This window comes from Silurus meridionalis, chromosome 12, assembly GCF_014805685.1.
Source record: "Silurus meridionalis isolate SWU-2019-XX chromosome 12, ASM1480568v1, whole genome shotgun sequence".
Classification (NCBI taxonomy): Eukaryota; Metazoa; Chordata; class Actinopteri; order Siluriformes; family Siluridae; genus Silurus; species Silurus meridionalis.
In genome coordinates, this window is record NC_060895.1 from 10,615,858 (window position 1) to 10,674,805 (window position 58,948).

At 37.9% G+C, this 58,948-nt stretch overlaps 4 protein-coding genes across 11 annotated transcripts in view; 1 reads left to right on the forward strand and 3 right to left on the reverse strand.

The window, feature by feature from the left end:
* The window catches only part of LOC124394086 (cytochrome c oxidase subunit 7A2, mitochondrial), a 7,111-nt gene extending 7,009 nt beyond the window's left edge, over positions 1-102 (reverse strand). Inside the window, exon 1 of the mRNA XM_046862141.1 lies at positions 1-102. This exon is cut by the window's left edge and continues 55 nt beyond it. The gene's annotated coding sequence lies outside the window, so the exon portion shown is untranslated.
* A 4,526-nt stretch (positions 103-4,628) lies between these two features.
* On the forward strand, positions 4,629-11,455 carry rnaset2l (ribonuclease T2, like). Of its 3 annotated transcripts, XM_046862702.1 has the most exons (11): positions 4,629-4,724; positions 4,810-4,906; positions 7,573-7,630; positions 7,781-7,848; positions 7,975-8,032; positions 8,106-8,173; positions 9,259-9,372; positions 9,482-9,530; positions 9,617-9,691; positions 10,713-10,922; positions 11,315-11,455. In XM_046862702.1, exons 1-10 carry the CDS (start codon positions 4,715-4,717, stop codon positions 10,893-10,895), a joined length of 780 nt encoding a protein of 259 aa, XP_046718658.1. In that variant the 5' UTR covers positions 4,629-4,714; the 3' UTR covers positions 10,896-10,922; positions 11,315-11,455. The 3 variants fall into 3 exon arrangements, with proteins under 3 accessions (XP_046718658.1, XP_046718660.1, XP_046718659.1); XM_046862704.1 differs by lacking the exon at positions 4,810-4,906 and having other exon boundaries at positions 4,637-4,724; XM_046862703.1 differs by lacking the exons at positions 4,629-4,724; positions 4,810-4,906 and adding an exon at positions 6,660-7,280.
* Positions 11,084-31,996, reverse strand: supt5h (SPT5 homolog, DSIF elongation factor subunit). Of its 3 annotated transcripts, none has more exons than XM_046862699.1 (31): positions 31,841-31,996; positions 31,268-31,368; positions 29,548-29,707; positions 29,389-29,454; positions 29,171-29,176; positions 28,545-28,556; positions 24,421-24,490; positions 24,259-24,327; positions 24,098-24,163; positions 23,965-23,995; positions 23,804-23,872; positions 23,426-23,677; positions 23,229-23,318; positions 23,061-23,131; positions 22,851-22,956; positions 22,677-22,770; positions 22,454-22,590; positions 22,194-22,349; positions 21,971-22,117; positions 20,087-20,233; positions 18,574-18,699; positions 18,400-18,487; positions 18,182-18,292; positions 17,741-17,843; positions 17,514-17,641; positions 17,324-17,429; positions 17,075-17,233; positions 16,805-16,973; positions 16,488-16,691; positions 12,807-12,902; positions 11,084-11,443 (listed from the first exon to the last, which is right to left on the reverse strand). In XM_046862699.1, exons 2-31 carry the CDS (start codon positions 31,352-31,354, stop codon positions 11,303-11,305), a joined length of 3,267 nt encoding a protein of 1,088 aa, XP_046718655.1. In that variant the 5' UTR covers positions 31,355-31,368; positions 31,841-31,996; the 3' UTR covers positions 11,084-11,302. The 3 variants fall into 3 exon arrangements, with proteins under 3 accessions (XP_046718655.1, XP_046718656.1, XP_046718657.1); XM_046862700.1 differs by having other exon boundaries at positions 31,268-31,371; positions 31,841-31,989; XM_046862701.1 differs by lacking the exon at positions 29,171-29,176.
* A 3,361-nt stretch (positions 31,997-35,357) lies between these two features.
* Positions 35,358-52,007, reverse strand: il15l (interleukin 15, like). Of its 4 annotated transcripts, none has more exons than XM_046863691.1 (4): positions 51,435-52,007; positions 37,818-37,865; positions 37,302-37,418; positions 35,358-36,313 (listed from the first exon to the last, which is right to left on the reverse strand). In XM_046863691.1, the coding sequence occupies exons 1-4, from the start codon at positions 51,630-51,632 to the stop codon at positions 36,206-36,208; spliced, it is 471 nt and encodes a 156-aa protein (XP_046719647.1). In that variant the 5' UTR covers positions 51,633-52,007; the 3' UTR covers positions 35,358-36,205. The 4 variants fall into 4 exon arrangements, with proteins under 4 accessions (XP_046719647.1, XP_046719646.1, XP_046719645.1 ...); XM_046863690.1 differs by having other exon boundaries at positions 37,302-37,421; XM_046863689.1 differs by having other exon boundaries at positions 37,302-37,451.
* Positions 52,008-58,948: the final 6,941 nt, after the last annotated feature.

Genomic DNA, 58,948 nt, shown 5'->3' on the forward strand with positions numbered 1-58,948 from the left:
ACGGAGGGCCATACAAGGACGCGCACACACAAACCAGAGAGCTGTTGAACAGATGCCAAGTATGGTGTACAGGAGAGAACAAACTACATCTGGAGTTCATCTCTGCTTTACATGCTGTGCAATTTAACTCGTGTGTGAATTTGAACACCAAATAAACAAAAGTATTTTTATTTAAATATTAAACTAGCAAAGTGAAACTGGAAAGCAGGCTTAAAAAACTGCACTCGTGATTTATAAGGTATGAAACAGAGAAGTGAATGGGGAATGAAAGCTTGAAATATAAGTTACTTCAGCATGAAAGTTCTGACTTCTTTTTACAAGATTATTTATGGCATGCTACCACTGTCATTTTCAAAAATTTTGAAGACTCAACAGGGAACATATATATTTTAAATATTCCACAACCCTAGATTGCCTGCTGCTGGCACCATTACAACATTTGGCATTTGGTACTGGCATGTGAAGCTCCTGATGTACAGTTTTGGTGCAAAAGTGAGAGACAAGATGCACATTGAATTCTGCTGTAAGTTTAATGGCTTAATGTTTTTTTTTTTTTTATAAATATGTATTAACACCTGGACATCCCTTTCAGACAGCTTTCTCTGTTATTAAACAGTTATTTCTGTTAAATGTGGTTCATCCTTTGTGGTGGTATGCCACCACTACCCTGGATACTGTGGTTATTAATACACCACAAACACTTGCTGTCCTGGTCACAGATTCGGCATTGAGACATACACCAACAATATGTCCTTTTTTCAAATTTGATATATTTCCCATTATGTTGTATGGATTGCAGTATTTTATGTACAGCTGTGCTATTGCTAATTCCAGCTTCACACTCTACACTTACTTATGGAATGTGAAATCTATCTATCTAATCACTATTAAGAACACTTGTACACATTCTCATGAAGTTATTTAATCAATTAATCATGCAGATACGGTTTAAGAATTTCAGATCATATCCAACATCGGCATAAAGAAAAATGTGATCTTTGTGAACTTTAACTGTAACATCCAGGACAGATTTCTTTATTTATAAAATGAATAGAAATTGCTTGAAGGGTGCCTTTTTTATCTTTTCACAAGACGTCTGAAGGTATGCTGTGGTATCTGCCATCAAGATGTTGAAAACAGTCTGTGCCAGACTTGTTCATCAGGTACATCCCATAGACAATCAGATCGAGATAGGGAATTTGGGAGTTAAATCATGTTCCTTAAGCAATTCCTTGAAGGGTGCATTAAATGTTTAAAATGCCACTGTTGTTAAGGTTTTTTATTAAGGTACAATTGCAATGAAGGATTATACTTGCTCTGCAATAATGTTTAGGTAGGTGGTATATGTACCATGTACATGAATGCTACGACCCAAAATGTCCCAGCAGAACATTGTCCAGCGCATCATGCTGCCACTGTGAACTTGTCCTTTTGTCATAGTGCATTCTGATGCCACTTCTTTCCCAAGGTAAGCGACACACACACCCTGGCCATCAACATTATATAAAAGAAAATGTGATTTGTCAGACCAGTTCCCCTTATTCCATTACTTCATGGTTCAGTTCTGATGCTCATGTACCCATTGTACATGCTTTCAGTATTGTACACGATCAGCATGATCCCTCTGACTGGTCTGCAGGCTATGCAGTGCATTGTTCTGACAGATTAAAAAAAATAACCAGCATTATTTTTTAGCAGATAAATAGATCACACCTTGTTAAACTAAGCAAATAGGCAAGAGCCTCTCATTGGATATAGTAATCACTGCAGTATTAGTTAATTAGTATGTTTCAGCTGGCAACAAATTATTTACACCTAAATGATGCAGTAAGCAGCTTCTCATTTCTTATACAACCATGTTGGAAGACATGTCCTCCATTTATGAAAAAGATGTTACTCTGAAGAGGTCAAATTATTGGCTGCATCAAAACATATCTAAGGGAATTGCTAAAACTACTAAAATTGGGTTAAGAACTGTTATTATTATTAAAACTCTGCAGGATTGTGGTGATCCATGATCGTTCAGAAAAAAACAAACAGTACGGCTCATGGCTATGTTTAATAGTGAAAGTAATAGCATTTTCATATGTGCAATGCAAAGAGACCTCACGGTGTCAATTAGGCTAATCACAAAATGCTCTGGTGATACGATATGTATCACGATACAGAGGTTGTGATACGATATTTTGCTATACACTGCAAAACTTTAAGCAGAGCGATTTATTGGGATATTTCTTATTTTATGAATAGGATATAATTTTAAAAAATCTGTCAAAAAGAACAGCATTATATTTAAACCTTAGGAAAAAAAAATAAAAAATTTACACAGTGGGATCTGCATTTGCATTCATTAGATCTAGAATTAAATTATTTTAACCTCTAACCTTTTAAACCTACACATACCATGAAACCTTAGTACCATAGTAAGGGTGTAACGGTACAGAAAATTCTTGGTTCGGTACGTATCTTTATTTTTAAGTCACGGTACAATTTCGGTACAGTTAGGGAGAAAAAATGCAAAACAAGATTGCTTGTCTTTTTTTTATTAACGCAGTTTATTATTGTTAACATCTGTGAACATCAACAGTTTACATTTTTAAAACAATTTTAAATAAGATGCCTACTTGCTTAAATATATAAAATTATATTTTATTAAAAAATTGTAAAATAAATACAATTAATTTAGTACACTTTTTTATTATATTGATTAAACTGAGCAATCAATTGAATTGGCACAAATTAAATTGATTCAATAGTTTACAAATGTTAGACTCCAGTTGGGTAATACAGATGTGTATGCAAGTGTGTGTTTCACATTTCATATTTAATTTTCTAAAGAAATGTAGTACTTATTTTAGCATACTCTAACAAATGTCTTTATTCCTTTCATCTTTCATTCATTCAATATTTGGATATGTGGAATTGTCAGGATTTTCTCCTCTAAAGAAAAATTCTTGATGCTGGACATAAAAAGCTAAAGAATCCATAGCGCTAGCATTAGCCGCTAGCCACTTCCAGGTTAGCGGATAACGCTAGCGCCATGGATTCTTTAACATTTTCATGCATTTGCAAAACAAATCTTATTTCCAGTACGGAGTAATTAGCCACAGTAACACTGCACTAAATCTAGTTTATATTTTTTATACCCATGGCATTGTTGTATATGTTTTAAATTTTAATAATGAAATTAATAATAATAAATGCGCTGATAGTGCTATAGACCGAGACTAAACAAACTTTGCGGTCCACCGTTTAATACGTCACTGAGGGAAACTCAGATTGTAACTATGTTCCGCGTAAAAAGTTTTGCACTCGATACTTGTGTGCCAATCCGAAAGCCCTGTACCGAAAAAAAAAATTTGGTAGGAATACATGTACCATTACACCACTAGCACATGGAGATTAAATACATGTGACATGAAGTGGGATTTATTGGAAAAGTAAGAAAGCACTTTTGTACGTCGCTCTGGATAAGGGCGTCTGCTAAATGCCACAAATGTAAATGTAAAGACTATTATTTCTTATATAAAGGTAGAAAATAGACTAAAGGCAAGACAGGCATGTCATGTACTCCTGCAAGTGCAGTCTGCTCAAACGTTTAGTTTATGTTTATTGCACTGTTCTTTAAGCCACAAATTCTTGTGGTCTGGTTATATATTTGTGTGGCAGCGTTATACTTTGTCTGGTTATAAGTGTGTGGCACCGGTGCAGGCGCTCGTCCATACTCACGCTGCCGCAAAGTGCAACAACAAACAGCACATTGTTCCTGAAATCTTGATTGCCATTTGAACCTATTCCCAACTAAAAGAGAAACAGCACATAAACAAAACATATTGATTTTAGTGCAATTCAGTCAACACTTCTTTTGTAATACTCATAATTGTTTTTACAGCAGCACTTCCATTAAACAGGCTAAGATTAGTGCTTAATGTTAGCGTTAATTATTGCTTATGTTAGTACTTCCTGACATTGTTTAGCTTCAGAGATAAGAAGTCTGCTATCTTTCCAGCTGTCAGGATATAAACTCAAAACGAAACAACTTTCATGAATCTTGTATGATTTTCTGATAAACAAAATTAATTTTTGAGAATCAAAATATTGCGATACTCACGCATATCAATATTTTATTACACATCTACTGGGCATAACAATTGACATCTGGAGCAAAGAAAAAAGGTCATGTGGTCTAATGAGTGAAGATATATGGTTAGGGATAGGGTCATGCTTAGTTCCTAATGTACAATCCTGTGGGATCTGGGGTTGCTTCTGTTGGTGAGGTCTGTGTTCAGCAATGTTATTTGCCCAAACGTTAGGTCAGCTGAATATATTGAATGGCCAGGTTTTATTTTATTAATTAACTTTTTGTTTGTTTTTGCTAGATGTCATGGGCATGTTCCAAAATGAAAATCCATGATTCATTGTGATTAAATTTCAAAAGTGTGGTTTGGGAGCATGGGACATAATTTTCACACATGGATTGGCCATCACAGTCCATTTCAGACCTTATCCCTACTGAGAATATTTGGGATGTGCTTACAGTCAATTGTGCTTTTAGTCTCTAACAAGAACATTTAAATAGTCGTATCAGTTCCTTGTTAACGTGTTAGATATAGAAACAGACGTATACTGGTTTCGTTTCAGTTCTGCTTTATGTGAATCAGTAGAAAGGGAAATAAGTGAGTGGTCTATAATCCGTGATAACTGCAGCACTATCATGGCCTCATGTAAGTATGCACTGTTAATGAAATAAAACGTACTGTAAACACCGCAGTATATTGATGGTGATTTGTTAATCTGATTTTGCTTTAGACAAAATGTCTAGCATCTGGGTTTGTTCTGCTGTTCTACTGATTGGATGGGTTCTTACACAGGACCAAGTGCACTGGTCCACGAGGGAGATCAGCCAGTAAGAATATTTAAATCAGTGTAAAGTATGAAATTAATTTCAATCAGATTCTAGTTTGCTTAAAGTCTTGTTTAAACATTATGCATTATGTATATATCATTACTAAGTGTCCTAATGGTATTGTGTTTGGAACCCTCTCTAAAAGGTACAATGAAGCAGTAAATATAAGGCTTAGAAAAATTATTAATTAATGAATAAATAAATAAAATGTATTAAAGAGCTTTCAGAACCTCTGGTCTTAGTAAATCCTGATACATCAAACTATTGCCTGTAGCTTTTGCAGTGTTTGTTGATGTCTGTTGAGGTTACCAGAGCATGCTGAGAGAGTTTCAGAGCAGTCTAAATGAAAAATTGTTATGCAAGCCAGCGAGGTTACAGCACTCTCAACGAATATTGGCATCATTATTAACAATGAGAAAGAAATATGTAAACAATCATCTTTAGTGTTTAACCCTTCGATGTTTTATACTCTGCACTATATATATATATATATATATATATATATATATATATATATATATATATATATATATATTTTTTTTTTATATAAGGTAAAAAGCTGTCCAAACATGCATGGCCCTATGTGAAAATAATTCTTTAAGTCCTGAAGCTTCAAAGCCTCCCCAGACCACCACTATGTTTAAGTGCTGGAATGCTGTTCTTCTTTGAAATGCTATGTATGATGTAATGGGATGTAATGGGACACACACCTTTCAAAAAGTGTCACATCAGTCCGCAGAATATTTTTTTCCAAGTCGTGGGGATCAAGATGTTTGTTTTGTGAAAGTGCATAGAATTAGTAGGGAGGAAGTGAAAACAGTGATGAAGAGGATAAAGAGTGGAAAGTTGGTTGACCCAAATGACATACTGGTCATCTGGTCCAGAAGCATGGAGATGTTTAGGAGAGATGGCAATGGAGAGATTGTTTAACAGGATTTTGGACAGTGAGAGCATGCCTGAGGAATGAAGAAGGAGTGTGCTGGTACCACTTTTTAAGAATAAGGGAGATTTGCAGATCTGCAGTAACTACAGAGGAAGTAAGTTGATCAGTCACAGCATGATGTTATAGGAAAGAGTGGTGGAAGCCAGGCTGAAGAGCTGACCATCTGTGAGCAACAGTATGGTTTTATGCCGAGGAAGAGCACCACAGACGCATTATTTGCTTTGAGAATGTTGATGGAGAAGTATAGAGAAGGTCAGAAGGAGTTGCATTGTGTGTTTGTGGATTTAGAGACTTGTCACTTTAGAGACAATAAGTGAAGAAAAGAGTACAGGCAGGGTGGAGTGGGTGGAGAAGAGTGGCAGGAGTGATTTGTGATAGAAGAGTATCTCCAAGAGTGAAAGGGAAAGTTTATAGGACTGTGGTGAGACCTGCGATGTTGTATGGTTTAGAGACAGTGGCATTAAGTAAAAGACAGGAGATGGAGCTGGAGGTAGCAGAGTTGAAGATGTTGAGGTTTTCGTTGGGAGTGACAAGGATGGACAGGATTAGAAATTAGTTTATTAGAGGGACAGCGCATGTAGGACTTTTTGGAGACAAGGTGAAGGAGGCGAGATTGAGATGGTTTGGACATGTGCAGAGGAGGGACATGGGGTATATTGGTAGGAGAATGCTGAGGATGAAGCTACCAGGAAGGAGGAAAAAAGGAAGACCAAGGACGAGGTAGTTGGTGTGACAGAGGCAGATGTAGAGGACAGGGAGGTGTGGAGACGGATGATCCGCTGTGGCGACCCCTAATGGGAGAAGCCGAAGAAGAAGAAGAAGGCTCTCAGTATGATGTGCTGTAGTCTTAGAAATCTAAAGGAGGTGGTACTTTGTTTCTAGCCTGTTCTTGAATTTCATCAAGCTAATTTTAATATTACAGAAAGATAAATTGAACAAATACAAAATTCAGGTTTCAAATGCTGATTTCATTTGTTAAGAAAAAGCTGTCCAAACCTGCCTAGCCCTATGTGAATAAGTAACACACAACCACCACCACCGCACCCCAAAGGAAAATATTTTTTTGGAATGTTGAATTACATTTCACTTGCCACACCCACCTTGATTACTTCCAGACCTGTTGAATCAAGAAATCACTTAAATAGAACCTGTTAGACAAACGATTTCAAAAAGCAAGACTTCATGCCACGACCAACAGATGAGAAACAGATAATTGACATATCAGTCAGGTAACCATTAATTAAGCTTTGGGACTTCAGCAAACCACAATGAGAGCCATTATCCACAAATGGAGAAAACTTGGAACATTGATGAAACTTTCCACGGGTGGCAGGGACAAAAGAATTACTCCTTGAGTGCAATGATGACTCATCCAGAAGCTCATAAACGTACCCAGAACAACATCTGAAGAACTGGTCTGCCACAGTTAAGGTCAGTGTTTATAATTTAACAATATTAAAGATGGGAGTGTTCCAAGGCAACAGTCACTGCTTTTTTTGGGCAAATATTCTGTGGACTGATGAGATAAAAGTTGAACTTTTTGGAAGGTGTGCATCCAGTTTCATCAAGCACAAATTAATAAAATAGTAAAAAAGTCCAGATAATATAACAATTTAACGAGCCGTTTGAAGGTGATGTAAGGTTTCTAAAACTGTCTTGAATGCATTAAAAAGCTTAAATGTTTCTTTCAAGCACAATTTTAACTCAGACTGTCCATGTGTAGCTCTTGTAACTGGACCTGCATGATCTTAACACTGCAGTGGCCAGGAAGCTTCTGTCTGGTGAGTCAAATAAACCAGTGAAAATTTTTAAAAGCTAAAAAAAAGTAATAACTGTATTTGTTTCCACTGGCAAATGCATTTTTTTTTTGAGAACGGTTTAATGAAGTCCGCATTTCATATGTTTACTATGCCCATATGTCATTTCCACAGATGATTGATAGTAAAAACAACTGCAGAATACCACAGAATATCCAGGAGTGGACCATTCATGGCCTTTGGTTAGTATTTACAAATGAAGAAAAGCAATCAGTTTAACTTTATTGTTAAGTGAAATTAAGACATTTAGATTATGGCGGTAAGAAACATTATAATAGCAAGTAAAAACGCTACATCCTTTCTTCTAGGCCTTTAAAGGATTGTTATTGCTGTTCCTGTTGGCCAATATTTCATTCTCATCTCCAGGTAACATTTCTATAGACAAGACAATGTGGCTTAAAAATAATAAACACAAATTATATTAAACTTTTTTTCTCAGGAATTAGAGCCAGCACTTTCTCAGCTTTGGCCTTCATTTTTGAAAACGAGGAGCAACTTCACATTTTGGTAATGATCATTGGTCTGAAACAATGCATCACATAAATGTGCATGAAATCAACACATAACCTGATCACCTATTGAGGATTTCTTGTCACTAAGCCACCTTATCTTTCTTTTTTTTAGAAAGGACAAGGAAGATAGTTTACTTCAGATAATCTAAGACCAATAAAAAATATGGATAAAATTCAACTTAGTAATAGGAACAGACAGTGTCTGTTACACTGTGTAACGGGTGAAATATGTTGTGGCTCCTTTATGAGCAGAGCAGCATTTTGGGAATAGCCTGCCGCCACATTTTTCCAGTATTACTGCATGTGTGCAAGATCGAGGAATATGTCCTTATTATTTTCTGATGCTCATTTCTAAGTTTCTTTGACTAACCCCTAATGCTGTTGCCAAGAATAATAAAAAGCACGAGTTTTGGAAACCTGTCTGTGCTTATATGATTTCTGTTACAACTTGAGTTAGTGAGCTCTCCCTTCACCCAGACTCAACACGTTACAACGGCTTGTATCTAAACAGTAGCCTACCAAGAAAGTCATTGTTCACTGTCTTTCTCCTTCCTTTCACAACTATTTCTCTCGGGAGTTTATCTTTTGGCATCGTCGTGCGTAAAAAAAAAAAGTTTTTTACTCCCAATGCCGTGCAGCTCAGAACACAGGTGAGGTGCGTTTTTCATTTCCGTTCGGAAATTTCATTGGTCTAATGTTATGGGGTTAGTTTTTTGGCTTGCAGTTTGTGAAACAGGAAAAAACCCAGGAAAAATGAATAAATAAGCCACTTCATTGTTTAAGCCTCAGGGTTCAAAACGTGGGAAAAAAGTAGCGGCTTATAGTCTGAAAAATACGGTATGTGACTAACCTGGGGAAGTCTGTAAGACAAGTTAAAATCTTTTGTCTTTTTAAGAAACAAAATTTATTTAATAAGTCTTGTGGATGTACTACATTGTGTTACATGGAATTCATTCATAAAATAAAACGTGGCATATTGCAATTCATTATTTTTTAAGAACAACACATCCTCACATGTTTTTCTCCTTACTGAAAATTGAAGAGCCATCTTATCCAGACATCTTTCATGTTTTTTGGCAGGAAAGAGGAATGGTTAAAGCACGGAACATGTGCAGGCTGTGTGGAAAGCATGGGCTCGCCTGTTCTCTACTTCAGGACGGTTCTTAAACTCCGGTTGGTCTTTAACGTTGATAAGTAAGTGTCATAAACCATACACTTACATAAAGCACACACTTTGGCTTTTGATACAATACAACATGATACTATATAATACTAACACTATATTAATAATTACACTTGTTAGTGCCTTGGCAAATGCAGGTATTCAACCCTCCTGCAATGTTTCCTATAAGGTAAAGTTACATGTGTACTCGTGACCTTTCATATTCAGTGCAATTAAAGAAAAACAGCTTGACTGATGCATTACTTTGCATTTTAGTACGATGAACTGCATGGTGCATTGGAACCACTGCTTGGAAATAACTTTGTGTTACAGTGTGTGACTGATGAGAAGGTGAGATAACATGATGTTCTCTTTACTGTTCATGAGTGAGTGGACAATTCTTAAAATTATTATTAATAACCCATTAAGTGAATAAATTAAGATGAAAAAAAATTATTTCAGGTTTAAAATAGTTTTTGTGCAGCCATGAAGCTGCAACTCATTGTGCTCATTAGTGGAAGTACACCATACCTGTTCATAAGTAAAAGTACAAATACCCTGCTTATGTTACTCCAGTAAATGGTTCTACATTTCTACTTGAGTAAAGGGTATAAACATACTTTTACTAAAGGCACAGTGTGACAAAAGGTTAGGTTTATGGTCTTTGGGAAAAGTTTAGGATTTCTGTATTCGTTTCAGCATATACAGGAGTGACATGATTTTTACTAAAATGTATTGTTAAAAAAATCTTTTCACCACTGGCCCCAAGATGTTAAATAAGCTTGTATCTTTTTTATGGAAGGTTGTACGGTATTAAGTTTTATAGTAAGAACTGCAATAAAACTATATAAATTATTTTATTATATAAAAGTTTCCTTCATCCTGCCAATTTAAATTTGGCAACAGGAAATTATTTACAGTTAATTTGCACATTTGCTAGTCTGGTTTATTGATTATTTTCCAGTACGTTTTAATTCGTTATAATATAGCATTTGGATTCCTGTCTAACTCTGAGCTCTCCAAATACTTGTCTTTCCTGTCAAGTTTTCCAGTGAAATTTAAGAGCTACCAACTGGAATAAACAGATTTGTTTTGACGGATGTGTCGTAAACTAATACTAGCTGCATGATTGTGAAATTAGAATGCACAGGGCACATAATTAACATGACTGTGCAAGTCACTCCTTGTCATCTCTACATTAAATATATTTATTACAGCTTCCGTCAGGAAATGCTTCACCTGTAGAATTTGTCTAAATATATATTTATATAACAAAGCATTGACTGCTATCAAGTGTGGATTTCAATCCTTTTTTTTTTTTAAAGAGTAATTAATCTTTGTTGATTTTTTTTTTTTTATTATTATTATTCAGGAAAGAGAGGCATGGGTGCAGTTAAAAATCTTTATCTCTAAGAACGTGACTCTTGGATGCCAGACAGCAGAGAAACTCGAGAGCAGCAGAGTCACAAACACTTCCTACGGACACCCCTGCCTCACTAACGCTACTGTTTTCTACTTCCCTATTAACCATGAGCACCCAGAACAACCATGCTGAACAACGCATTAGTCAGCGCTCTCTCAGGTACTGAATAAGAGGATTTTATGGTGCCCTGATTCATCTGCTTATACCCATGTCAGTATTAGAAGCTACTAATTTAAGCCTGGCAACTAATGGTTAAAATAGAAATGTTTATACATCCAGAATGCAAGAATAATCTATAAGAAATGTCAAAACTTTGCAAATTGCACAGCCTTTTTTTTTTATTTGACATTTTAATTCATTTACCAGAAAGCAAAACATCAGTGATGACCTATAACCACTAAAACATTAAAAAAAACAAAAAAAAAAAAAAAAAAGCATGATTTCAATTACTTTTTGCTTTTACCCTATTATGAGGCACAAAACAACAAATAAAAGAAAGCTCTTAATGGCCATAATGCAGCTTTATATAGTTCATATTTTCACACTTCCAGTTTTCCAAGGAAGCGGAGATTGAGAATTTTGAGCTGCTCGTCCAGTTCCATTCGGACGATGCCGTCTTCTCCGTCAATACTGAGCAGGACTCCGGTGGCCTCTCTGTCTTCTCCCAAAATCACTTTCACCTACAAGTCAGAACCACACATTACATAATTACTATATACAAGCTAAACATCCTCTTTTAATGCTTTGTCAACCACAGCAGTTCATATTCCTGTTGTGACATGAATTCATCTTACATGCCCTGCAAACATGTGGCAGAGAGAGAGAGTCAGTTGTTCTCGAAGTGAGGTCAAATTCAGAATTTTCTTTTTTATCTATTTAAGTACAGCTGCTGGAAATTACAACCGAGCCTTATTAAAATAATATTTATCATTAAGCTCCTAGTTATTAGCCTTTTGGTTGGTCACTTTAATTGAATGGGTTTAATCAAAACCACAATTTCTATCAATCTTTATGGCTCTAATAAGGACAATACTATTTGAATAGTTACAAATAAATGTGTTTAATGGAGCTCATTGAATTGTTTTATAGTTCCTGACTACAGCAAAGCATGAGAACAGAGTGGAATGTTAAAACTAATATTTGAGCTGTTAATCTTATTTTATTGACCGGGAATTTTCTATTGAACATTTCACTGCTATTATTTTATTAGCCCTGATTCTATTTTTTTGGGAACCAAGATTTCCCTTGTCCTTTTCATACGTAATATAATATGCCCGTTTAATATATAAACCTTCAGCACAGAACGTGGGTGTTATTTTTGACTCGTCTTTGACTTTTGTGATGCATACTAAGAAGCTCATTGTAGACCTGCTTCTCTGCATCTTTTAATACCGCAAAGGCTGCATGTGTGTGGTCGTTTGAGGATATAAAGAAACTAATTTATGTATCTGGATGTACTGCAATTCTTTGCTTACTTTCCATAGACAAGAATCTCTGGCTCATTTACAGTTAGTCCAGAATGGAGCAGGTGGGCTTCTTAAGAAGTCTAAACTCAGGGCAAACAATCACCTTCACACGACCCTCTTTAAACCAGTGAATTATAGGACTCATTTTAAATGGCTGTTGCTCACAAACTTATAATTTATGGGAAAGTATTTGGGTACATAATTAAACTGTTGGCCCCATCTAAAGTCTATTAGGTTTTCCCACAAGGGCTCCTTAGTATTTCCAGTTAAAATAATTTTGCTGTTCATGCCTTTAGACTTTAGAACAGTGGACTCCTGTGACACTGTACCCAGGTGTATGTTTAGTTAAATTTTATTTACTTATTTTTTCTTCAGTAAATCGTTTAAGTAATTGAAGTTCTTATGTATCTGCGTTTACCGTTTGTGGTTCAAGTTCATGAGACCACAATTACTTGTATATTTTTTTTGTTAAAAAAGAAGATTAAACCTCCTGATATGTCAAGCCACTGCCTCACAGAAATGTTACAAATTTCCTCCATCTCTCCCTTAAATGATTACTAATAGAAAGCAGCTGTACCTTGTTGTTTTTGGTTGGAGTGACAGGCTCTAGATGTTCACTGGAAATGCTAACCACCTTCTCCGTGTCCTGCAGAAAGACTGAGCACATGCCACCCTGTGCGCAAAACACAAACCAAGTTCAGGAGATAAGTGTTTGCCTCACATATGCATATCATACCGGTACACAAAAAACATGCTTTAGTACTTTTGCTACAGTATCAAGAAAAGGTTTGGGAAGCTTTTGGAATCTCATGGTTTTCTACATAGATTTGTCATAAAATGCGATCTGATCGTCTAAATAGAGTATTGACAAACAATGTGCCTAAATAATAATAACAAAAAGATTTCTGATCGTTCATGTCTTTATTGAGAACAGCCATAAAAAATCCATAATGCTAAGGGTACTATGCATAATGCTCAAAAAAAGCTAAATGGTGTCAGCATACCTGGAGTCTTGTTAAGGAAATGCATTAGGTGTGGACTAGAGCTACTTTGACTGATAAAACCCATTCAAACTTTAGTTTATTCTTGTACGGAGCAAATGCATAATGTGACCCATGCATCCTGAAAAAGAGCTTTCAAGGAATCTACGATCAAGAATTGTGGATTTACATAAAGCTGGAAAGGGATTTCAAAAGCTTTAGAAATTATTTGTTAGGCAAACAATCTACAAATAGAGACACTTTGGGACTGAACCAAGAAGTGGGCATTCAGCCACAATGACCTCATAAACACAACGAAGACTCATCAATGAGCTGAAGAAACAACCACGAGTGACAGCCAAAGAGTTGAAGGTATCATTGGAACCGGCTAACATCTGTCTACAGACATGAGACATGAGTCTACAGTTGGTAAATGTAAAAAAAAAAACTTACTAAAAAAAAAACATTGCTGCATGCCTGATGTTTGTGAAATAGCACATCCACAACGGGTATTGGCAAAATGTTTTGTGGACTGATGAAACTAAGACTAAACTATTTGGAAAGAACTCACAACACTACAGCCGAATAGTATGATTAAAGAGGCATCATGATCTGTGATCTCTGCTTTGCTGCATCAGGAATGTCTGTACAGCAGCTGAAACTCTGGGACAATAACCCAAATCACCAGAGCAAGTCCACAACAGAATGGCGGCTTCTTCTTCTTTTGGTTGCTCCTATTAGGGGTCACCAAAGTGGATCATCCGTCTCCATACTACTCTGTCCTCTATATGTGCCTCTTTCAACCTGCATGTCTTCCTTCACCACATTCATAAACCTCCTTTTTGGTCTTCCTCTTTTCTGGCGGCTCAATCGCACCTCCCTCACTTTGTCCCCTAAACGTCCTGCATGCGCTGTCACTCTAATAAACTTGTTTGTAATCCTGTCCATCCTCGTCACACCCAACGAAAACATCGTCTTCAACTTTATTGCCCTGTAGTTATTGCAGGTCTACAGCTCCCTTATTCTTAAAAACCCGGTACCACCACACTCCAATCTTGTTAAACAATTTTGGTAAAAAACTGTCCTCCCGACTATCCACTCTTCATCCTCTTAATCACTGCTCTCACTTCCTCCTTACTAATCCTTTCCACTTCCTGTGTCACAATCTCCACACTATCCAACCTTCTCTCGCTCTCATTTTCCTTATTCATTAGTTGCTCAAAATACTTCCTTCACCTTCTCAACACACTCACTAGTCAACACATTTCCATCTCCATCCTTTTTGCTCTAACTTGCAGCACATTCTTCCATTCAGCTCAGTCCCTCTGCCTGGCCACAACAGAACAGCTTTAGAAAAACTAAATATGCCTTTTGGACTGGCCAAGTAAGAGTTTAGACCACAACCCATTACAAATGCTATGGAATGACAAAGATTGCCATACACATGAGACGTCCAAAGAATATGACTGAGCTAAAGCAGTTCTGCTCGGAAGAATGGGTAAAATTCCTGCTGAGCGATGTGCAGGTCTGATCCACAGCTTCAGGAAGCCCCCTGTTCGATGTTATTGCTGCAAAGGGCGAGGTCAACCAATTGTTAATTACAAGGGCTTACTTACATTTTCCACTCCAAAATGGGAGTAGTTGTAAACCCTTGAAGTAAACCCTCCAAGGTAAGTAAACCCTTGGTCAGATCACATTTTGTGACGAATTATGCAGAAAATCATAAAATTCCAAAAGGTTCACAATTTTTCTTGCCACTGTATATTGAAAACGTAGCTTAGACAGCCAGGTAATGTGAAAATTATTTTTTGCTATTTTTAGAATTTAGATCTGTTTGGATGAAAAGCAATTCACATGTTAAATGTTTTTTTTTCCTGAAGTGAAAACATTTTTCAGATCTTTTTCTACCTTTAATGCTATAGAGCAAACAACAAAATTCAGGCAGAAAACACAAGACTATCCTGAGAATTCCAAAATATATGAAAAATAAATAAATAAAAAACCTGTAATAAAAATAAATTATAAACAAACAAAATCAACCAACCACCCATGACAGATGATCTCACCCCCAAACATGTGGCACACTGTTATTAGTCAGATGACACCAAGTTAGAATCATAAATGGCTCCAATTACCAATTTATTTTGACACAAAACTTTTGGTTCTCAGCATGATGATAACCCAGATTTTAGAATGGGTCCAGATGTAAATCCTATCCATATCCAAACCCAATCCTGTCCAGAGTCCAGATCTAAATCTGCAGAATGACCTCACAATTTACCCTAACCCTTCTTGGAAGGAAGGGTTGGGGAAAAAATTAAATACCATAATTTCTGGACTATTAAACGCACCCACTGAATTTGACAAAGATTTTAATTTTGAACATAAATACGCCGCACCTGTCTATAAGCCGCAGGTGTCTACATTGAAACTAAAGAACTTTACACAGGCTTTAACGAAAGACAGTGTCTGTTACACGGCTTGTAGCTAAACAGTAGCCTACCAAGAAAGTCATTGTTTACTGTCTTCCTCCTTCCTTTCACAACTATTTCTCTAGAGAGGTTTCCTTTTGGCATCGTCGTGCGTTTAAAAATCACCATCGGTGAAGCTTTTCTCCCGATGCCATGCAGCTCAGAACACAGGTGAAGTGTGTTTTTTCATGCCCGGTTGTTTTCAGCGTGTTGAATGATTCGCATTTCCTGTTGACAGTCCGAGTGAGCGGCAGATCAAACGTCAGAGGAACCTCATCCATATTTATGATGTGGTGCGGCCTGATTCAGTGGGAGCGCATCTGATTTAATATAAAGAGTTTCATTGGTTCACCTGAACCCGTTCAGCAATTTCATTGGTCTAATGGTTTGGGGCTCAGTTTTTTGGCATGAAGCTTGTGAAACCAGAAAAAAATACATAAATTAGCTGCTTCATTGAGCCGCGGGGTTCAAAGTGTGGGAAAAAAGTAACGGCTTATAGTCCGGAAAATATGGTAAATAAAAAATGCAATAAAAAGAATGAACAAAGTACTAGTAGTTAATGAGGGCACTAACTTGTCCAGGCAGGTTATTGTAAGGTATTTTTTCTACTTTCCTTTTTTCTCTGAAACATCTCTTTTTTTTATTTGAATGTGGCTGACATCGATCTAATATTCAAATTCAATGTCTGTCAGGGCTTGCAGATAAGTTGCTCAATCTTAGCAGAATATAACAACATTGCTCTTTAAATGTCAATAGAATGCCAGAGGGTTAAACATGTTAAAAAATTTTAAGAAGAAAAGAGCTTACAGTCACACTGCGGATGACACCAGTCTGGTTGATAACTCCTCCATCCAGAAAAGTGTCTTTGACACGCACCAGGATGTCCGTAGTAACCCAGTCACTGGAGGTCTGGTCGATGTTTGAGCCAGGTGTGTGCGGGTTGTAGCCGCCTGGGGATGGAGCTCCAGGAGTCATGGGGCTATAGCCTACAGGACTTGGGCTTGGACTTGCCTAAGAGTTAATACGGTTAACAGATATTAATTTACACCACATTTCTACAGGAAAGCAGCATATATGTAAACAGGCAACACAAATCTCTACTTAGAAGAAAAAAGTAAGTGAACCTGGTATGCCATTGGTGAAGGTGTGGGGTGGTAGCTGGCTGGTGAGTGGGTATTTTGGTAGCCCACTGGACTTGGGGCCACCTGGTGATAACTCTGTGGGCTGGGGCTAGGCTGGTAAGAGCCCTGTGGAGATGGTGCTGCATATGGAGAGTACTGGTCTGTGTTGTACCTGCAAAACAATGATACAGTCCACAAGTTAATCTTCAAACTCATCAACTTAGGCCAAAACAAGTACCTGTTGTTTTAATACATGTCCAGAGAGCGTCTTACATTGCTGGAGTTCCAGGGGTCTGGGGATTGTATTGGGGATTAACTTGTGGAGAGGGTACTTCTGGATAGCCAGGTGTCTGAGGATTAGGCGTACCGCCATAGCCCTGGGGAGATGGGGAGGGCTCATCATCATAGCTGAACTCATAATCCTCATCCGTCCTGCATAGAAAACAACATTAAGGAATGGACAAATAAAGCAATAAATCTCCAATAAGATGGCTTATAACATATACAAGCTTCCATTCTTGCCTTGAAGGGGTGTTGGGATTGTTCGGGTCCCAGGCTCCACTCTGCCCAGGTGTCCGGCTTCCATCATGCAGCGGCGTCTGGGAGCCATAATGAGGTGTTCGGCTTCCTGTAACAAATCAGACTTCTGGAAAAACCAGCCAAAACCACAGAGATGGGAAAAGCTGAAGTGATATTTCGTATTTGGTCTTACCGTCGTGGATCGGGGTCTGGCTGCCATACATCGGAGTACGAGAGCCTGAACCGTACATGGGTGTCTGAGAGCCATACATTGGAGTCCTACCATGAATGGAGGTCATTCCTCCATGTCTCTTAGCACCACTGAAAAAAAAGGTCATGGAATTGTATTAGAATGGCCTTCATTGTCTGTGCTCACACAACACATATGTGCTCATATAGATCATTTAAAGGATGACTTACACACTGGTCAGACGTTGGCGGTCTACAGAAATAGTCTGACAGGTTGAGTGGAGCTCTACTCTCGCTGTTGATTCAGTGGCATCTTTGACCACTCCGATGTAACCTGTACAAGGAAAATAACCAGTTCTTTTAATCAAAAACCTGCATGAATCTACTCTACTTTTCTTAATTTACACCAAAACAAAGAGAAAAGCAAAAAGGAGAATAAAAAGAATGTTGTGAGCAAAATAACAACACAGGAATTTCTCTAATCAAACTGCAGTGTCATACAGTAGCCAAACAATTTATTAGGAACACTATGCTAATATAGGGTAGAGTTGCAAATTCCTTCGCAACTCCTGGCTGCATCATTTTGTTGAAGAATTTCTCTGTACATTGGAAGAGTGGAAGACTGCCTGTAAGAAAAAGACTGTATTAGATGGACACCATCACCACTCCTACCTTTGTATGGCCCTTGGGATATACGGACTGTTTGCCCAATCAGGTCGTTGTCTCGTCTTCCACGGCCACGTCCCATTCCACCGCCACCACCACCTCCCCTCTGCATTTGACCTAAAGGTGCAGGGAAAACAGAACTTTTAAAGTTAAACATCCACAACTTTAAAAAGTATTTCATTTAGAATTACTCATGGCATTGCTGAGGGCAGAGAATTACTTACCCCCTCCTCCTCCTGGGTGGATTGGACTGCTAATTCGCGGACTCATGGGAGCAAAACCCCCAACAGTGAAATTGGTCACATCTCTAGGCTGTTATATCAAAGTACACAGTGATTTCTCTAATGGACATTTTCTTTCCTTACTCCCAATGCACATTATTGTACTGACAAACTTACCTTTGAACCCCCAGCCAGTACTAGATGGCGTGTCTTACAGACAAACATGCCTCCATTTTCAACAAGTTTCTTACAATGAAGGAAGGCAAACCCCCGGAAGAGATGCCGAATTTCTCCCTCTCGGCCCTGTCAAAGAAAAAACATGCCTTACAAACTCTTCACATAAAATCTATTGTAGATGCCATGCTTCAAAAAATACACTTCAAAGGTTCTCACTGTAACAGTATATAAGGTCAGAGGTAGCTAAATAAATTATATAAAAAAAAGCCTTTTACACCTGTCAAACAAAAAACATTGCCCCTATGCTGAACTACTATACCGTGAAAGTTTTTACCAAGTTTTCGTTGCAAGAAAAAAACTTTTCCTGCCAACAGTAGGTGCAATTCCCACTGTAACCAAACTATCTGTGATTCTGTTCAAACAGAAGACTTATGTTGTATAATTAGAGGTTGCTTGATTTTACTGATACCTAGGTAGGATTGTACTTGCTGATAACCCATTAATCATTCAGTTTTAAAATGGATACTGGATTTAAAATTAAAATAAAAAGAACATGTAAAAATAATACTGAACTTTATATATATAAAAAAAAAAAAAAAAACCACGATACTGAATCATTAAAATGTGCTACTTATGTCCTTGGTAATGTTGCACATTTGTACTACAGCTGCTAACAACTGCTTTCATTGTGTTCCATGGTACAGATAATGCTAATACCCAATACATTTTTTTGTTCTCTCCTGAGAACAAGATCCAGTCATGCTTTGTAAGCTCTTAGTGGCTGGGCTTTTGTAGTAAGATACAAGCAAGATGTCAGAAAAATGATGTGTACTAGGTGCTTATCTTAGGATCAGCACCTAAGATAAGCACCTAGTACACAACATGTTATATATCAAACTCAGATCATTGTCATCAGGTTATTAAATGTTAAGCAACATTTTGATTCAACAAAAACAGCACTGTTGTATGAACATTCATAAAGTTGGCATAAAAGAAACAAACAACACAAGTCAGTGCTTGTTTTATAACAGCTGATGTCATTCTTTGTTCCATTCCCGTCATGAACATGCTTCCCCACCACTAAACAAAATAAACAAGAATCAAATCATGTTTTTTTTTTATGCTACCTCAAAAGCCCCAATTCTCAAAAAGCCCCAATCGATTTACTGAGCCAAATCTTACAAAGCCGGAACAGAATTTTGTTGCGGTTCTTCTATATTCTTAGCAGCAGACAAACACAACCGCATACTTCAGACTGCAAGTAATAGTAAGTTGCAAAACAATGGAGTTTCATTCGCTTTAAAAATGAAGTCACAAAAACTTTCAGGGGAGGTCACTGTGTGGGTTTAATATTATATATGAGTTGTGAAATCACCACTTCACCACTTAAACTAGCAAATGTGTTTATTATTATAAAAGTTTATTATTGTTATAAATTCAAATTTGTTGGTTTTGAAGGCTACTCTTTAGTTTAGCAAGATATGCAGAAAAAAGCAAACTAAAATTTTCTTACCGAATGTGGTCCATCTATGACTTTCACAATGTCTTTTACATGAATGTTGTTCTGCTCAGAGTCCAGGGCGACAGCAAATCGGTTGTCCTTCCGTCTATTCACGGCCTGATGCCGCACCGTTAGCACCTTCCCGTGCATGTTAAGCACCTATGAGAAGGTCCACATAAAGCAAATTCAGAATCATTCAGCAACAAACAGACTTTTAAACACTTTTACAAACAGATGTGATGTGCATGTATATAATTAGATAAAGCATAAACAGCTAGTCAGTGGTGGACCAAGTAAATGTTATTTGTTACTGTACGCAAGTAGTTTTTTCACGTATCTGTACTTTACTCAAGTGTTTCCATTTGGGGAGACTTTTACTTTAACTTCACTACATTTCAAAGTCAAATATCGTACTTTTTTACTTAACTACATTTCGCAAAATCAGTTGTTGCTTTGTATTTATGAGTGGATAAAAAACTTAACTGATTGAGTGCACAAAAGCCACCAATTAGGGTAGAGCGTGCGCTCGGTTTTAAACTTGTTTTGGTTGCCCCTTGGTAGCGGTGGGTTTAGGCAGATGCAACGTGCTTATACACGAGGGGGTGGCATGGGGCATCCTTCCAAAAAAATACAAAATCATGTCACGGTCAATGAACCTGGTCAGGACTCGGACCCACCACCCGGAGAAGTGCCCTCAATCATACACTCAAAAAGGAGAGGCAGAGTATCAGCAAGGAGCGCTGAATCCAAATTAAAATTATGGATGACAAAAAAGGACTAAACCATCAGAAGCCCAATTCAGAAAAAAAAAAGGGGGAACTGGATAATGGTGTGTATGCAGCTCTATCACTCATTTCGTTATGAGGATAGTACAATGGGTAGTTTATCATAATGTGTGTAGCAACATAACTATTACAGCCTAACTAGTCTAGCTTGACTGTAGTTAAACAGCACTTATTGATTTGGTTGCCTTTAATTGAGGTGATGTCAGAAAGGTTTTCTGTGATTGTACTGAAAAGGTCCTAACTGAGGTCAGTGGGGAATCTCCAGTGCAGATTAAAAAGCCAATTTAAAAGACATTATTATAAAGACATTGATGTTGTATGTATTTTATGGGTACAATTAGCCAAAGAGTTGTATGATTTTGAGTGTATGATCAATTGTACACAATGACATGTGACTTTAATTGTGCAATAAATGCATTTAGGCTGATATTTCTACATGAAATCGAGCTCTCAGAAATGTATCCAAATTTGTGGACTGATCTGAGAATATGTCTTACTCATCCAGTGAGAGAAGAAAAGAGGAACTTTTCAAAGCTGAAACTAATCAATGGGGGAGACTTTGGGTCATGGCGTGGTTCACCCAGGGCCTCATTCAAGCTACTGTAGAATGACCAATGCTGGTTGGTGGTATCTACTTAGCATGAACATACAGTTCAGAATCAGTTCAACATCAAACAGAAGATTTTGAGAGGAGTAAATGGACGAAACTCCTGACTTTAACTTGCCACAACACCCATTGCCTTATTTACACAATCTTTTGGTGTTGGAAAAGAGGTTTTGGGCTCATGAGAATTTATTAAATATCAATCAGTGTTTAACTCATTAGTACCATTCTATTAATAGATTATTGTGCCAAGAGTAACAGAGTCTTTTAACATAAACTGAGTTCAGTAAGCAAGTGTCTTATGATATGAAATGATAAGAAGACATTATAGCCATAATAAACCATAGTGCTTGGATACTTAAGTACATTTGAGGGCAAATACTTTGTACTTTTACTCAAGTGAACATTTAAAGGGAGCACTTTTACTGTATCTATTTTACTGTACTGTATCTCTATTTTTACTCAAGTACATGCTTTGTGTAGCTCGTCCACCACTGCGGCCAGTACCTGGAAAGTCTCTCTTTCCAGCCGGACAATGACGCCCACAGTTTGTGGATCCAGCTGTACCAGTTCTCCCCACTCATGCTGGCCTCCTGCATCGACTCCAGATGCAGTCTCCGAGCATAGCTGTAGGTCCCGAGGCAAGACCTTCAGCTGAAGCACACCAAAAAAATGTTAATGTACAATACATTGTACTAATACAGTGCAGAAAAATCACTTACTTACTTACCTCGTGCATCGTGAGATCAGAGAAGAGAATAACAAAGCTTTCCTCAACGCGAACAATTAGACCGGTATCGCCTTCATAACGGCCTGCAATGACCTTCACATGGTCGCCCATACGAAAGTACTTCTTCAACTCATGAGCTGGAAACTCTAGAGGGTCCTAAAAACAAAAATATAAGTAAAAACTCATCTAAAACACCACTGATCAGGTGTCTCATGGAACACATAAAATGCAGGACATCTGATCACATTGTGAGCACTTACCTTCAAGTCCTCGTGTCTGGGCATGATTGTTATCTTATTGCCATCTACGCTGAGAATTTTCCCTTGAAGGTTGATCAGCTCACCTTCACACACCTCCACATTGTCGCCAGCTTGAAGGTTGTGCTCCCGCTCTTTACCTGCAGAGATCAGTCACTAACTCAATTACACACTAATACAAATCAACCTCTCTCTCTAATGCACACTCCAATAGCATAATTTAGACCTGTGGTTTCGGTGACCACTTCCAGATCAATGCCTTCAGGCTGATCCTCAAACTTTTCCAGTTCGGAAAGGGTTGGTTTTATGCCATCTGTGATCTACAAGAAAACAAGTGAAAATCAACCACTTATTTGGATAATCTTACAAATACGCAGAACTGAAATGCAATGCCTCTTACCACAGCAGACATGGCAAAGCTTTTAAACAAGAAGCCTTTGCGACTATAACGGTTTCCTTCAAATATCATAAAATCACCATCATGGCTAACTTCTCCTCCAAGGGACCTTAAGAGAATGACATGGCGTAATTTATTATCATATTTGTAAACAAAAACATAGAAATATCACTAACACAAATGCTCTTACAAAGACAGATCATTATCTTTTACCTGATTTTCTCAGCATCAAAGAGTCTTTGGGGTGGTCTCTTGAACTTTTTTCTCTTTGCAAACCAATCTTTCTGTGAGAGCGATGAATGGCAAAATCAGCTTTGGGTCAAAAAAAAAAAAAAAAAAAACCTTTGAATCAAAATAATCATTACATGAGACAACTCTTACCATGCTCATCCTCGCTTTAATTCGATCTAGGTCAATTCGAGGAATCATTTTCAGCGATATTGTATTTTGGCTTGGTTCCACATAGTCAACCTAAAACATAAACTTCATGAATAGCTAAAAACAACAGACAGAAAAAAATCCTAATAGGTTTATTTGGTCGCATACTGGGTTTACACTGGCAAAATAAATTAACCTACCTGTGCGATATCGTCTTTGTACAAGCCTCTTTTAAGACGGACCCAGGATTTAGGTTTAAGATTAGTCACTTCTTTCACCACTTTCAGGACATCTGTCATCTCCTTAATGGGCACCATTTGCTGGTTCCAGTAGCCCATTCGCAGATTTCCAATTCCTTCTATAGCAGCTTTGACATGGGTCTGCTTATATGCCTCAATATAGATATATCCTTTCACATGCTCAGGAGCCACGACTGATTTAATCTGAAGTGGCTGTATTGAGATAAGATACAGGACATAAAAATGAGGAGCTTTTCTATATAAACATACTCAAACTCAAAGTAAATACTGTTTTTATATTAATTACTAAACACTGTAGTGTATTAATGACTATCTTACTGTGTCAGTGCACTGGTAGGCAATGAATTTTCTCATCAGTGCAATGGCAGTTGCCCTCTCTTCTCCGATCTACACAGAAATATTAATGTAAAAGTTTGTCATGTAAATGCAATAACCGTCTCAATTACTTAATTTAATGCATAATCTTTGACTGCACACACCTTACATTTGACAGTCCATAAATTTGGATCCCTGAAATGCAGCACATTTTGTCACACGGTATATTGTCAATGGAAAACTTCATTTCAGAACCTCATTACATTTGATAAGGTTCATCCAGAGACTAAAACCTACTTGACACCAGGAAGCAGCTGTTGCTGAGTGATATCATCAGAAAGATCCTCTGAGCCTCCGTAAAAACTGAGAACAAAATCAGAGGAGAATTAAATTAAAATAAAAAAATTAATAATAAACACTGTATACTCAAAAGAACAATGAATAAATTAATAACACACTGTTCTCCTCCTGAAGACTTGGCATATTTCCTCATATAATACTCCCCCAATGCTTCTTCTCTGGAATCCCTACAGATAAAAATAAATAAAATGTTACATAATTTAATGAGCTCATCCTGGCAAGAGAATTCATAAAATGTGGCCTTATTTGCTCAGTCATACCGCCAAAGATTCTGTAGCCTGCGGGAACCAGAATGATCTTCATCCAGAGCAACAGGATCGAGATTTGAAACTAGACAAAGGAAGAAAAGAATTAGGGTAAAGTTGAATAGTAAAATGCTTTCAAAGTGAAAGCAGTGTGTATTAATTTTTCCTCAGTAAACAGTGTGGCATTTGTGGTTTCCACCAGTCCAGAGTTTGGACACATTCTCCTTCAGTGTTTTGTCCTAATGTACAATATTGAAAATATTACCAATAAATAGTACACCTTGGTGCATTCATGGCATTCTTTCATCAGACTCATGAGTTAGCCACCTGGAATGTGAATTTTTATTTTGTTTTGTGACATTTTTTGCCTTTTTAATGTGCTTTAGACCATAAATTGTCTGGTGCAGAAGAAAGGGTTAGTATAGAGTCAATAGCCCTTTCAAAGCTACAACTACTGTACAATCTCATTATGGCAAGAAACACTCAAAACAACAGTTTAACTCATTAAGATCAATCTATTAATAGATTGGTGTGCTAAGAGTAACAGTCTTTTCACATAAACTGAGTTAATTAAGCAAAGAGTCTTGTTATAAAAATGATGACATTATAGCCATAATAAATCATAGTGCTTGGATACTTAAGTAAATATGAAGGCAAATACTTTCATACTTTTACTGGAGCAGAATTGTAAGATTTTGAAGAGAGTTATTGTATCTCTACTTTTACTAAATTACATGCTTTGTGTACTTCATCCATTACTGGCTAAGAGACACAAAGGATGGACAATTGAATGGGTGTCAAAACCACAAACCACCCTTTATTAAAAATGAGAATGTTTTCTGGGAGCATTCTAAGATCTTCTGCCCTGATGGCCTGCATCCCAGCAGAATTGGCATAGTAGTCATTTTAGACAACATCTTCAGGATGCTGCGCACCATATCACCAAATCACAATTATGATATCAGTTGTTCAACAAACCAAATTGTTACAATGTTACAAAATGTATAGCCAATTTTATAAACACTGTGTTTACCCAAATAATGAAATCAAGGAACAAATTCATTACAAGGTCCAAAAATAATCTTATAATGGTTAAAACAAACACGTCAAATTAGCAACGCAAACAAATTCGGAAGTTTGGGCTTCTATACATTTGATCACACCCAAAACACTCAGTGTAAATCAAAGGATTACAGATAATCTTAATGCACTCTGTCTTACTGTAACCTATCTTAAACCAAATTATTACATTGGTCACAATTAGTCTACGTCGTCAGGATATTCCTAAACTTCCCGTCAGACTGGTCGTGGTGGTGGGGTAGCAACTATTTATAGTGCTCCGCTTACTTCTTACTTAGGATTGCTTGTTATTAATTTAGCACTTTCCAAAAATAAAGAGAAAACCACTGCCAACTCTTGCTCTGGCCACTGTGTAAAGACACCCAGGGCCCTATGTTGATTTTGTAAAGTTTGCTCATTTTCTTTCAGACCTCTTACTGAATTTTTTTAATATTATAATAATAATAATAATTATTATTATTACTTTAACATTCTGGTCGATAATGCCTTAGGTAGTTAGAGCAATAAAGGATGTAGATGGAAATGTGTTGAATAGCGAAGAGTGTGTTGAGAATCTTATATTTTCAGCAGCTAATGAATGAGGAAAATGAGAGCGAGAGAGAAGGTTGTGGAGATGGTGAAGCAAGAAGTGGATAGGATTAGTAAGAAGAAAGTGAGAGCAGCGATGAAGAGGATTAAGAGTGGAAAGTCGGTAGGACTAGATGACATACAAACAACAAAAAAGTTTACAATTTAAATTTAAAAGTTTAACAAAATTTTGGAAAGTGAGAACATGCCTGAGGAATGGAGAAGGAGTGTGCTGGCACCGATCTTTAAGCATAAGGGAGATTTGCAGACCTGCAGTAACTACAGGGGAATTAAGTTGATCAGTCACACCATGATTTTATGGGAAAGAGTAGTGGAACCCAGGCTGAGAGAAGAGGTGACCATCTGTGAGCAACAGTATGGTTTTATGCCAAGGAAAAGAACCACAGACACATTATTTGCTTTAAGAATGTTGATAGAGAAGTATAGAGAAGGTCAGAAGGAGTTGCATTGTGTGTTTGTGGATTTAGAGAATGCGTACGACAGGGTGCCAAGAAAGCAGCTGTGATATTGTATGAGGAAGTCAGGTGTTTCAGAGAAGTATGTGAGGGTGGTGCAGGACATGTAGGAGGACACTGTGACAGCAGTGAAGTGTGCAGTAGGAATGACAGACTGGTTTAAGGTGGAGGTTGGACTGCATCAAGTATCAGTTCTGAGCCCTTTCCTGTTTGCAGTGATGATGGACAGGTCTTCTTACAAGGAAACAATATCTTTAAAACCTGACTAAAACTCTTCAAACTGTTTTAGGCCCAGTTTCTAAAGGGAGGGTATCACTGTTTGCTTCACAATGTCAAAGTACACAATCCATATTTTCCTCAAAAAAACGCAGCTCCTTGCAGCTGTTTCTCAATCATTGAACATTTAATAGCTCTGGCATGGAGGAGTTGGTGTTAAATCTATAATGATCTCAGATGTTGAGCTAATTTATTTGTTGCTCAGGATCACCTGGTTCCACAACTCCAAATTAATCTATAAGACTGTAGAAAAGGCAGTACTTATAATCACACACTCCAGTGCACACTCAGTGTCACTCAAATGAGGATAAGTTACACTTTGCACTTTTCTGGATCCTCAAGGTTTCCTCCTCATACCATTTAAGGGGATTTTTCCTGCCAAATTTTCCCCAGACTTGTTTATCAGGGATAAAAACACAATTAATTTATATTAAATATTTCTTACATTTTGTGAAGCTGCTTTGAGACAATGTCCATTGTGATAGGTGTTCTACAAATTACATTTAATAAAATGCAATTTTATAAATGTTATCAAAATTTAGTGAGAGGTCTAAAAGAAAATTAGCAAACTTGAAGTAAATTAATGTAGGGCCCTGGGGGGCCAGACACAGTGGTCAGAGCAAGAGTTGGCAGTGGTGTTCTCATGAATAGGGATGAGTTGGACCAAAGAGTGAAGGAAAAGGAGCCAACATTACTGAACACTCCTGGGAACTCCTTCAAGACTGTTGGAAAACCACTCCAGCTGACTATCTCATGAGGCTGAGAGAGTGAAAGAATGCTAAGAATGCGCAAAGCGGTCATCAAAGCCAAAGGTGGCAACTTTGAAAATCTAAAATCTAAAACATATTTTGAATTATTTAACATGTTTTACTGACTACATCATTTCATATTTGTTTATCTTAATGTTAATCAACTCCATACATCTTATATTAGACTGATCAATACCAAACACCACAATCTAATTCTTACTTTGGTGTAGGGTTCACATTAGGGTTAAGTGATATTGGTTAGTTTATTGTGGCAGTCACAATAATTGCCCAGAACCAACAAACTAAATTCACCAAAACGCTTTTAAACCATTTAAGTTTTAAGAAACAAGTCGCGTTTCAACAGGATTCACCAGCAAGTCTAGACCTTCATCTAATCAATTTGTTTAGCAAATCTACCCTTAAAATACAGTGTACTTCTAACATGAAAGCAGACTTTTGACCATGATCATATTGGATCAAGTCTACAATTAACCAGTTCATCTGTTGATTACAATGATACCTCCATACAAACCCTACAACAAACACTCTTAAGACATCCTACAAACAATATTGTCAGACAAACCCATAATGAGCCAACTACATTAAAACTGCTTTGTTTAATACTCCAAAACTTTCATTATTGGCCTATTTTATCTTCGATTCAAAATCTTCCAATTTTTCTTTTCTGCAGAATAGTATTATTGATGGTATTCCTAATAAATCTAGCTAACTGATGATAAATATACTTCTCTAATGCTAGTGAAATCAAACAAGCACTGATAGCAGCTAATAATATTATATCATTATTAGTACATCCCACAAGTCTAGTTAACACTAAACATTCACCTGATTGAGTCACCATAGACCTTAAATTACAACAAACTACAGACCCTGGATGTAGCAAGATGTTTTTAAAAAATGTGGCAAAAATGTATATCTCTTCATGGTGACAGACTGGATGCATTTATAATCATAGTAGTGAAACACATACCTTCAGCTTCCTCTGCTCGAGTCCAGCGAAGATTTGTAGAGGGAGGAATATGAGCCATAATACAATTTCAAGTGCATACAGCAATTGCAGGCAAGGGCACATACATAAACAAAAATAAACCAAGGGAAGAAAGGAAATAGAAGAAAAAAAATCATCAATAATGAGCAGGCACTGAATGGTATTTTATTTTAGAGATGGAGATCATGCCATGTACTTGTTAGTGGATGCAAATAAGCATGAAAATTGACTAAATTCACTACATTTATTTAACCTAAAGGAGCAATTTCAGGCAAACGACCACAGTTGGATTCCCTTGAAAATGGACTTACCAATAACTTTACATTCCTAACGTTTATTAGAATAAAGTTATTGTCATGTTTAGACCTACATAATGTTAACTGTAAACTATTTCTAGAACTAGAAAGAAAAGCCAAATTATGTATTTGCCATCCATGCTCCTTAACTAGAATGTGTGCAAATTGAACATTAGCAAAACAACTGCATGACATGTTATACAAGCTATGGAGAATAGGGTATGAAACTGATCGAACATGGGAATTATGAGGAAAATATAGTCAAATAGAAAAAGAAAACAGGAAGATCATAGAAATCTGGAGTTGGTTTACCGTTAACTGAAGAAGGCATGCACAAGAGATAAAGAATTATGAGCACAAGGTATATAATCACATAATCTAGCACCAGTAATTTAGTAATTCACCAGTAAGTAATTTAGCACATTTACACCCCAACCAATAATTTTAATATGCAAATACAAAATGACATTTTATCTAAATCAAAGTAATAATTATCATTATAAAACACCATCATTATAAAAAAAACTCACCTTTCTCCAAAATATCCTCTGCGCCTTCCTCCCACTGATCTTCATCTTCATACTCATCATCAACGTCTAATCACAAGACAGAAACACGGCCATAAACCAGGACGAAATAAACAAATGTACACTTGTCAACAGCAGGTATTAGATTTAGTGAAGTATTACCAGCTTCATCTAAGATAAAGCCTCCGTGACGAGGTTTCTTTCTAGGACGGTCGTCATCCTCTTCTTCCTCCTCATCGTACTCCTCCTCATCTTCTTCCAAATCCTCCCCCTCCTCTTCAGCTTTGTCACTACCTGCAACACTTCCCTGCCCTTCATCCTCCTGAAAGGGATATTTCATTCTCAGCAAGATACAACAAATATCTTGAAAATAATGCAGTGGCATCTTTAAATAATACAGTACAGAGTGCACTGCTGTTTAAAAGCAATACTTTCGTGTAAAGAAAAACAAAACCACAGCAGAACTGTTCAATGTCACATCTATATGGCAATTTCAAATTGCCATATAATTAATTTGGACATTCAATGAAATTGGACAGATTTCAGAAGTCAGTAAGGTGTTGGAACTTTGTTATGGATTCTACACATGTCTGAAAATGTAAAAAGAAATGAACAAAATCCTTCCAAATAACATTCCCTCGGTTGATTTTTTGTTATCACACATATTACATCATCAAATCTGCCTACAGCTGTTTAATTAAGTTAGAAGCTGCTGACTAGGAATGCTATAGCATATTATTTGCATGGCTCAGAATTTTTTTGCACACATGATATGAATTATAGCAGTTATTTCAAGCGCTCTTATGTCACACTTCTATGTTGATCAACATCATTGCAGAGCCGGCCAGCATTCATATGCAAATGTATTCATGTCTATGATTTTCTACTCATTCTCATAGGAATAATTCATCACAACAAGATGGAACTCAACCATTTTGACCCTGGCAGATTGCATGTTTCAAAAACGTTGCCAAAAGGTCTAATAAAATTCTATATACAGCGCTTTTGTAAATGACATTGGTCATGATATTAAGCTTTAAAAATCTCTATAAATAGATTGGAAGTAGAGTGGACAAAACCTGTCTATTATTAGCATTTTTAAAAAGAGCTCCTGTGTAAGACAGCTTGTAACGCTTCATTTAACGCTAGTAAAATTACACACGTCACTGTAAATTCTTCGCTGCATTTCATTATTTCTTGTCTAATTCATACTACATCTTTTCATTTACCATTCCCTTGAGTTTTTCAGAACATCCAACAATTAATAATTAAAGCTTGGGTAACTGTTCAACAATTAAGCACTTACAGTAAAATAAATAAACAAATCAAAACTGTTTACTATATTCCAAGTTCAATTCGCTGATGCAAAACATCAGAAAACGCCTTGTGAGATGAGTGCAATATATAAAAAAATGATAAAAAAATACTATAATTTGAAAATCTACTGAAAATAGTAGACTGTTGAAATACTCATTTTAACATCTTGGATACTTGGATGAATCTTGAATTGAAAATGGACACTGCGATCTTAGACACAGGAAGATGTGCACTGATGCTGGTAAACACTTTTACATTCTTTAAATATTTGACAGTATATAAAAGACAAAGACACCAAATTGCAAATGTAGAGTATAAATTGAATCATTCTGTCATGCATTTCCTCAATCTTCTGAGAGCAAATTCATGGAATTTCTTTACGATCTCATTTTAATTCATGTTGAGATGCATACAACCAAGAATGATTGTTCAGTTCAGGGTCAAGTTCAGTATACACTATATAACAGTCTGCCATGGGGAAGGGTATTTCCCAGGCTGCCACACACACACACACACACACACACACACACACACAGTTTACATCCATAAACTCCAGTAAATTTACTTCATTCTCCTCGGCCTCGACCTCCTCAGCTTCACTGCTTCTCTCACTCTGGTTGTCTGAGAAATCGCTATCCTCACTGTCAGACATCACTGTGCTTCAACCTGCTTAACACACACAGATGAAGGGGGAATAAGTAAACTAAATGTAAACAACAGTTAACAATAAAAAAGAACAAATAAAGTTTTGCAGAATGAACACGTGACCCAATAAACTGGATTTAAGTTTGCGTTTACATTGCGATTCTTTCAGACTGAATGGAGACGCTGCGACAAACTGCCATATTAGCCACCTGTACTCCAGTGGCTAGCTAGCATATTTGCTATTCGGTAAAAACGCAATCTTTCAAATAATATGAAACACGAAAACAAGGGGAAATGTGTACACATTTTCTGCAACATTTGTTTACTGAGATTAGTAATGTAGGAATCCGGTGCCGTTCGCCAAAGCGAAAACAACCGCCAACTGTGTGGTTAGCGTTAGCGGGATTGAGCAGCCTGCCGATGGAGCAGTGTTCAGGCAGAGCGTTTGCTTTGTCTCAAACATTCACACTTATTATTGAAGCAAAACTCTTACCTCTGCAAGTAAACGAAGTTACTAGAAACAGAATATTGAGATTTTATCTATGATTCGCTTTAATCCGCTGCGCTCGCTCTAAGAATACTGCGGCTGTTTTCACTGAACATCATCCGCACACAGATTCTGCTTCCGTTTCCGGTCCGGCACAGAGCAACAGCGCCTCTGCATGTCCTGGAAGTTACACTACTCCAGTACATGCCCGTGTCAGTACAAACGCCAAATTGTGTGAAGAAATGGATGGATGGATGGATGGATGGATGAATTTATGAATTGATGGATAGATGGATGGAAGAATGGTTGGATGGACAGATGAAAGGATGAATGGATCTATAGGTTGTTGGATTGATGGATGTTGGATGTACTGTATAGATGAATAGATGGATGTATAAATGTATGTGTGGATTGATGGATGGATGTATAGATGAATAGATGGATGTATGGATGTACGGATGGATAAATGGTTAGATAGATAGATGAATGAAATACTTATTTTAACATACAATGATTTGGGACACACTAGTTGTAATATTGGATACATTCAGAAAAATAGCAAACAAATTGGGACACAGCCAAAAACTAATATGGTTGATGCTAAATTTTTGAGGTCAACATGGAATCTTTTTGTAAATCCCCACCACAAAAAGGATTTAAGAATTAAAGGTTAAAGTATTTACAATTTGTTTTTTCAGTGCTTGTTAGGTAATATTCCAAATTACATTCAGTTATTCTACCAGTAGTTATTTGCCTAGTATGTGTGACTTCTCATTATCTTTCCTTGCATATTGTCATGCAGCAAGGGTCATATCTTTATGACAGATGCTTACGTTTGTACCAAGAACAGTATGGCCGTCAACAATGTTTTCATTTATAATGAACTGATATGTAACTCAATGCTCTCATAGTCATAACGGAGGTCTATATATTAAGTCTCTCTGTCATTAAACTTTGGATATCTTTCATACACGTCCTGTTGTCTGTGTGACTGATATCTCTGGGCCCATATTGAAGAAACCGAACAAGATAAAGTGGATGGGACACACAGAGTCGCAGCTATCTTAGAGACAAACTTTAAAAACCTTTCTTTCGGCTTCTCCCATTAGGGGTCGCCACAGCGGAACATCCGCATGTTTGATTTGGCACGTTTTTACGCTGGATGCCCTTCCTGACGCAACCCTTCTTATTTATCCAGGTTTGGGACCGGCACTAAGGCTTGTGCAACCCTAATGGCTGGGGTTGGTTCTCTGACCGGGGATCGAACCTGGGCCGCAGCGGTTAGAGCGCCGCATCCCAACCACTAGACCACCAGGGACAAACTGAACAGTGCTCAAATTTTACTTCCATCACTGTGCTTCGCTTGTTCATTTGGATGGATAATCAAATAAACAAGTACAAACCCGAGTCCAAAAAAGTTGGGACACTGGACAAATTGTGAAGAAAAAAGGAATGCAATAATTTACAAATCGAAAAATAGAATATAGATAACATATAAAATGTTGAAAGTGAGACATTTTGAAATGTCATGCCAAATATTGGCTCATTTTGGATTTCATGAGAGCTACACATTTCAAAAAAGTTGGGACAGGTAGCAATAAGAGGAAAAGTTAAATGTACATATAAGGAACAGCTGGAGGATCAATTTGCAACTTATTAGGTCAATTGGCAACATGATTGGGTATAAAAAGAGCCTCTCAGAGTGGCAGTATCTCTCAGAAGTCAAGATGGGCAGAGGATCACCAATTCCCCCAATGCTGCGGTGAAAAATAGTGGAGCAATATCAGAAAGTGTTTCTCAGAGTATAAATGCAAAGAGTTTGAAGTTATCATCATCTACAGTGCACAATATAATCCAAAGATTCAGAGAATCTGGAACAATCTCTGTGCGTAAGGGTCAAGGCCGGAAAACCATACTGGATGCCCGTGGACTTCGGGCCCTTAGACGGCACTGCATCACATACAGGAATCCTGCTGTTATAGAAAACACAACATGGGCTCAGGAATACTTCCAGAAAACATTGTCGGTGAACACAATCCACCGTTCCATTCGCCGTTGCCAGCTAAAACTCTATAGGTCAAAAAAGAAGCCATATCTAAACATCATCCAGAAACATGATTTTCTCTGGGCCAAGGCTCATTTAAAATGGACTGTGGCAAAGTGGAAAACTGTTCTGTGGTCAGACGAATCAAAATTTGAAAAAGTTCTTTTTGGAAAACTGGGATGCCATGTCATCCGGACTAAAGAGGATAAGGTCAACCCAAGTTGTTATCAGCGCTCAGTTCAGAAGCCTGCATCTCTGATGGTATGGGGTTGCATGAGTGCATGTGGCATGGGCAGCTTACACATCTGGAAAGGCAACATCAATGCTGAAAGGTAAATCCGAGTTCTAAAACAACATATGCTCCCATCCAGACGTCGACTCTTTCAGGGAAGACCTTACATTTTCCAACATGACAATGCCAGACCACATACTGCATCAATTACAACATCATGGCTGTGTAGAAGAAGGATCTGGGTACTAAAATGGCCAGTCTGCAGTCTAGATCTTTCACCCCTAGAAAACATTTGGTGCATCATAAAGAGGAAGATGCGACAAAGAAGACCTAAGACAGTTGAGCAACCAGAAGCCTGTATTAGACAAGAATGGGACAACATTCTTATTCCTAAACTTAAGCAACTTGTCTCCTCAATCCCCAGACATTTGCAGACTGTTATAAAAAGAATAGGGGATCCCACACAGTGGTAAACATGTCCTTGTCCCAACTTTTTTGAGATGTGTTGATGCCATGAAATTTAAATTCAACTTATTTTTTTCTTTAACATGATACATTTTCTCAGTTTAAACATTTGATATGTCATCTATGTTGTATTCTGAATAAAATATTGTAATTTGAAATTTCCACATCATTGCATTCTGTTTTTATTCACAATATGTACAGTGTCCCAACTTTTTTGCAGGTTTGTAGATAGATAGATAGATAGATAGATAGATAGATAGATAGATAGATAGATAGATAGATAGATAGATAGATAGATAGATAGATAGATAGATAGATAGATAGATAGATGACAAAGCACTGGTTAAGCTGGTCAGACTGGTAGACAAGCTGCTGCATGTGATTCCTAAACTTCAAGTAAGTAAAAAAAAAACACAAACAAACAAATAAATATATATATATATATATATATATATATATATATATATATATATATATATATATATATATATATATATATATATATATATCATATATACAATTTTGTAATTATTATTATTATTATGATAATTATTATTATTATTAATTTATTTATTTATTTTTGCAGTAGAAGGTAAACCAGGTGCTCTGCAAGTGGATTATGCACATAAAGGTTGTTGGCTATTATTTACTTCATTTCTTTTTCTAGCATCAATCTTTTCTCTCTACTGAGCTGTGTGAGCTTGCAGAAGCACACAGTTGTTTACGAAGAAAACATTATTTTAATATAAGCACAGGGTACATAAAACATCCCAAAAAACAGCAAAATTTCAAAACAATGTTTATTTATAACACATAGCAAAACTAAACAGCTTACACGGCTCATAACAAATAAATATAAAAATATATATCGCTTTTCCTGTACGTATTGTGCCACAAACTGTTAATGACATAGCTATTAGGTTAGTCAGAGCAGACTTTGCAAAGTAAACATAATTACATAACAACCAAATATGTTTTTGTCTTTCCTGTTGCTTGCAGTTCCTGCATAGTATCCTTCTGTTTTTTTGTGTAAAAATTGTGTTTATATGTCCCAGAGGTAGTTTTCTGTCAAACCAAATGCAAAAAATATATGCTAAGCCTATAACCTTTTATTCGAATGAGATATAAAATAAAATAAAACTGTGCAAATATTAAATAAAATATATTCAGCATCAGGTTTATGGACATGAACTACGTTTCCTATGACCCACTGCACATTATTTAATCATGTCCTGTGGTTGTTTGCGCCTCTGTTACAAATTCATTCCTAATGTTCACTTTTTAACAAAACTCACCTGTTTGTCTATCCACAATGCTTCATTACTTTGCATGACCAACCACAGCAACACCCCTGTCACTGTTGAAGTTACAGAGATCACATTTTACACATTCCGATGTTTGATGAAGTATTTTAAAAACGTAAGAATTCTGTGTATTTTGAAACACAGCAGAGTTTACGCAAAAAGAACCTGTTTGAACTGTCAGGATGACTGTGGTGACTTAAATATCCACCCTTTACAACCACGCTGAGAAGAAACAAATCCATGACAATTCTTGAGGCAGATGGGATACAACAGCACATGGGGTTTTACTCAGGAGTAGGTTTTTTGTGTAATGTTATGTCACAGAGTTATGTTTTTGAACACATACTTTGCAGAATTGTCAGCAAAGTACTGAGAAATGTTGCCGCTTTTTCTTCTTTGTACACCTCACACTGTGGGCATGAAGTCATCTTGTCCTGCAGTCGACCAGGGGAATCAAGCACACAAAAACAAAAAGTTTGATGTCAGATAAATAGGACACATGTTTGATATTGGTAGTAATGCAGCATCATTATTCTTACTGGCTAGTGAAAGTAAAATCGAGTGTTCCAGAGAGTCTCCATACGTAGTAAAAATATGTCAGTGTGACCTGAACAACATAAATTCATTCACAGTGAAAGGATATATATATATATATATATATATATATATATATATATATATATATATATATATATATATATATACACAGTATTATAATTATTATTATTATTTTTACATTGCAGGGCAGAATGAGCTCATTTATACAACTGAGCAGTTGAGGGCTATGGACAGCTTTTGATCAGAAGTCCAACATCTTAGCCACTTAGCACGTCAAAGTATTGAGATTGAAGTAAGAAGAATATCTGAAGAATGATTGCAGTAGTATCTTTAAGTCCTGTACATGTGTGAGGTAAAGCTTTCATTGATTTTACTTGTTTGTAAAGCACATAACACAGATGCCCAAGCAGCTAAAAATGACCTGTGGGATGTTTTTAGCTGCTTGGGTGTCTATTTAATGTGCTCTACTAACAAGTTAAATATAGAGGCTTTAGAGGCCATACATGGACATGTATGCACCAGAACTGGTGGAAGAAGGTGGCCTGGTCTGATAAATAATTTTTACCAGACCAGGCCACCTTTTTCCACCAGTTCTGGTGCATACATGTCCATGTATTGCTTTTAGCAGTGGACGGGGTCAGCATGGGCACTCTGACAATCAATTTGTTCATCACATGCAAGAGTCAAAAGGCTTTTTTCATTTTAATAAATGTTGAAAATTACCATGCACTCCAAAGTACCCAATTCCACAAATATATTTTCAAATCTTCTTTAACAACATACAACATTAAACCACTGTCCTTTAACTTTATGTACAAAAACATATTATTATCTGTTAGGGGGAATTTAACACATCATACTCACATTAAGATGTCGTATGAGTTTCTTGAGTCTTATGGGTAATTCTGTATTTGTCTCAGTCTCTTGAACAAGCACGATCATCTCTTCTGCAAAGCAGTTCAATGTGGATCTGGAACAGTTCTGCTGAAGTGAGAAGACAACACCTTGAAGCATCTATGGTAAACACAGGCAAAAACACCAAAATATTTGATAACTTTATATGCCTGAAAAAGTACACAAAGAAAAAAATTGTAAATAATAAAAGAACACATTTCCCCCACAGATTATTTATAAGATGCAGTGCAAAATATTATTGATTATATGCCTATATACGCATTTGCAATTAGCAAAGTCCGACATGCAAACATCTTGTAGGAGGGAGTGGTCTGGTTTATATGCTGTTAAATTTGTTCCCAGAAAATCATGAACATGTAAGTTTTCTTAAAAATACTAACTTTCAGACACACTTCTTCAACAAATGCAATATTGAGCTACATAAATTACAAATGAAGAATACTATTACATGCAAGAAACACATACCCAATAATTGCTTAGCGTTGGTGTGTATAGCTTGGAATCGTTTACTGCCTGTTATAATAGAAGAACACATTGGTGTCATTAGCAAGTAAATTATATAGTGTTTTATAAATACATTTTGTTAAAGTAAGTTATGGAAATATGATAATCAAACTAGCAAAATATGGATACAAACTCATCTTCAGCTTTTACTATTATTTGTTTATATTTTAGAGGCATTTCTATCTGCTCAAAGAATGGCATACTTAGGGTGTTATTAATTTGCATAAACTTGAACTACGTTGCAGTCCAATAATTGCAGTCAATTTTTGTAGGCTGCTTTGAATGAACATGCAAATTAAATGTGTGTGAATGTGCTAGTTAGATTTGAATTAAAAAAGAAAAACCTACAAGTCACTACAAGTCAGTATGTTAGGCTGGGATCATGTGAAATATATCTTCTCTATTAAATACTGATGAATTAGGTGAAAAAGTACAAAAAGATTTGGCTGTGGTTACACTTCCTTCTTGTACTTTCTTAAACATTGCACCATAAGAATGAATGATTGCTTAATTTTCTATCTCTAAAAACCTATTTACTCAAAATTAACCCCCCTAAAAAAACAAAAAACACTCTAATGCTGGTAAAGGTTTGTTGGCTTAGTTTCCTTGTTATTTGGAAAACATCCTTATTAACCAATGGATTAACTAGGGCATCAGTTTTAGTGACTGGACCAAAAATCTGAAATGGTATGAAATGCAGGAACAAAACATTTGATGCAATCCATCATCACATGCAATCTGTGGGGGGGGTAGTGAGGCTGGGCAATGTTTTTGGTTGTCATTCCAATTAATCCCATAGATTTTCTGTGCAGGTGAGATCAGGGCTCTGTGCATGCCACTTGATTTCTTCTAAACCACATTGGCAAACCAGGTCTTCATAGGGATTGTCACAATGACACATTAGGGCCTCAGATCCTTCATTCCAGTCAAGGGAAATTCTTAATCCTACAGTTTTCAAACATATTATAGAGAACTGTGTGCTTCCAGTAAGGGGAAAAGACCCACATATTACTGTGAGTCACATTAATTTTTTAACCATGTGCTTTCGTAAACCTACATGTATACAATGTAGCTAGACACCTGCTATTTTTGGAAGCGACAACAAGAAAGTTCAGTTTTGTATTATTGTTACATATACAGAATCATTACTCACTCACTGCTGCTGCGGCACACACATACACACACACATACACACACTGGTTTCCACCAATTTACTGTTGATGGCACGTGGGTATCTTTTGATTGCTAGAGACTCAAAGCACTTTTGTATGTCGCTCTGGATAAGGGCGTCTGCTAAATGGGGCGAATGGAAATGGAAATGTCGAAGGGAAGAAAGCATAATTGGTCTTTCATCTACTGCATTAAGCTTCCTTGGCGGCCACTTCATCTACAGACCTCAACATTTCCTGTTTTTTTGTGCTTCTTTCAAAATAGTTTGAACAGTACATTTTAAAACCCTAGTTTGCTTTAAGATCTTTGTCTCTTGCTTATGCACTATAACTATCTTGTGTCTTTTGCTGTGCTCAGCCTTACAATAGTGTATGACCTGCGGCATGGAAATGTCTTACACTACTTTACCTTATTTGCAGAGTTTAGTTATCCTCCTACACAACTGTTTCTGGTTTAGTTAATGACTGTGTTTCAACCTACATATGAAATTGACTATCATTAGCATCTGCTTGGTATAAGTAGTTATTTGTGTATAATATATATATATATATATATATATATATATATATATATATATATATATATATATATATATATATATATATATATATATATATATATATATATATATATATATATATATATATATATATATATATATATATATATATATATATATATATATATATATATATATATATATATATATATATATATATATATATATGTATATATATATATATATATATATATACGTATATATATATATATATATATATATATATATATATATATATATATATATATATATATATATATATATATATAAACGAATGTATATATAATAGGGCTGTCAAAATTACCTCATTCATAACAAGTTAACCCAAACTAATTTTAAAGGCACAAATTTTTATTAATTATTTTTAATCACTAAACATTTGTTTTAGGCTGAAATCCAGCACCAAAATCCGCCATGATGCACACATCTAGCAATTAAATTTATTTGCAAATTATGGTAAAAAATAAGTATTTGGTCACCTACAAAAAGCAAGATTTCTGGCTCTCACAGACCTGTAACTTCTTCTTTAAGAGGCCCCTCTGTCCCTGACTTGTTATCTGTTGGCACCTGTTTGAACTCGTTATCAGTATAAAAGACACCTGTCCACAACCTCAAACAGTCAGACTCCAAACTCCACTATGGCCAAGACCAAAGAGCTGTCAAAGAACACCAGAAACAAAATTGTAGACCTGCACCAGGCTGGGAAGACTGAATCTGCAATAGGTAAGCAGCTTGGTGTGAAGAAATCAACTGTGGGAGCAATTATTAAAAAATGGAAGACATTCAATACCACTGATAATCTCCCTCGATCCGGGGCTCCACGCCAGATCTCACCCTGTGGGGTCAAATGATCACAAGAACGCTGAGCAAAAATCCCAGAACCACACGGGGGGACCTAGTGAATGACCTGCAGAGAGCTGGGACCAAATTAACAAAGGCTACCATCAGTAACACACTACACCACCAGGGACTTAAATCCTGCAGTGCCAGACGTGTCCCCCTGCTTAAGCCAGTACATGTCCGGGCCCGTCTGAAGTTTGCTAGAGAGCGTTTGGATGATCCAGAAGAGGATAGGGAGAATGTCATATGGTCAGGTGAAACCAAAATAGAACTTTTTGGTTAAAACTCAACTTGTCATGTTTGAAGGAGAAAGAATGCTGAGTTGCATCTAAAGAACACCATACCTACTGTGAAGCATGTGGGTGGAAACATCATGCTTTGGGGCTGTTTTTCTGCAAAGGGACCAGGACGACTGATCCGTGTAAAGGAAAGAATGAATGGGGCCATGTATCGTGAGATTTTGAGTAAAAACCTCCTTCCATCAGCAAGGGCAGATGAAGATGAAAGATGAAGATGAAGATGAAACATGGCTGGGTCTTTCAGCATGACAATGATCCCAAACACACCGCCCAGGCAACGAAGGAGTGGCTTCGTAAAAGCATTTCTAGGTCCTGGAGTGGCCTAGCCAGGAGCTCACAAGCATGACTGTTTAGATCCGACGGCAGGTTGGGTTGGAATGAGGACTTATAAAGGGGAATGGTAACGAGGGACAGGTGTCAGCTTTTTAGCGCTGAGCACGGCAGAGAGAGACAGCGTGAGAACCTCCGAGGGGGGCGTGGCAGGTGGATCCCTGACAATACTGCGATGCACTGTGTATTCTGACAACTTTCTATCAGAACCAGCATTTACTTCTTTAGCAGTTTCTTAAGCAATCTATTGGATCGGAACACACAGGTCAGCATTCACTCAACAAGTGAATTAATGAGCCTTGGCCGCCCATAAACTCTGTTGCTGGTTCACCACTGTTCCTTCCTTTTTATAGATACTGACCACTGCAGACCGGAAACACCCCGCAAAAGCTGCAGTTTTGGAGATGCTCAGACCTAGTTGTCTGGCCATCACAATTTGGCCCTTGTCAAACTCGCTCAAATTCTTACACTTGCCCATTTTTCCTGCTTCTAGCACATCAACTTTAAGGACAAAATGTTCACTTGCAACCTAATACATCACACCCACTAACGTGTTGTATACAGAAAGTATTCAGTATAGTTAACTAGCTTTAAGCAACATGGATTTAAAGTTATAGAATGTCCAGAGTGTCACTTCTTCACATCAGATACCTTTGACCCCGTGATGTGATGGCTGAAATTTAATTGAATAAAAATATATGAAAATTGAGAATAACTGAATACATATACACAAATACATTAAAACATAAGTCAGTAATTATATATATATATATATATATATATATACACAGTGGAACCCGGTTATGTCGATGTCCTAGGGGGTCGCCAAAAAGCATCGAGGTAACCGATGATAAACGAAAATCAAAATGGTGGCAAAATATTAACATGCTTGAAATTTCTTTATGTACATGATGTGCGTTAATAAATGAGAATTTGCATGCATGTGTCGATGAAGGCATGCTATAAAAATACATACAGTACATGTTTATCTGTCAGGAATCTACCTGCCACGCCCCCTTCTGCGCCCCCTTCAGCGTGTCAGGTGCTTTCTCGGCCGCTTTCTCTGAAGCTCTCGGCTTCAATCGTGCACATATGGTGCTCGTTTATCATCATCACCAGCTCCTATTTAAACTTCCACACTCTCACTGTCCGTTATTGTTGGTATATGTTGGTTCACGGCGGTCGTTGTTATCGCGCATGCGTATCCCGGTACGTGCCTTCCCACCGGCACTCTCTCAACAGCTGCTCTTTTCTTCCCAAAGCGCACCGCGGATTCCCCCCCCGATCCTGCCGGTGTTCATTCTATGATTTTGGATGGTCATCACACGCCAAGCGCGGCTTTCGCCTCCCGTTTATCGCATAACATTTAACAACAAAAGGCATATGTGCACTAACTAACAGCAGAGATTCACCAGTATACAATACAACACCTGTAGCAGCTGTAAGACTTGATTTTCCGCCACTTCATGAGTTCTTTTCTGCGGCTGCACCGAGATAACCGACATTAAATGGCAAATTTTTCCCCCCTTGTGCTCGAGATATCAGGGTTCGGCAACATAAAAAAAGTCGACATAACCGATAAAAAATGCTTAGAAAAAGCGAGAATTTGGCGGTTCCACTTCAAAAACGTCGACTTAATAGGGTTGTCGAGGTAACCGAGGGCGAGATAACCGGGTTCCACTGTATATATATATATATCAAGTCAATTCCAATTCAAGTTCCATTTTTGCCTTTTGGTCTTTACCCTGGTTATTCATTACAAGTGAAAGTCTTCTATCTTTCTCTTTCAACCTTTTTTCCTGACTGTTCCTTTAGTGTTTACAGCTGTCTGTGCATTCAAGATTTACAGAGATTTGTGATTTCTGCCAAATAAAAAGAATCAGAAACTGATTTTATACTTATGCTGCAAAGTATGAAGTCTTTACAAATCTGTCAGGGATCGACCGGTTGGACCAAACTGCAGGATGCAGGCTAAGTAATATAAAAAAGGTTATTTAATAAAAGAAACACAGTCCGAAAATCTTAGCCTATAAAATACAGTCGTTTATCCATGAGCCAGCAGACAGAGCAATGTTGGAAGAGACAAAAATCAGAGGACAAAAAAAGTCACAAACCAAATCAGGGAACAGAGCAATGCAGAGCAGATAAGAAGCAGAAACGGGAAACCATAAGGCGAATACTGGTAAGAAACATATCCATATCCATAAACCTTGGGGCAAGTTTCTTGCACACGACCTTGAGCAGTAGATCACGAGTAGATACCAGACCCTTTGGCCTACCTGGTAATAGTGACAACAAATCGCTAAGTGGGCGTAGTTCTGAGAGTACTTGAGGAAGACTGTGCTGGCCAGAGGATCCAAAGTTAAAACATCTGTTTGGCAGCCTACTATTTCCTTTTCCTCTAAACCAGAAAGCTCTCCACAATGGTGTTGAAACCCAGAAAGTAGGAAAAAAGTGATACCGCCATGGGGTCTTCGCTGTTGGGTGAGCTGACCTATTTGCCGACCTACAGCAGTCACAATACTAGGCCCTTCTTCAATTGTACACAGAGCAGGTCCATGGCTCATTAAAAGACATTCTGCAGCATGCTTGAGAAGCTGGCTGTGCCAGCTGCACTCTTGGCCACTACCCAGGACCTGCTTAACAAGATGGGGTCACATATTGATGCAAATAAGGCTCACTTTAATCCAATGGCCGGACATTTGGGCCCCCAGAAAACATTAAACCATGTAATGATTTGCTTATATTGGCTGGGCATTCATGGCGAAGGTAGGTCATGAATGTCAGCTGCTGAATCTGCCAGCCAGCCCAAAAGGCCATTGTGCCCATTATTGTTAATCAAGGTCCCCTTAATGGACAACCATTAAGAGGCAGTGTAGAGTGCCATTCGAAGCGGTACCTTTCTGCGGCATCTCAGCAGTGTGGCGGTGACACTTCTGCATTATCTCCTCGGGATCCCAAAAAACATCCTGACTGACAACTGTAGAGCATTTCTGTAACGGATACTACACAAGCTTTACAAATTATTGGGGATTAAATCGTTCCACATAAGCATTTATCATCTGCAAACACAGGTTAGTGGCGCGATTTAATCAAATCCTCAAAAATATGACTCCACAGACTCAATTTCCTCTCGCATTGGGGGGAGGAATCAGCTATTAGCTAGACAGCTCCCCAACCAGTGGGGGTAGGTGGCAATGGGTGTGTGGCCGAGCGCCGATTTGTGAATGGAGGGCAGAGTTGAAGGAAGTGATTGGTAAGGATCACACACCTGTATATGGTTTGTATTACACAAAGTGTGTGCTCTCTTGTGCGTTGAAAGGATAAAAGGGGTGCAAGAGCAGAACAGATAGATAAAGAGTGAGGGAGAAACAGAAAGAGAGAGAGAGAGAGAGAGAGAGAGAGAGAGAGACAAGTAAAGCTGTGTGTGTGTGTGTGTGTGTGTGTGTGTGTGTGTGTGTGTGTGTGTGTGTGTGCGCGTGCGTCCGTGTGTGCATATGTGTTTGTGCGTAAAGTATATCACTGAAAAGTGAAAGTAAAAACCAAAATAAAGGCTATTCTTTTGTGGACATGTCATCTGCCTACCATTCCTTCCTTGTCATAAAACCCTCCACAATCTGCATTACATCTTTGCAATTTTTTTTCTGGCTGGATCGTATGCAATCGTACACATAAAATGGACAAATAAGGCCCATTTTCAGGCAAATGTATTGGCCACTGTTTTAGCAGGCAGTGGCAGTGTTGGAAAGTATAGAAAAAGCAAGTCAAGCCAAAACAGAATTCCAAAAAAGTTGAGACACTGTGTAAAATTTAAACAAAAACAGAATGCAATGAATCTCTCCTAAACCAATATTTTCCTCACAGTAGAACAACAAAAAAAAGATCATTCTGAATCTAATGGCTGCAACATGTCTTGAAAAAGTTGGGATGGGATAACAAAAGTCTGTAAAAAGTAAGTTATTGAAATTAAACAATTGGACAAATAGAAACAGAAACTGATTAGGTTAATTGATAACAGGTCAGTAAAATGATTGTGTATTAATATTGTAACATAGAGAGGCAGAGGCTCTCTGAAGTAAAGGTTAGCAGAGCTTCCCAATCTGTGAAAGACTGTGCCTACAAGTTGTGGAACAATTTCAGAATAATGTTGACAAATGACATGGTGTTAATACAGTAGTCAGTAGGTTCCTGAAGGCCAATACACATACAGAAGCATTTTATAAGTTTCTCCCTCAATGTGCTACCCTCGCTACCCTTTGTTTCTGGTATTTACGGTTCCTCCTGCATGGGCCAAACCCATTCCAAATGCCCGAAAGAAAATCCAGCCATGCCTGAAAGTTACTGCCCATTACCTTCAAAGGGTTTTTTTGTCTAATGGCGGCTCATATATGGTGATACCTTTATATGGTTCAGACTCCAGTTTCTGATTTTGGTTCCCACTCGAGGCACATGCTTTTGTCACAAGATGTTAATGACAAAAAAATACCTTATGGGCCAGGGCATGGCCTTAGGTGCCTGTCCAGCCTGAAGGGCTCTGTAGAGGCCATCTTCTCAACTGGCAAATAAATTGCCTTAAACTGACCATGTCCTAGTGTGGCTGCAGTAGCCTCTTACAGAAATCACAAAACCTGTGTGAACAGGCTAGTGCAGCAGTTTCTGCCTCAAGCACAGTATAAGTTCCTGTGCCTTATAGCGATTTATATTATGGTGCTTATGAATATGAGAGAAGCCTTGCTGTCCAGACAAGCTGTGACACACAGGAAATGGAAACACCCAGGAGTGGTCAGTCGGTTTTACAAAACATTTTACGACGCAGAGGTGAGCCTCTTTGCTTTACATGAGACAGCACAATGCTCCTTCTGCTAACTAGACGCAATGGCCCATATACAGCCCAGACCGTGTCCTTGCGCATTTCCACCAACCACTCTGCTCCCAGGAGCCCTGGCGAAGGGTCTCGCTGCTTACTGATAGCACCTTGTTGACTGACCAAAGGTGGTTTGGTTCTCAGATCCATCTCAAGATTCCATCTCAGGAGCAGGGGACAATGTTTCATTCCCGTCCTGAGCACTGGAACCATCATGTATGACCCCTGAAGGGATGCTTGGTTTCCAGCCTTTGTAGTACAGTGCTAGAGCTCCCTCCACCGGAAGAAGCTATGCCCTCAAACTGCATGCTTTTGATGGTTGCTGAATGACACACCATGCAAACACAGTTCACTGCCAAGTTGTTTCAGTGCTGGAGTTCCTGCAAGAAAAATATTCCACAGGTATAGGTCCTCGACTCTAAGGGTTTTAGGGGGTGCCATTTTGGCTTATTACAACCTGATTAACAGGGTCTCTGTGGGCAAGCACCCCTTAGTCGTCTGCTTCTTTCGTGGAGAAAAGCGACTGAGGCCGACCATCAGAGCTACAGTCCCTGCATGGAACTAAGCTCTATTTCTTGGGCTCTGGTTGGGGCCCCCTTTAAACCTCTAGAGTCAGCACCTGTCCAGCTCCACCTCTAGTAGATAGGGCCTTTTCAGCCAGGGCTGTTGCATCTTCCAAGCCCCTAGCAAGAGGTGTTCCCTTGCAGAAAGTATGTGATGCGGCAGGTTGGTCCTCCTCGCACACGTTCATCAGATTTTAAAGTTTGGATGTCCTTGAGTCAACATCCCAAAGTCATGTCTGAGACCTTTTCAATGTTTGTGTGCACACACTACACAACTTTAAGGGGTCCAGACACTTATAGTGTGGCAGGGTTGGTATTCTAACTCCCATAGCATAGCATAGAGTGTAGTTTTTGATAGAGAATGGTTGGGTAACTTGAGTATAACCCTGTTCCTAAAAGGTGGAAACTAATTACTTAATGATGATAGCAAAAGCAACAGGTGCAAAAAGAACACCTATTGCCTAGATCTATTTTCCTTTTCTGGTTGTAATTTACCATGCAAGTGAGCTTCAACAATGCACAAACTTCATTTACACCCTAAATAAGTCATGTGCACACTATTCTCTACAGGCATTGCCCTAAAACTTTTCCTATTTAAAGTACTATAATTGTCAGATATCACAAGCCCAAATGATATACACAATAAGTGCATCTTTTGCTACATTTACACAAAGCATTCTACTAATCCTGCACAGTATTAAAGTGTGTGTATATATATATATATATATATATATATATATATATATATATATATATATATATACATACATACATACATATATATATATATATATATATATATATATATATATATATATATATATATATACACAGTATATGTGTGTGTCTGTGTGTGTGGTTCTGACATTTTTGCATTTCAAATGTTCTAAGCTTGAAAAAACTGTTCTCACTGTCTGCCAATTATGGATATTTGTTTATGAAACATGCTGTCATCTAATCATTAGGAATGTGATCTCCCACACCTTATCCTGTTATCATTACTTCTTTACAAAAAGGGGTGGATATAATTAGCAAGTAAACCTTGATACCATTGACAATCAGTTCATATGTACTACACATACAAAATTTTGATTTTATATTATGCACATCTTACAGTTCATAGCATTATATTGCTATTTGTCTAAGTGACTTTTTCTTGAACTTTCATAGCTCATCAAAGCTATCAATCAGCAATAAAAACTTTCTTTTGGCTTCTCCCATTGGGGGTCGGTTGGATGCCCTTCTCAACGCAACTCTCCCCATTCATCCGGGCTTGGGACCAGCACTTAGAATGCACTGGCTGGTGCAACCCAAGCAGCAATAAATTAGTCATCATTTCTCTGTTCCTGAATAATTAAACACAACACAGGTCGGATATAGGCTACAGGTAACGGAATATCAATGTAAACAATTTTATGATATATGAATATGAATATGATTTATATCACTCTAGTGGCTGCACTACCCAAAGATTTTATTCATCCTGTCATGCATGTATGTGCTTGTCTTCAGTGACTCTGCTCGGATTCTCCACATTTTAAGATTCTTAGATATTCCAAAATACTGAGATTCCTCACATTTTACAAATTTCCCCTAGACTGAACACCAGTGACACAATTCAATTCCCTATCATATATTTATATAAAAATACGTTAAATGAAAAGTAAAAGCTGAAACTGAAGGACACATCAGCATATATATATATATGCCAGCCATGCCTGAAAGTTACTGCCCATTACCTTCAAAGGGTTTTTTTGTCTAATGGCGGCTCATATGGTGATACCTTTATATGGTTCAGACTCCAGTTTCTGATTTTGGTTCCCACTCGAGGCACATGCTTTTGTCACAAGATGTTAATGACAAAAAAATACCTTATGGGCCAGGGCATGGCCTTAGGTGCCTGTCCAGCCTGAAGGGCTCTGTAGAGGCCATCTTCTCAACTGGCAAATAAATTGCCTTAAACTGACCATGTCCTAGTGTGGCTGCAGTAGCCTCTTACAGAAATCACAAAACCTGTGTGAACAGGCTAGTGCAGCAGTTTCTGCCTCAAGCACAGTATAAGTTCCTGTGCCTTATAGCGATTTATATTATGGTGCTTATGAATATGAGAGAAGCCTTGCTGTCCAGACAAGCTGTGACACACAGGAAATGGAAACACCCAGGAGTGGTCAGTCGGTTTTACAAAACATTTTACGACGCAGAGGTGAGCCTCTTTGCTTTACATGAGACAGCACAATGCTCCTTCTGCTAACTAGACGCAATGGCCCATATACAGCCCAGACCGTGTCCTTGCGCATTTCCACCAACCACTCTGCTCCCAGGAGCCCTGGCGAAGGGTCTCGCTGCTTACTGATAGCACCTTGTTGACTGACCAAAGGTGGTTTGGTTCTCAGATCCATCTCAAGATTCCATCTCAGGAGCAGGGGACAATGTTTCATTCCGTCCTGAGCACTGGAACCATCATGTATGACCCCTGAAGGGATGCTTGGTTTCCAGCCTTTGTAGTACAGTGCTAGAGCTCCCTCCACCGGAAGAAGCTATGCCCTCAAACTGCATGCTTTTGATGGTTGCTGAATGACACACCATGCAAACACAGTTCACTGCCAAGTTGTTTCAGTGCTGGAGTTCCTGCAAGAAAAATATTCCACAGGTATAGGTCCTCGACTCTAAGGGTTTTAGGGGGTGCCATTTTGGCTTATTACAACCTGATTAACAGGGTCTCTGTGGGCAAGCACCCCTTAGTCGTCTGCTTCTTTCGTGGAGAAAAGCGACTGAGGCCGACCATCAGAGCTACAGTCCCTGCATGGAACTAAGCTCTATTTCTTGGGCTCTGGTTGGGGCCCCCTTTAAACCTCTAGAGTCAGCACCTGTCCAGCTCCACCTCTAGTAGATAGGGCCTTTTCAGCCAGGGCTGTTGCATCTTCCAAGCCCCTAGCAAGAGGTGTTCCCTTGCAGAAAGTATGTGATGCGGCAGGTTGGTCCTCCTCGCACACGTTCATCAGATTTTAAAGTTTGGATGTCCTTGAGTCAACATCCCAAAGTCATGTCTGAGACCTTTTCAATGTTTGTGTGCACACACTACACAACTTTAAGGGGTCCAGACACTTATAGTGTGGCAGGGTTGGTATTCTAACTCCCATAGCATAGCATAGAGTGTAGTTTTTGATAGAGAATGGTTGGGTAACTTGAGTATAACCCTGTTCCCTAAAAAGGTGGAAACTAATTACTTAATGATGATAGCAAAAGCAACAGGTGCAAAAAGAACACCTATTGCCTAGATCTATTTTCCTTTTCTGGTTGTAATTTACCATGCAAGTGAGCTTCAACAATGCACAAACTTCATTTACACCCTAAATAAGTCATGTGCACACTATTCTCTACAGGCATTGCCCTAAAACTTTTCCTATTTAAAGTACTATAATTGTCAGATATCACAAGCCCAAATGATATACACAATAAGTGCATCTTTTGCTACATTTACACAAAGCATTCTACTAATCCTGCACAGTATTAAAGTGTGTGTATATATATATATATATATATATATATATATATATATATATATATATATATATACATACATACATACATACATATATATATATATATATATATATATATATATATATATATATATATATATATATATATATACACAGTATATGTGTGTGTGTGTGTGTGTGTGGTTCTGACATTTTTGCATTTCAAATGTTCTAAGCTTGAAAAAACTGTTCTCACTGTCTGCCAATTATGGATATTTGTTTATGAAACATGCTGTCATCTAATCATTAGGAATGTGATCTCCCACACCCCATCCTGTTATTATTACTTTCTTTACAAAAAGGGGTGGATATAATTAGCAAGTAAACCTTGATACCATTGACAATCAGTTCATATGTACTACACATACAAAATTTTGATTTTATATTATGCACATCTTACAGTTCATAGCATTATATTGCTATTTGTCTAAGTGACTTTTTCTTGAACTTTCATAGCTCATCAAAGCTATCAATCAGCAATAAAAACTTTCTTTCGGCTTCTCCAACTGGGGGTCGGTTGGATGCCCTTCTCAACGCAACTCTCCCCATTCATCCGGGCTTGGGACCAGCACTAAGAATGCACTGGCTGGTGCAACCCAAGCAGCAATAAATTAGCTATTTTATTTAGTCATCATTTCTCTGTTCCTGAATAATTAAACACAACACAGGTCGGATATAGGCTACAGGTAACGGAATATCAATGTAAACAATTTTATGATATATGAATATGAATATGATTTATATCACTCTAGTGGCTGGCACTACCCAAAGATTTTATTCATCCTGTCATGCATGTATGTGCTTGTCTTCAGTGACTCTGCTCGGATTCTCCACATTTTAAGATTCTTAGATATTCCAAAATACTGAGATTCCTCACATTTTACAAATTTCCCCTAGACTGAACACCAGTGACACAATTCAATTCCCTATCATATATTTATATAAAAATACGTTAAATGAAAAGTAAAAGCTGAAACTGAAGCACACATCAGCATATATATATATATATATATATATATATATATATATATATATATATATATATGTGTGTGTGTGTGTGTGTGTGTGTGTGTGTGTGTGTGTTTTTATCTACGTTTTCATAAACAATATAATAAAGGGGACAAAATGGTCCAAGCTTAACAGGGTGGTGTGGAAATACCAGGCAGTGCAAGGACGAAGCACCCTTTTCTTACTTTGATTTATACAGATTTAAGCTAATATTAAATGGTAATATCCCATTATTACTCTGACCTACACAAGGCATAATTCACGTTTGCAATGGTTCCCTTTGATAATAAATGAGCGACGTAGTTTCCCTTTCAGTTAAGTATAAACGCGCAGTTGGCAACAAAAGACAGAATGAGAGAGAGAGAAAAAAAAAGAGAGAGAGAAAGTGTAAGAAAATCAATACCCCTTTGGAGAGATTTCCCATGAACAACTGCACATGTCTTATAGTTTCCATACTGCATTCACACTTGACTTGTCTCAGGACCATCGCACCAAAATAAAAAAGCAGTGGTGTTAACTCCATGTAAAGCTGGTGCTGCTCTGCTCTTCTCAAAAGTGTGTTCCAGCGCGGGCTCGCCACGCGCACCACATTTCCCCACATTTCCACATTGTTCTCTCGTCCTAATCCGTAATCCACACTCAGAAGACCGAGCCGAAATGAACAGATCTGCGATTGAAAAACAGCCGCAGTTCTTGCCTTAGTATCGCTTTGCTCTGCCGTCTGAGCGCTGGGTCCAGGGTGCAGTTAGCATTTGACAGCATGGCTTACTTACAGAATGAGCTCATTAAAGCTCCGCCTTGATAAATCAAATGGTCCAGATGGTCCATCTCACAGCTGTACGACACATCATATACACCCTTTACCACTGTCCTATATCTAATAAAATGGCAATGCTTGGTAAGATTAGAGAAGATTCATCTGAAAGCATTGTCTTCCAAAGCATGAAAGGTGTTGCTGCGACTGGAGTGAAAAATATCTTGTGCGTCTCTTCGCTCGCGCGCAGAAGTGGGAAGTAACGCAGTAGAAGTTACTTTACTGAAGTAGATTTTTCTGCAATCAGAAAGTTTGCTTCACTATTTATTTATTTTTGGACTTTTTACTTTCACTCATTTTTTACACAAATCGTTCACAGATCGTTTCTTTAGTTTTAATCTCTTTTATGTCATGAATCTTTGTTTTTCTTCTTATTGCGCACCGTTTTCTTAACCTATTTCTTGTTATTGTGCGGCTTTTTTAACCTCCGACCGGTGTGTGATTTTCTGGCTATCACGCACCACAGATGTAGGCTGGTTTACGAAACTAACAAGTCAGAAGGCAACAAGAAGTATGGGGTTAACATGGATGAGACAGGGAGTGAGTGATGTAAACATGACTGAGAACAGAGACATTCCTGATCACCTCATCATCACCAACATCATCATCATCATCATTATCTTTTTTTTCTCTGCTGTTTTGTGTTCTATTTGGTGGTTGTTCAGCCTGGATACATTTATTACGTAACACAATGTTATTGTTTAGATGGTTCTCACACCAGACATTCCTTTGTCTGTTTAGTGTCTATAATATTCACAATGTTAGTATGTAAGGTATAAAGGGAGTCTTTATCTGGGCTCACACATCTCCGGCTAGTATATCTTCTTATCTAAACAGGAAACAACTTTAGGTCTAGCTTTCTTTCCAATGTGTATATATACTTCTGTTGCCTGCAATAAACGGAAGAAGAACATTGCTCCATTCTGTGTGCTGTGTGATTCTTCCCTGATATCAGAAAGGCATCCCAGGTCATATGTAAAACCTCTCCAAGAATTAAGTTTTGTTTGGGCATGATAAAAATCTAACAGTTTTGGTGTCAGAAGTGGGATACTTTCCGGCAATATCCGAAGGGAGATCACGCATCAAGGTAAGTTTTAGGATACTTCCTTGCTTGCGGGCATTTTCCCATTTGCCAGCCAATAGGTCTGCATGTGTGTTCGTGTCTTGGTTATGCATTAATTGTTTGATTAATGATAACAATTTTCTTTGGTGGGATGATTCCGTCGCGACAATGTTTTTCTCACCTTAGACATAAGATGCAAGATTAGAAGACGTTTTTTTACGGTCTGTCTAATAGAGGCGATATTGTCTGAAGTATCCAAAAAGAATCCACAATAATTTTTATATGCCCGAAAGAAAATAGATTAATAAATTAATTAATTCATTGATTTAAAAAGAGAGAGAAAAGGAACGAAAGAAAAAGGGACATTTTTAAAAGACTTCAATTTTGTTTTGGCTTCATAGTCTATCCCCCAAGACGGCGATCCCCCTGGTGCATAGCGCAGCTGTATTGTCTGAGTGTTAAGGGTTGTGTGTCTGTTCTTTGTTTTGTGTAAAGAAGTTGGGTCATGACATCTCTCGCTTACTGCCGGAAGAAAATCCCAAAGATTGGATGTATAGAAATTGTGCCGGTTTTTGAAATAATCCTTATTTAGGCCATTTGGCGTTAGGAAATTGTGTCACATCTAGATAAGATTTAGATGCTGCTAGAGGTTTCTACTATGCTCCAGGTTAAGTTAACCCGTTATGCTCTTCACTGCAACAGGAAGTGGTGCATTCCAGCCTTAGAACAAAACTCAAGGAGGAGGTCCTAGGAAAAAAGGGTAGTTCATCTATTAGGGAATAGATAGAGTTCCAATTTCATGTCCTGTAACTCACCTTTTGCCTGTGGTGACACCGACTGGTACAAATTTTTATCATAGCTTTACAATAATTCCAAACTCACCTTTAAACCTTTTAGGAAGAGATATGATGCATAAAATTGGAAGGAAAATTCTGTTTTTCGAACCAATGTTTCACTGTTTTTTCCTTCTGTCCTCATGCTCTCAACTGAGCCACAGCCACATCCGGAAGATTTCTTCCGGGGTAGTACGGAGGTCCTGCCTGATGAACCAAATTTACTTTAAGTTAACTCTAAATTAAGGGCCTCTCAAAAAGACGAGGCAGGTTTAATCCAATTAAAACCATATCATGCATTCATGAAAACACACCATCCAGTTTTTTTAAACAATATCCATTGTCTAAAGAGAAGAATGTTGGCATTGCTCCAGTTATTGACAATTTACTGTCACAAGGTGTTTTGAATGTGTCTACATTCACCTCACGATTAATCCCGTCGGATAAAAGGCGGATATGGAGGCTAACACAAGATTTACGAGAGATTAATAAATGAGTTATTCCGTTAGCTCCTTTGGTGCCCAATGTAGCTACCATTGTTAACTCTATACCAGCAGGTCACAAATATTTTTACTGTGATTGATCATTGTTTTGCTTTTATAGAGGACATCAATTCTGGACCCGTCTTCCTCAGGGCTTTGTTGACTCGCCAGCCGTATTCTCCAAGTAGTGCAAAGAAATTTGGCCGATATTCACCTGCCAGAAACAACCTGCATCCTTCAATACGCAGATGACATCCTTGTCACAGGACTGACTGAGCAGGACTGCCACAAAGCTTCAGTGGTCGTCTGCAATTTCCTGGCTCAGGCTGGATTTAAAGCTACAATGGGTGAAGAGAAAGGTCTCATATCTGGGCCATGTGATCTCAGAAAGCCAACGTAAGGTATAACAGGACCAAATACAGCTTGTGACTAGGTTTTCAAGACCTCAGACTGAAAAACAGATGCAGAGCTTCTTGGGAATGATGAACTACTGCTGAGCATGGAGCCCTGACTGCGCACAGCATGATAAAGTTTTGCATAGTGCTATTGATCACAAAGCTCCTCCATCACATTCTCATTCTTCTCATACATCTCACATCATAACCTTGTGCTCCAGAACATATGATCGCATGCACATTATCAACTTGTTCTGTTAATATCATGAACAGCAGCTATGCTAATTTCTCTCCAATGCTTCTCTTTCTCTCCCTATCCTGAGGCATCCTGAGGTTTGGCCAGCTCCAGTCACGTCCCAGCTCATGAAGATTATGGACCTTTGAAGAAGTAGATGCCGAACTCGCAAACATCCCGTACCATCTAGAGACGTACCAGTGCCAATTGAATCCCACTACATGTGTGGAGTTTTGACATTGGACCTCCTGGAGTGTTTAAAGGCTCTGGCATGGAGAAGATGGTGCTACATCTGTGATGATCACAAATGTTGAGCTCAGTAGCTCCTAGTTTTATAACCATAAAGACTGTATAACACTGTAGAAAGAACATTACTTGTAATCTTATACTCCAGTACTTATGTTAGTTCTCACTCTTCAGTGTTCTGTATTGTTGAAAGATTTATGATCAAACTCTTGATGTCACCCAAATGAGGATGGGTTCCCCTTTTGAGTCTGGTTCCTCTCAAGGTTTCTTCCTTGCCACAGTCGCCACGGCTTGCTCATCAAGGGTAAATTCACACCATTCACCTTGACTGTTGAATTCTGTAAAGCTGCTTTGAGACAATGTCTGTTGTGAAAAGCACTATAGAAATAAACTTGACGTGACTTGACTTGGCTTCAACTTTAGGTCGTCCAAATTATGCTAATCCGTTTCACCTTTATGTGCACAAACGTGGTGGTATGGCTGCGGAGATTCTAGCCCAGGAACACGGTGACAGATATTGCTCTGTTGCAAATCTTTCCAAATCTTTCAACATAGCACAAGGAATGCCCTCGTGTTTGTGTGCAATGGCTGCTGCGGCTCTGATGCTGAGAAAATGGTGCTGTCACATCCTTTTATATTGTACACCTCAAATCAGGTAACAGCTATTTTACACAAGCTCAACACACAACATATGACAGCACAATATAGATCTGGTTATGAAACCACGCTCTTGGTGACAGAAAACGTAACCATTAAGCCTACTTCTCAGCCGTATTCAGCTGTAGTAGTGCTGCGTGATCTGCTAGACTTAATGGACTTAGATGGTTTTGACAACGCACATGATTGCCTTAAACACATTGAACAAGAGACCTCTTGTAGGCCCAATCTTTTAGATACGGCCCTGGAAGAGGGGAATTGCCTATATGTAGATGGTTCATGTTCAAAACTTCTGATGATGTGTATTTATGCAGATATGCAGTTGTAAGATTACCTGAATAAATAGTTGAAGCAAAATCATTACCATACACATCAGCACAAGCTATATACATTGATTCTGAGTATGCTTATGGTGTTGTGCATGATTTCGCCGAAACATGGAAGCAAACAGACTTCAAAACAGCTGATGGAAAGCCCATAGCACATTTTAATCTCATAGGCAACCTTTTAAATGCTGTTCAACTCCCTGCCAAAGTTACCATAGTTAAGGTTAAAGGACATGCTGTAGGTGATACAGAGGAAATTCAGGGAAACCTGAAGACCTGTACAACATACTGCACTTACTTTTCCTGAAGCCCCTTTCCAACACCTACAGATAGATTTGACACATAGTTGACAGATTCAGTAAGTGGCCAGAAGCATTTGCATGTGCGACAGAGAATGCTAAAACGGTTGTCAAAATTTGGTTTGGTATTCCTAGTGTGATTGAAAGTAATAACGGCACACCTTTCACTTTTAAAGTAACACAACTTTTGGCTAAAAGCTTAGCAATTGATTGTTATTTTAATATTCCTATCACCCACAGTCAGCTGGAGTGGTAGAGAGAACAAACAGAATCATTAAGGACCGTGTTACTAAAGCCTGCATTGAAACAGGCCAAAATTGGACTGTTGTTCTCCTGGCAGTACTCATAGAAATGAGAATGACCCCATCTTCAACTACTAAACTGTCACCTTTTAAAATCCTAATGGGCCGGCCTTTCCTGACCCCATGGGACGCACTGGCATTTCTTCCTTAGGTGACCTGGAAGTGATGGTGGACGACTCGTTTCTGCCCTGGTTGAGAAATTGAATTCTATTAGTCCTGAAGTCTCACTAACTCTTCCTCTGCCCACAGAAAAGCCAACACATCATTTTGTGCATAATCATCAGGTCCTGATACGAAGTCTGAAGCCTACCAAGATCTGTGAGCTGAAGTATCTGGGTCCAGTGACTGTTCTAGCTGTAACCAGAACTGGAGTTCTGACTGATTATCAGCCACAGTGGATACACGCAAGCAGGTTTAAAACAGCACCCACTTAATCTGTGCACTAATTAGTCTGTTGGCCTAAGAATCTTACCTAAGTGAGTATTCAGGGCTGAAACAGTTGAGAGCCCATGGAAAGATCCTTTCTTTATAGTAGAAAGGGGGCCACCCCCCGGGGTGAAGATCTAACTTACTTGACTGTTTTGTTTAGCTTACCCTGATACCTGCTCTAGGTCTAAATTCTATAACAATATGTGCATAGTTGTAATTACACTCGAATTTTTCTTATTCTCTTTGAACACATCATTCAGAGAGGAAACTGTTACGTATACCTGATAATACTGCTTATAGACATATTGAACAGGCACTGAGAAACAATTGTCTCATGATGTCTTGGAGAACGTAAATCAACTGCTTTTTTTTGAGAAGATTAAGAATTTGTTTACCAGTGTTAAACACTATTTTGTTTTTGGATTGATTCTTGTATTGATTATTGGAATTGTACTTTGTATGTTCCCATATTTGATGACGTAGTAAGACTGGATTGGAGTGGTGATGCTGAATGATTATATGCATGTAGGGACGAAATGAAATGAAATCTGTTGATTTTGTTTTGTCTTTATCTTTTTCATATCTGTTCCCAAGAAGAACATCTTATTTTATTGGCGTGTGTGATGCTAAATCATAAATGATTTAAAGTGGCCATTGTTAGTGTTAAGATGGTTCTCACACTGATTCACACACATTCCTTTGTCTGTTCAGTGTCTAGAATATTTGTGTTAGTATGTAAGGTATACAGGGAGTCTGGGCTCACACACCTCCGGCTAGTATATCTTCTTATCTAAACAGGAAACAACTTCAGCTTTTACCAGTCTTTTAAAACATAAGTATCTGTACTTCAACTTTAGTGAAGGATGGGTACTTTTGCCATCTCTGCTTGCATGCCCTGCCTTCTTTTGATCTTTTCTTTTTTTATTTTTGAACAGAAGGAATACATTCCTACAGATTCACCTGTAGGCTATTCTTGGGCCTCTTGAAGTACAACTTGCTTCTGTCCTTGTTGGGGAGAAAGATGCCACAAGTGGATTTATTGGCTGAGAGCTTACAATATACAATAGGTACCATATGCACTATATTTGGAAACAAAGCGAAGATGAAGAGTGACAGGATGTGACAGAAAGAGTGACAGGATGGGGCTAGCCCTTTTACCTCATTGTTCCCCAATGGGGTAAAAGAGCTAGCCCCATCCTGTCACTCTCTCATTCTAAGTAAACATAGGAGACAGTTTTTTTTGTAAAAATCCCAGGACACCAGAAGTTTCTTTAATACAGTGGAACCTCGGGTTAAGAACGCCCCGGCATACGCATAATTCAGGTTACGAATCGCAGTTCATCAAAATTTTGCCCTGGTTACGAACAATATATCGGGATACGAACGTCGCTCACCAAAAAATCGCAGGCAAGTTGGTTGTTTTTGCTCTATCCACGCAGCTCGTCACATCAGTTAGCGTCCTGTGTCCCTAGCGAGAGCATCGTGTTACTTATCCGCTTGAACTTTTCCCGGCAGCAGCGTAACAACTCGTTAGTTGATGCTCGTGGAATGATGAGATGAACAACATTAGCCGATGCATAACCACTTTACTTGTTTTTATCAAGATAGATTAGCAGGGTTACAGTCTTTTCCAGTACAATACCCATAATGAATTTCACTCTGGACTTCAATACCAACTGATAGTAGCCTTAAAGAAACAGCTCTCATTTTCCTCTAATGCAACAATTGTCTCAGCGTTCGTGTTAATAACACTGTCTTTAATATTCTATAATATAATATATAATAATATATAAATAATATAATATAATAAGATTCTCCTTCCAAACAATAACTCTC

Bases quoted from the DNA above. Each gene is read 5' to 3' on its own strand.
- rnaset2l (XM_046862702.1), top strand. The intron at 8,033-8,105 runs GTAACATTTCTA...TTTTTTTCTCAG, and splicing joins TATTTCATTCTCATCTCCAG to GAATTAGAGCCAGCACTTTC. The intron at 9,373-9,481 runs GTAAGTGTCATA...TACACTTGTTAG, and splicing joins TTGGTCTTTAACGTTGATAA to TGCCTTGGCAAATGCAGGTA.
- supt5h (XM_046862699.1), bottom strand. From the start codon at position 31,354: ATGTCTGACAGTGAGGATAGCGATTTCTCAGACAACCAGAGTGAGAGA. The intron at 23,873-23,964 runs GTGTGTGCAGTC...ATTTCTGTGTAG, and splicing joins TATGGACTGTCAAATGTAAG to ATCGGAGAAGAGAGGGCAAC. The intron at 17,642-17,740 runs GTAAGTCATCCT...CTTTTTTTTCAG, and splicing joins CGCCAACGTCTGACCAGTGT to TGGTGCTAAGAGACATGGAG.
- il15l (XM_046863689.1), bottom strand. From the start codon at position 51,632: ATGTGGGGAAATGTGGTGCGCGTGGCGAGCCCGCGCTGGAACACACTT. The intron at 37,866-51,434 runs GTATTGATTTTC...CTATTATAACAG, and splicing joins TGGGAAATCTCTCCAAAGGG to GCAGTAAACGATTCCAAGCT. The intron at 36,314-37,301 runs GTGAGTATGATG...GGTCGACTGCAG, and splicing joins AACTCATACGACATCTTAAT to GACAAGATGACTTCATGCCC.